General features: G+C 41.8%; 7 protein-coding genes across 7 annotated transcripts in view; 2 read left to right on the forward strand and 5 right to left on the reverse strand.

Annotated features, from left to right (window-relative positions):
* The window catches only part of LOC119721265 (beta-1,3-galactosyltransferase 1-like), a 5,732-nt gene extending 5,117 nt beyond the window's left edge, over positions 1-615 (reverse strand). Inside the window, exon 1 of the mRNA XM_038191256.1 lies at positions 1-615. This exon is cut by the window's left edge and continues 1,310 nt beyond it. The gene's annotated coding sequence lies outside the window, so the exon portion shown is untranslated.
* A 2,639-nt stretch (positions 616-3,254) lies between these two features.
* Positions 3,255-5,639, forward strand: LOC119721266 (beta-1,3-galactosyltransferase 1-like). The gene has a single exon (XM_038191257.1). The coding sequence runs from the start codon at positions 3,736-3,738 to the stop codon at positions 4,987-4,989; it is 1,254 nt and encodes a 417-aa protein (XP_038047185.1). The 5' UTR covers positions 3,255-3,735; the 3' UTR covers positions 4,990-5,639.
* Positions 5,640-14,141: 8,502 nt separating this feature from the next.
* On the reverse strand, positions 14,142-15,329 carry LOC119721570 (beta-1,3-galactosyltransferase 1-like). The gene has a single exon (XM_038191649.1). The coding sequence runs from the start codon at positions 15,327-15,329 to the stop codon at positions 14,142-14,144; it is 1,188 nt and encodes a 395-aa protein (XP_038047577.1).
* Positions 15,330-18,793: 3,464 nt separating this feature from the next.
* On the reverse strand, positions 18,794-23,317 carry LOC119721267 (N-acetyllactosaminide beta-1,3-N-acetylglucosaminyltransferase 2-like). Its single transcript, XM_038191258.1, has 3 exons — positions 21,779-23,317; positions 19,781-20,105; positions 18,794-19,565 (listed from the first exon to the last, which is right to left on the reverse strand). Exons 1-3 carry the CDS (start codon positions 22,948-22,950, stop codon positions 19,530-19,532), a joined length of 1,533 nt encoding a protein of 510 aa, XP_038047186.1. The 5' UTR covers positions 22,951-23,317; the 3' UTR covers positions 18,794-19,529.
* Positions 23,318-26,936: 3,619 nt separating this feature from the next.
* Positions 26,937-29,351, forward strand: LOC119721269 (beta-1,3-galactosyltransferase 1-like). Its single transcript, XM_038191259.1, has one exon. The coding sequence runs from the start codon at positions 27,383-27,385 to the stop codon at positions 28,619-28,621; it is 1,239 nt and encodes a 412-aa protein (XP_038047187.1). The 5' UTR covers positions 26,937-27,382; the 3' UTR covers positions 28,622-29,351.
* Positions 29,352-30,113: 762 nt separating this feature from the next.
* On the reverse strand, positions 30,114-33,083 carry LOC119721270 (protein Wnt-9a-like). The gene is made up of 2 exons (XM_038191260.1): positions 32,741-33,083; positions 30,114-32,104 (listed from the first exon to the last, which is right to left on the reverse strand). The coding sequence occupies exons 1-2, from the start codon at positions 33,020-33,022 to the stop codon at positions 31,580-31,582; spliced, it is 807 nt and encodes a 268-aa protein (XP_038047188.1). The 5' UTR covers positions 33,023-33,083; the 3' UTR covers positions 30,114-31,579.
* Positions 33,084-44,877: 11,794 nt separating this feature from the next.
* On the reverse strand, positions 44,878-49,658 carry LOC119721571 (protein Wnt-9b-like). Its single transcript, XM_038191650.1, has 3 exons — positions 49,244-49,658; positions 46,054-46,277; positions 44,878-44,963 (listed from the first exon to the last, which is right to left on the reverse strand). Exons 1-3 carry the CDS (start codon positions 49,345-49,347, stop codon positions 44,878-44,880), a joined length of 414 nt encoding a protein of 137 aa, XP_038047578.1. The 5' UTR covers positions 49,348-49,658.
* Between the last annotated feature and the right edge of the window lie 21,883 nt (positions 49,659-71,541).

Below are 71,541 nucleotides of genomic sequence, written 5' to 3' on the forward strand. Positions count from 1 at the left end.
ACATCAAAAACTGTAGATCTCCTTCACTATAAGATTCGTAAACCAAGATGGCGGCTTCGGCTCGATAGATTCACGAGTGCAACGTGAACAGGATGAATCAAGTCATTAAGACAAACACCTGTAATCCTAGACCGTGGCAAGCATTACGTGAACATATAGAGCTTCCTTCACGAAACATCAACATCGTGGTACCAAATATTCAATTAGGCATGTGTTTTTTTCCATCGTGGGAAAAAGTATACATTGTTCCAAATGTAGCAAGTGTGTGTGTATAAAAAAAGCCTTGCAATGGCTGAGCACCCAATTTCGTCACTAATGCCTGATGACTCACAGCAGTTTTCCTAATCAGCCGACTTCCTATGGATCACTGCTCATTCTTCAACCACCACTAGTGCATGCAACATTGGTAGTGTGAATTTGATTTGTAAACCTGTGCCAGAGATAATTCTAGGCTGTATGTTTGGGGTCATATCAGGCTGTGATTGTATTTCACCCTGCACGTAGGGCTCAAACACTTGGGTTGTGGACTTTAAGCCTCATGCAATAATAAAGCTGTGTTTGTATCCGGGCAGGCAAGCAGTGAAATAAAAGCAGACAATAACACACATTGACTTTGCATTTTAAATTGAGATTATCTTATGTATGTGGGGCTTACACACGAGGCTTGTTATTTACACGTTGTTGACTCATTAACCATCAGGGGACTTTGAATGAAAATACTGGTGTGAGTTTTGTAAGAATGCATGGTATAGTTTACTTTGATTGTAAGAGCTAAGCCGCTTTTCAAGTCCAATAATTTGTCTTAAAGATCTATCATCGTTAATCCAGAGAAATGACCCATTATTTTCTTTCTTTGTAAAAAGAAAAAGAAAGGTTAGGACCAAAACTTAAAGCTCACACAACTGTACGATAATAAAAGGTTTAAAACTTTCCCTAAGAATATATACTTAGTCTCAAATTGATGAAGTCATCCTGCGGTGGGAGGGGGGGGGGGCAGTCACCAATTTAATGAAATTAATCATTTCCGGTCTTTTGCGGATAGGAAAGGTTTCTGTCAAATTATGTACGAAGGAAGTGAACTAAAATGACTGACAACGAGTCGACCATATTAAATTGAAAGCGAGGTAAAATCTTCATTTTATTGAACTTAGGAATGCAAATGGACGGCAATGAAATGATTGTTTTGAGAAGATGGGACGTAATAATTCCAATGAACGTGAAAAACACGTAATATACGTTGGAAATAACAACACCAAGTACACGATATATATCATTTACTTGCCAATTGCTGTATCGAATCAGGATACTAGAAAAAAGTTTTCTGTCCAGAAATTGGAAATTGGAAACGAGTTTGGAAATAATGTAAGCACTGGGGACGAGGTTGGGGCCATCTGGCTCTGTCATGTGTCTGTTGGTAGAGCGCCGGTTGACGCGCAGGTAGAAATCTGTTTGTTTGTTTTAACAAAAAATAGCCCTTTTTTTCTTTTTCTTTTTAAAAAACCAAAATCGGTAACAATACCTAGTACTGGTAGTCCCTTCAAGGCGTTCAATTCTTTTACTGGGGTATATTAATAAACCAAATCTCTGCAAGCACTGAAGGTTCCTATAATCTTCATAAGTTCAATTTAACAGTGTAGGCCATTTTCCGGTTTCAGCAAAAATGAGATGAATACGTAACACGTATACTGACCTTTCCTGTCGAGTAAAAACATTACTCTGAAATAAACTGTAACTTACCTAAAATATGGTGTTCTAAAACGGACAGAACACCATACTAAAATGCCGCTCCATCCATTCTTCAAACTGTTGGCGCTTCCGTTCCTTTCATATAGAGGGCGCCATACAAGTGAAGGGTTGTACACGTACTTGTGAAGCTAGCTCCGGGCGCAGTGCGGCGGCAAACAAATCCCGGTCAAGGACTTCAAATCAAATTAAAGGGAATGTACAACATTTGCTTTTGCTGCAATTTTCAGAAATAAATGGATTTGGAGGATTAGTATGTTATGGAAAATTATAATTAACTGACTTGTTTCACGTTTTGGGCTTGCAGATGCTGACCCCCCCCCCCCAAAAAAAAACCCCCAAAACAAACAAAAAAACAATCATGTTCTTGTCAAGTCTGGTTCCCTGACACCACTTTAAATGAAACGGAGCCATTTTCAGATTTTGGGAAAATAGTAAGGTCAGTGAATAAGTTTTACTGACTTGTACCCCTTCACAGGTGTGTAATTAATTGGAAAGAAAATGCGGAACAACTCAATATGAAAAATTAAGAGCAGTTTAAAAAAAAAATCAGTTTTCTCCAACGCTCAGGTCGGCCGACCAGCGCCGTTGGAAAAATACAATTTTTCTTGAAAATGTCAGCATACCAAGAGCCACGATTTTACAGGATGCTTTAAATTGTCATTCTCTAACAATCCAGTAAGGTATTTCGTGATAATTTGATCACTTCGTTTTTTGATGTTTGTAAATGTTGTATCTTCCCTTTAAGCTTCTTTGGATGGCGGCTTTCGTGCCATTACAAAAACGGTTTGATTGCTCATAGAAACTGTGTAAAATGTTTTCTTTTCAGAATTGGCTTAAAGAAGCCTAATTTTAAACGTTTGAAAGTGCAGCATTGCTTTCGTTCCAATTATTATGGGATACCGTGCGATCACGTGATACGGTGGCAATGTCTTTAGTGTGGAGAATACAATATTAGGATAGTCTTTACAGGTACACCACTTAACAAGTTCTTTGTATATCTACTATAGGGTGTTAAAAAGTTCAGCCGGGTGGAGGACATTCCGTCGCAGGCTGGTATATAGGGAAATCCCCGACTCGGAGGAAACGACCTCGCGATCCGCTGCGACCACATCATCAGTGAGTCCGTTAAATAGTACATGAACATGCCTGCTGAGCCCTAACTTAAAACCTCGAACGTACCCATCCCTGCTTCTGCTTGTAGGCTTCTGAAGCAATCTCTGAATCATTTTGTTGTGACAAGTGCAGGCTGGATTTTGGGGCCGTATTGTGCAAGTCTCTGGATATAAACAAATAAGTGTGCGGCGAGGTTCCATGTCTATACGGCAGAGCCCCTTTAAGGATAAACACGTGCCAGTTCACTGCGGACAGAGTATGCATGACAATACCTTCATGCATGATAATACCCCTTCATGCACAATACACACAGTCATGTACTGTACATGTACGTGTACATTGTACAACTTACCCATGTACATGTACATGTATATGTACATGTACGTTTACATACAGCAAGGAACAGATCTTAGTGCGCGCTAGTGGCGCTACCGCCATGCGCCGCAGCGACTGCGCGAACAGAGATTAAAATAATTGCATGCCACTCTCAAGGCCATGCCAGCCAACAATGCGGTCGGAGGTCAACGCATTATCCAGACAGCGTGACAATATGAGGCGACTCATTTCACAACCCGTTCTGTGTTTTGAGCCATCACGGATATCCTTTCGTCAACTCTGTGTGTTTGTCCGATATTGGGCCAGATCATCGCTTACAGACATATTAAACATGAGAGACTCTCGGACTGGATGGTATCTTGTGTTCCTGTGACGAACTGCGAGCACACATTCAGTGGTTGTTCATGTCGTTTGCGTGGGATGTCATGGTAGTCAAAACCATGATGCTCAAATACAATTTGGTGAGAGTGCGCTCAGTACTGTGGCCTGAGTGGATTATTACGCTGTCCAGTTGAAAGAAGTGGACTGGACGACAACGCAATGAATGGAAGGAAATGGAGAAAGAAGCTCAGACGAAAGCTTGCGTTGGTGATCTTCACGATCACAGTGGGTTGCTGTCTGTACATGATTCCTAGTTCACCTAGGACTCCGAGTAGGAGCTTGGAATCTCCGGAGACCGAGGAATCGCTTACCGACACTGACAGTGATGATACTCAGCCTAGCCACCACCAGCCACTCTACAGCGATGATATTATCAATCCTCACCCTTACAAATTCACCATAGCTAACCCTACTCATTGTGAATACATGAACGACTCGGATGGCGGCCAGCTATTCCTGTTGATCCTCGTCAAAAGTGCGCCGGGTGATGTCTACGATCGCCAGCAGATCCGCCGGACATGGGGCGGTACGCAAACGGTTTCTGGCAGGCTGACCAGCACTCTGTTTCTACTCGGGCTGAACCGGGACCCGGAGCTTAATCGCTCGGTCCGTGAGGAGAGTGAGCGCTACAATGACATCGTCCAGGAGAATTTCTTAGACGCTTACCAGAACCTGACCATCAAGAACATCATGGGGATGAAGTGGGTGGCAACGTACTGCCCCAACGCTACCTACGTTGCCAGTGCCGACGCAGATGTCATGCTAAATACATTCAATCTAGTCAGGCGGCTGCTGGACAAACCACGCCATCGCTACGCCGAGGGAAGTCTGCGGAAAAACTCGGAGCCGGTCCGGAAGCCACATCAGCACAACCACAAGTGGCTGACGTCCAAAGAGCTCTATCCGGAGGCCACCTACGCGCCTTTCTTCCCGGGCTCCTGCTTCGTGATGTCCGGAGACGTAGCGGCCGACATTTACTACGAATCACCACACGTGCGCTTCCTGCCATGGGACGATGTCTTCATCGGACTGGTCATGAAACGGATTGGAATCGAACCCTGGCACGGCAAAGGGTACGAACAGTACGTCCGTTTGAACAGTAATAAGGCAATCACCAGGGCTCTTATGCGGGGGATTTGTGTTCTCATACGACATCAGCTGGATGGCGTGGATGAGAAATTAGTGGAATTATGGAAAGCGGCTGTGGCAAAGTCACAGATAAAGTATCAGTCAAAACCTACCTCAGTGCTACAAACTGTCTTGCTTTTCACAGCCATCAGCATGTTTTTAGTACTATTATTCAGTCTGGTTGTGGCCATAATGCTGCTTACTTCCAGCGACGGCAAACACTCCAACTCATCCCATAAAAGGTCAATACGTAAATCCATGAAGCCCCGCCCTCTGACATATTGACCAATCACTGCCCAGGATTATGAATTTAGCTCTACATTCAACCTATAGAATAATTATTGAACAGTCACAAAGGGCATCAGTCAGTGATTGCTTAAAAATACTGCATGCTATGGAACACATTGAAAAGATTATTTTGTGGATCGACATGTTTAAAGACACTACCCTCTACCCATCTATCACGAATGACCATTAATGGGGATTTCGATGTTTTAGCATGCAAGCATATTCCCCGACTTTGAAAAAGTTTTTACATGGTTTGATAAAAAAAAATAGGAAACTTACAGATTTTTCAAGCACTGCCCTTGGTCGAGAAAGGTATTGTCCGCCAAATATTCAGATGGGGTTTGGTTATATGCAACTGCTTCTTTTCTACTTCACATTGTATTTTAACGTAGCCTACAGGGCCTATTCGTCCGCAAAATGATATTTTACAAATACTTGTGTTCGGACAATTTTGGAGGTAACGTTATATAACTATATTATCGATTACACACTTTGTTAAGATAGAGAACTAAAGTGGCTTCCTCAAATTCGCTTTTGTAAAAAGAAAATCCGTGACACTTTGTCAAACTTTTTATAATGCTAATTATTTATAGTTTTGTCCATTTTGGCTGATGTAATTAAACATACTGACTTATTTTTTTAATATATGTTTTGCTTATTGTGAATATTAATCTATGAAGGGATCAGGGTTGTTCTTGTGTCACATATGTGCCATAAAAAAAACATCATGGATTGCCCCCCCCCCGAAAAAAGGATGAAAAACAATTTTCCGTCATCTATAAATTGATTCAATCTTTAGTAAAGTCAGGAAACCAGACTACTTGAACATTTTTTTTCTTAGTTTTTCCAGCATTTCAAACTTGTCAGTGTAACAATATTTGATCTACTAACCTCTCAAATAGTTCATTTCTGAAAATTACAGCAAAAGCCAATGATGTACATTCCCTTCAAATTAAAAGGAGTTTTTCACACATAACAAATTTGGACGTAGAATATGCGAAGCATTTAAAAACCTATTCATGTGGCTTTTGCTGTTAGTTTTGAACTCCTACAAAATGCTACCAAAATTTAAGGTCTCGCCTATTTTTGATGGTATCTAATATCAAGCCAAAGCAACGGAATGAACAAATTATTAACTTGAGGCATGGATGATGAAGGTCTCGTGTGTTCAATTGAAGAAATGAACTAGAAAAGGCGGGAGATATACATGTACACATCTGCAAATATTAAAAATATGACTTGTGTGGTTATTCCATATGGAACACTATTGGCAATGTGTGTTTCACATCCAAAAATTATTTGGGTTTGGTGAAATAACCACGCAAAATGGTGATATAATCAGCTTGTTTTCCGAGCCACATGTGTATCCCGTACGTGTATCATTTCTGTTGGTCCTGTGCCCTTTTTACGAGAGAGTTGAAACGTACCAGGAAAAGATGGCGGGACAGTATTAACATTATGTAACACATGTCATAAAAAAAATTCGCAATGCAAAAGATACATTTTGCTTCCACATATTATTAAATAAAAATGCTGGTACTCGGGTGCATGAATGTTTTACAGTAAGCATCCAGCTTCCGGGCACGGGCATAAACACACATTTCTCATCGAGAGAGGGGGTCATTCATTCAAACACACACTGAAATGTGTATCCTTGTCGAGTCATTTCTTTGTTCTCGTGTACTAAAGTTTTCGAGTTTGAAAGTGTACTTTCAAAATGCTCCTATTTTTACCAGAATTAATTACCTGGGCTGAAATTTGGACTTACTATCTCTTACATAAAATACTTCAATTTGCGACTGATCAACACACCTTTGAAATGCCTAGTTTTTGAGTAAAATCCATGATCTATATCGTGATATCCTTGTGGTGGAGACGTATTCACCTATAGAAATTGCTCTGTAGAGACGTATACAATCTTTTGTTCCCTATTGTGCTTATGTCTCAAGAGGGTACTGTATGTACCAGATCCATTTCTTCGTGCCACCAATTTGCTTGTTCGCCAATCACGGAGATCAGTGTTTTCAACTCGACAGATTGCGAGTGAGCAAGGTTTCCGCCCTCTTGCGGCAGCGGATTTGGAACAGAGAGAGGGCGCTCTATTATTTTACTCGAAAAATATTCAGTGCTCACAAGCTTAAAAATGAATCTAAGGTGCTCGGTGGCTTGTTGAAGATGGCAAATACAGAGGCTTCACCCCACAACAATAAGCTTTGGGACAGTGTCCATACGCAAGTGTTTTATGTACAGCCAAAACATTTCGGAGATAAATCTGCTGATGCGGCGATACGCAAAGAAGAGATAGTTTTCAAAATGAAAAAAAAAAACATGCGTGAACTGCGGGTGGAGCAACAGTGTCAGCTGAAGGTATAGGTATAGACTGAAGACGACCTCTCAAAATGACTTCCGGTAACCAAAATATTTAGACATGTTGCAAGAGACGTTTTATATGGGCTACAGAAAGGAAATTGGCTAAATAACCCAAAATGTTATTTCTTGTAGCACATCGGAGGGTTTCATTCTGGTCAACTCAGCTTAACAAAATGCGAAACTTGCCACTGAAAGGTTTTATATGTTCCAAAGTACGCGCACATGATAGGCTTTGTGCCGTAAGTCAACGCAAATATATGTTTTCAAACAGTTTTGGGGTGTTATTAGCCTTCGACTAGAGTCGAGTCTACCGATAAGGGATTTGAGTCGAGTAGTGTCATCTGCTCGCAGTTTACTCGACTCGAGTCGAGTGAATACCCGTTGGGACTCGAGTCGAGTTGAGTCGCCACACCTCTGCGTTGTCGGTCTTGGTCGGTCCGTGACTATCGTAGACCTTTTTTGCGATTCCCTCCACAGCCTGAAATGAAGATGCGGAAAAGTTTAGTTTCATTGCGTTATGGGCCAAATGTCATGGTTCTGCTTGCCCCATAGCGAAAAATCCCTGCTTACTTCAGCATATTATTGCAATAATTGTCACCCAGTGTACTGATGACGACATAAACATTATACCTTTAGTCCAGAAGTTTAATACCCATAGACAATCTTGGGCATTATGAAGTTTTACTGAACTCGCCCTGATTCCCAATAGAGTGTTGTGCCTGTGCCCCTTGGCGCTTACGTCCCTGTATGGAAGCTAGGCTGGCCGCCCTTCTTGCATCGCGCATCGCGCGGGATCAACGAATAATTATTTATAGGAAAAACGAGTCCGATTTTTATAGGAGACGGATTTTCCTATGACACCGGCCCCACTTAAAGATATTTTTGAAGTCCGAAGGACAATGGGGTCAGGGAGCCAGACCAACCCGCACCCAGACCAGCTCTGAGCTCCAGCAGCAGTTATGTCTTGATGTATCCGCTCCGTTCACAAGTATCCCCTCCGGCAGAGAGGGAGTACAGTTGGGGATGACCGACCGACGCCATCTTGCCTGACTGCAATTCATTTGCCGCGAAGCGCGGCCACTGCCGTGTACATAGTACAAATCCCCTGGTCTACGTGCGTCACACACAAGGAACGGTGCGCGTCAACCAGCGAAATGTCCCACCCATGGGACGTCGTTGCTAGGTAAAAGGCCTGATTTAAAGTGTTAAAGGTAGAGTCCATCATTTGTAATTTGTGCATTTTGTTCGTTTGAAGCAACAAAAGAGTTCAAAATCTAATGAAGGATACTGAGCATCTAACCTGATGAAGTTTCAACTAAGCTTCAGCTGTACATTCCGAGAAAAACAGCATTCTAAGATCTCAATTTCAAATCAAAAGTTGCTGAATCATGTTTTGAATTGTTTTGAATTGCAACTATACGCGACGTCGCGCACTGATCCGACGAATTATAACAACCGCGCGCGCGTGTGCGTCGTTCGAATACTTGTGCGCGCTGCGCTGAATAACAAAACGAACTACTAATTTAAATTTTCCTACGGTGCTTCTTAAGAATCACCGTTGGAAATGCCTTCTTTCGTTGATTACTTCAAAATGACAGCTTCCCAGAAAGAATAATTTCACAGGGAGTTTAGTCTCCTTACTATCTTTCAACCAAGTTAGTTTTTCAACAATAATTACGCCAGTTACTTTTCGGATGGCTGCAAATGATGGACTCTACCTTTAACAAACAAATCCTTAAAACAATCATCGTTTCCTTCTTTAACGACGTCCGTACAATGTTGAAATAGTATTGACGGAGTTGAGAATCTGTAACTGTCCAGATACAAAGAGTAGAAGTCAGGAGCGGATGCAGGGGGGTCGAAAGTCCCTCCCCCACCCCGCTCTGACACACACAAAATATATGTATAGGCTAACATTGATAATAATGATCAGATCGGATATAAACATCAACGGGCCTGATCCCCCACTCCGCCAAAATTCCTAGATCCGCCCCTGAACGCACCTGATGCCTGTTTAAAAAAAACCTACATAATACATGTAATAGTGTTCATTGTTACGTAACGATGAGTATGTTTAGCACACGTATATAGGCCTACGACTAACGAGGCTGCCGTATACAATTTTCCAAACAAAACTGCCCGAAATATCGACTTCTGTTCGTCCATGGAGCCAAAACAGATGCACACAGCAATGTTCCACGTTTCTCCGCGGACTCCACCTATTATTACGACAAATTGTTTTTGAGGAGAATTCTAAGGAAGCCTGATGGCCGAATGGTTAGATCCGTCGTCCACGAATCGCGCAGTCCGGGATCGAATCCCGTCGGTGTCATTTTGCTTTTCAATGCACGCATTCTATTCAGTCATTATAAGATGTTTAATTTCCGGTGGTAAAATACCAACAGTACCTTAGCTTAATCGGTAAGCACTGCTGCTGGTACTGTCCGCAAGTTCCAGGTTGGCACCTTCGTACAGGTTCAGGGCATGTGGTCCACTCGGAGGATCAGGGCTTAGGGTGCCGCCCTGTTCCTCCCTTAGCGCTTTGCTTTTACATGGTGACTGGCCCTCCGGGGTTACATGGATGGACAGGGAAGGAAGTGTGTATTGGCCGGGACCCCCGAGAGCCCGGAAGAGAACTAGGGGATTGTGATGGGGCATCGTTATGGCCCATCCAATCCCTGAAAGCTTGGCCAGCACATAACTTTTTGATTTTTTTTATCTAATCCTCCATTTTTATGAAACTCTGGTTTAGTTTGATATTTTCATCTGCTCTGCAGTATCGGTAGTATTAAAAACGAAACAAAGGTCTATGTCATAAATCAATGAATTTTTAATAATTGACTATAATCAAAACGAAGTTTCGTTCGATCACTATGACTTTACCATTATTAATGGGGAATTTTCCAACTGACGTAGGAAACGCCGTATACATTATTAAACCGGGAAAAAATAAAGATGTACACTGTAATATAAATATGAATTGTGATAGAAGAGGATTTCATTGGATATTGTAATTTCTATATATATATATATATTTATTACATCTTCCAAATAACGTTTCTTTAATTGTGAACATTCCCAAAGAATATAGTAATTGCGAAATAGGAAAACGCAAGAAAACAAAGCTCTTCACCCTTAATTTAAAACTGAAAATGCATACATAATGGAAAAACAAAGTCAAGTGGAACACCCGAATGTACATTAAGGATTGAATTTAAAAAAAAATGCATTACATTGTGCAGACTTGCTTTTTACTGTCAGTTACACGCAGGCGCAGATCCGGGGGGGGGGGGTTCGAACCCCTCTCCTGCTCTGACACAAAATATTAAAACTATTCCGCAGTGGTTATTATGTATCTGACGGGCCTGGACCACTCCCCACTCTTCCCAACCCCAGCAAAACTTACTATAGATCCGCCTTTGACGTAAGTTGGTAAATTGACATGAAATGTGATATCGACTTATATCACTATTTTGACCTAACTGAAGTTTCTGTAGCTCTTGTAGAATGAAAGAATGGAATGGGGTAAGCAATTATTGTTAGAGGCCCCAGAGTGTGGAACGACCTGTGGACCACGACCAAGCAGCTATATGTCTGAATTTCTTCATAGTTCAAAAATGTGCATGACATGTTTTCCTGAGAGTTGTTTCCAAAATATGAAATGGCTGCCGAAGATTGAATGAAAGAACGCATTTAGGCCAGATAATAATTATTGATAGTAATATTTAAAAAAATGGAAATAATAAAGACATATATATTTTTTATTACTTCGTATCCCGAGTGCTGCGGGGAAACAATCCACATGTGTTGATATCCGGTAAGATTCGAGCCCCCGATACCTGCATTGTTGAGCAAATAACCAATAGACCATCGACAGTACCGGCGACAATTAAGAGGCCATTATACGATTTAAAATTACAATTTTATTGTAGCGTACATCGTAACGGTTCACCATGCTATTTTGGCCATTTATTGTACAAAATACAGTTTGTGTTTAACTTGAAACGCTCTATATAGGATACGCAAAGAACATACAATCCTTTTTAATTTGTTTGTATTCACTAATTCCGTTATTTTGGCGAAAAATCCATCGGTGATTCATCCAAACCAATTATAAAGAAAGTGAGTGACTCTCCTTCTTATATAATTTACAGCGGTAAAACGGTGGTTACACTATGGTTTGGATGGATTTTTCGTCCAAATAAGGGAATGGCGGGAATAAAAACAAATTGAAGAAGATGACACATTGTTTGTGTATCCTAATACGGCTTCACATTGAACACAATCTGTATTTTGTAAAAATATCGGCCAAAATGACATGTTGCACCGTCATGGTGAATCGTGTATATGCATTGACCATGTTGTAACCAGCGCGCGCGCGTGTGTGTTATTAGTGAGGGCGTACTACGCGCAATGTCCAAATCCAACATCATGGTTAAATTGTACATTCAGAGTATCTCGGCCAAACTGGTTGGGACACTTCCTGAGCCTGCAACGGTCATCCAATCCCCCACTCCCCCCGTCAATGTTGCTCTCTCCAGCTGATGGAGTACCGCACCGCGTCATGAGAGACAACATTGAGCGGCCGCCGGGGGTTTGGTACTCTATGTAATAGACAACGGCCAATGCCGTGGTCTATTTCTTGTGAACAGATTTGCTGATTAATTAGGCAAGACCCCGCCTCTTGACCTCCTAGATTTTGACCAATCAGAGGGCGCTTTCTATATCGAGTCTTTGGTCATTTACCCGTTGCGCGTCACATAGAAAATGGATTTAAAAAGAAAACGTGTCACGCGCTCTGTATCATGTTACGCGATATGGGGCCGGTTGTTGTATTATAAAGCACTGCATTCAAATTGACTAATCAAACCATTTAGTCCTTATTTGGGAATGAAATGACGTCACGGTTTAGTAAAGTCGACTCCGATTGGCTGGCGCGCGGCTTGCATTAATTTGCGTGTCAAGAGATGTCAGGCGTTACACAGATTTGGCTCGGTGGATAATGAGTGATACTCAGACTAGGTAGTTGGGGACCAAGCGAGATTTGGCCAGGATTATAGGTCTCTCAGCTGTCCTCGTCCGAGTGGTAGTTGGTATCGCAGGAGCATCTCTCCATAGTTCCTTGACTTCAGGCTTTGGCGATGGTATAGGCCAGTCCTGCCGACGACTTGATGGCGTACATCAAGAATGTTGAACGCATCTCTCTTATCCCTGTATCCAGTTCATTGGAAAAAGGTATGGGTCAATAATCCCTCTAAGAAGTCATTACTCAGTGCGAGTTTCTTTCGATTTGATCCGAGGTTGAACATAGAAAATGGCTGGATAAGGAGTTTACCCACCGACTTTGGGAATTCAGATGCTCCGTATCTTTCACCTATATTATGCACACATATATCTCTAAGTCTTTTTTTCATTGGGCACTGGCAGCTCGTGCATCGTCTCTCATAGGCCTAGTGTCTTCTCTCTAGGCTTTCGAGCTACAGTGCTTAGGGTACTTTTGAGGATTCCTTGGTTTCATTACCAGAAAAAAATGAAATAAATAAATTTAAAAAATAGTAATCCTGAATGCAATTTCCCACATTTGCCGCATGGCCAATGTTAATAGCGTTTTCGTGCAGTGTGGTGGGTGTATCATTGTGATTGACTTGTGATACACCCAAAAGAGGCCTGAAATCCCCGAAAATTTTACGTTTTGGATTGTTTACTTATCCTTGTTGAAATGTAGGCTATACTTGAAAGGAAACTAGCCAAGTGTCGCGCTGTTCCAAAGTTGAACAATCCAGGTTGTTTACCTCTGACGCGCGGCGGACATTTTGTGGCATTCGCATAGTATTTCCAGCCGTGTCCATTCAATGTTATTGACACAAATACACACACCACCAATACACCAATATTTTTTTGTCGCATGTACGCAGAATGCGACGCACTGGTGGAACATGAGCAGACATTCATGACTAGCACCCAGTTGCTCGATGTTTGAGAGTCAAAATTCTGACCCCCGAAATTCGTTCTCGCAAGAATAAACAAAAAAAGCCCAGTTTTGGAGGGAAGTTGTGTGGACCTTCATATCCTACTGTTTAATGCTTTCCAATTATTAACACCACTTCGTTTAAAACGCGTTTTGTAGCCCAATTGGGCGCATTCCAGGACGTAAAGTCCCTTTATTACCCCTGGTTCTCCTCAAGACAGCCTGTCATTCATTTCACAAGGCGTATCCACAAAACTTCGCAAGAGAAATATTTGGTGTTTCATGGGCCATTTTGAGAGGGGTCAGGTTATAATGTATGCACTTAGCAACCTCAAACTAAACACTAAGAGTTTGAACCAAAATGTGTGTGCTCCTTCCTCCCCTTCCCGGCTTATGGACACGCCCCTTCCGCTCGGGCCGCCTGCTCTCCAGACTTTCAATAAGGTAAACTAGTTTAGTTATAATAGATGTTTTGACCAAACCCCTTGAGGTTACCCTCCAGAAAGTGAGCCCGGTCCCTAAAAATAAAACCTTTATCACGCCATTACAAATCAAAAAGTGATTTGCACCAAAACTGTGTGTACTCCATGTCAAAATCTTTCCCCTTCTCTTTCGAAAATAGGCTGCCTGATCTCCACTATAAATACACTTGAGCCTCCAATGCAGATAAGGTTTACTGAATTGTCCAAGAAACACAAGGTAATATTTTATCATGCAGTGACGTACCAAAATGTAAAATAAACCGCCAGATACGTCAGAAACGATCCAGCAAGCACCCCAAGGCGACCAAATTAAAGGCCGATAAAAATCATTATGGATATTCTGATAAATTATGGTGCGACGCCTTTCGGCGCGACACGTACTTTTGCACGGCTTTCTGGTATATCAGGATCAGTCGCTTGTCGACGGCCTTGGAGTTGTGCTTGGCAATGACTGCGATGCCTTTCTGTAGGGCCTGTCTGATCAGTGTTTGGCGGGATAGCGGGACGTAGACCTGGTAGCCGTCCCCGTCACGAGGCGTGATGCCCGCTCGTTGCATAACGAGACCCACGAACACATCGTCCCACGGAAGGAAGCGCACGTGAACCGACTCACGGTAGATCGTGGCAGCGACATCTGCGGACATGACGTAGCATCCACCGGGAAAGAAGGGCGGGTAGGTGGGCTCCGGGTACAACTCTACCGGGGTGTACCACTTCTTGTGTTGCCCTTCGGCGTCACGGTATGGCGTCCAGTTTGTCTTGAGGCTTCCCTCTGCGAACCTGTGCCGTGGCTTATCGGCAAGGCGCTGAAGGAGATTGTGAAGATTGAGAATGATGTCAGAGTCTACGCTGGCCACGAAGGAAGCGAACGGGCAAAATGTAGCCACCCACCTCATACCCATAGTGGTTTTATATGTCAGGTTGGTGTAAGCGTCTATGAAGTTCTCCTGAATGATATCTTCGAAGCGGAGACTTTCTCGTAAAACCTCATCGGTTGCTGTTGCATCTGGGGTCTGGCCCAACAGGAACATGGTCAGGGTCAGTTGGTTTGAGATGTTCTGTGCCCCGCCCCAGGTTTCCCGTATTTGCTGCCGGTCATAGATATCTTCCGGCCTGGACTTAACGAGTATCAACAATTGCAGGGGCATCGCCCACTTATACATAGCGTCCATGCAGGCGTTGTGGTTGATTAAGGTAAAATGGAAAGGGTGTGGGTTGATAATATTGTCGCTGTACAGAGGTCTATCTTTGCTCAGAGTCGAGTTAGCTTGGCTGAAGTTACTGCTGTTGTTTGAAGTGTTGACTAAGGACAATATGTCGCGATTTGCAATGTAGTCCATCTTACCGTCATGCTTGGGTTGGTGGTGAATGACGCTCCTTTCGTCCTGAAACTCGGGGCCAACCGTGAATACCGCGGTGTCCCTGTCATTTTTCCCCACTGTCAAAAAGAACCAAATGATGAAGTATATGACAATGACGGATCGGAGCAGGCGCTTCGTGTTCCTCCTGTTGAGCATCGTAGTGCATGCACAGCGCGAACCGATATCAAAGACAGATTTCCTCCACTAAGATTCTTAACAAAGATGGCGGCTATGGCTCTTCACAAGTGCAACTCTGATGACTCACTCACTACCCATTCTTCCATCACAACTAGAGTATGCGACGATCGGGTATTGTGAATTCGATTGTAAACTGTGCATTATAACCTTGGGGTCATATCTGTGAAATTGAAACGTATCGTACATTGACTTTGTATTTAATTAGCTGTTTCGGTGTAGTTTTTGTTATTTGTTTTTCTCTTAAACTGTTTTGGTGTACACACCAAAACTGCTGTTGTTTAATTTTGTTATTAGCTGTTTCGGTGTGCAAACCGTCGGTGTACAAACCGAAACAGCTCTTGTTAGCTGTTTCGGTTTACGCCGAAACAGCTATTGTTTTTGTTATTTTTTTTTTAGCTGTTACGGGATACACACCGAAACAGCTATTGTTTTTGTTATTTTTCTTCTCTCTTTTTCCCCTTCTTTTTCCACTTTTTCCCCCATAGGATAACACGTGATTTCGTTCTACACAAGACTTTGGGACATTTTTTCACATCCGATCGACTTCGTCTTCTTTCATTTGTCGGGTAGATATCAACTTGCAGTTGGATCAACCATAATTTGGTCTCCTGGTCCAAGTTATTTATACCGTCTGCACCATGCGGAGATCGGTAGATGGGGCAATCGGGTATAGTTTGGTCTGCAGCCCCACATTTACAGGTGGCACTGTCTGCAAGGTCCCAATTGGCAATGTTGGCTCTGAAGTGCCCCACGCCAGTTCAAAGGCGGTTTAGTCTTGTCCAGGCCTTGCGTGTTAGATCTATTCCACTGATATTGGTGTGGTCCTCGACGAACTGATGAAGGCGCGTGGTGGACCCTTACCATGATTGCTCCCATTTGTCTGCAACCCAGGATGCCGTGTTTGCTTGGGAGAAATCCTGCAGTCGCTCTTTGGCAGACGATGAGAATGGGTGGCGGGACTTGAGTCGTCGGGCTCCCTCATTCGTAAGCTTGGTGTGTAGCAGGTGTTCTTCCTCGAGCGCTCTGAGTGCAAGCCTCAGGGTTGCAAAATGTCTGCGGATGTTCGCCGGAGGGATTTGTCCCAGGACTGAAATGATGCTGAGCGCAGTGTTGAGGCTTGAATCCAGCTTCTTAGTATGTACGCTTCTATTCCACACTGGAGCGCAGTAATCTGCAGCAGCGTATACCAGCGCAAGTGTGGCAAGGGCGGATACAGAACACAATTTTTTTTGGGGGGGCCCAAAAAAATTTGGACCCCCAAAAAAGTGGATCAAAAAAATTACGGCGTGGGGTTCGGGGCCCGCTTAAGGTCCCCGAAATTTTGTTGGATTCTAAATGCTCTGTGGTGCGATCTGAGGCAATTTCTGACCACTTTAACTAATGTTTTTTTGAGGAAAAGATGGTGGTGTACTCATTGCCTGCCTTTATTGCGATGTCACATAAAAAAAAAATTGGTCTCGTTTTTTTTTTTGGGGGGGCATGTCCCCCTTTGCCCCCCCCTGGATCCACCCTTGAAGTGTGGAAGTTCGCAGCGTAGTGGTGTTTGCACCCCAGTCGACACATGCCAGTCGCCTGATGATATGATGGCACATCGAGCATTGATTTTACTATTCAGGCAGTATTATGTTAGGCTTCGGTCAAGTTTAACGCCGAGATATGTTGGAGTGGGGTCGAAATTCAAGACTCTTCCCTCACAGGAGACACTGATCTTCCTGGTTGCCTCTTTATTGTGCAGGTGGAATGCAGAAGCGGCTGTTTATTCGACACCAAGTTTTAGTCTCCACTGTCTAAGGTATGTGGAGAGGGATGCTAGTCCGCGGTGAGGCCTTTCTCGATGGTGGGCCAGGTCTTGAGACAGCGCCACTCTGGTAGGGGACGATATCAATCAAATATCCTATAGCGCCGCCCAGGAATATGATGAGAAATTAGTGGATTTGTGGAAAGCGGCTGTGGCAAAATCACAGAAAAAGTATCAGTCAAACTCCAACCCATATATACATAAAATAGCGTAACATTCAAACATATTTACAGTTATATTATACTCTCTTAAAATAAAGTACAAACTCTACTCTCATAAAATAACGTACAAACTCTACAGAAACAAATATAACTCAAGTGTTTTCAGCGAATATATAGGGTTAAATTAAATAGAATTTTCACACAAAACAAATTTGGACATAGAATATATAAAGTTTTTTAAAACCTATTCATGGGGATTTTGCTCTAACTCATGACCTGCTACAAAGTGCTACTAAAATTTAAGATCTTACATATTGATGGTATAATATCAACCCAAAACAACGGAATGAACAAATCATTAACTTGAGGCATGAATGATGACTGTCTTGTATGTTTAGTTGAAGAAATAAGACTAGGAAATGCGGGAGATATACATGTACACATTCTGCAATATAAAAACCGACGCTTGTGACAATATGGTCTCCATTTTGTTGTTGCACAAAATAATTATACACATCAGTCTTGTGCGCAGGCAGAAAGGCAGCGATAAGCAAACGTGCACACTCCCATACCAAGGCAGCAAAGGGACCGTGGACCATTAGAAATTGAGCCCGTAGGGATACGTATAGGCTTACAACTTGTAACATTTGCTCGGTACATCATATTCTTTGTGTGGCTATTCCATCTGGAACACTATTGGCAATGTGTTCATGTATTTCACATCACAAAGTTAAGATGTTTTTAATTTTTGTTTGGTGGAATATTAACCGCACAAAATGGTGACATAGCTTTTTTTTCTACCCAAGCCACCTACGTATCCCGTATAAGTGTTCAATCCTGACGGTCCCTATAAAGTTCCCTTTTTATGAGACAGTTGAAACGTGCCAGGAAAAGATGGCGGTACAGCATTAACATAATGTCACTTATGTCATGAAATGTTTTTCACAGTGCAAAAGATTCTATTTGCTTCCACATGTTATTAAAAAAATGTTGGTACTCGGGTGCATGTATCCTGTACAGGGAACATCCAGCTACCAGGCCCTGGCTTAAACAAATTTTTCAACGAGTCCTCGTACTACCAATCTGCTTGTTCGCAAATCACGGAGATCGGTGTTTTCAACTCAATAGATTGAGAGTGAGCAAGGTTGCCGCCCTCTAGTGGCAGCAGATTTGGAACAGAAAGAGGGCGCTATATTATTATACTCTACGAACAAATTCAATGCTCATAAGCCTCAAAATGAATCGGTGGTTTGTAGAAGACGGCAAATACTAGGCTTCACCCCAAAACAACAAACTAGCTTTGGGAACAGTGTGCATACGCAAGTATTTTATGAACAGCCTAGAACATTTCGCAGATAAATTTGCTGATGCGGCGATCCGCAAAGAAGAGATAGTTTTCAAAATGATACAAAAAAAAACATATGCGTGAACTGCAGGTGGAGCAACAGTGTCAGCTGCTGAAGCCATGGGCGATTTTCAAGGTATAGACTGAAGACGACCTCTCAAAATGACTTCCAGGAACTACAATATTTAGACATGTTGCATGAGACGTTTGATATGGGCTACTGAAAGGAATTGGCTAAGCGTCGGCAAAAACCCCAAAATCTTATTTCTTGTAGCACATCGGAGGGTTTCATTCAGGTCAACCCAGCTTAACAAAATGCCAAACTTGCCACGGAAAGGTTCTATAATGTTCCAAAGTACGCGCACATAATAGGCCTAACTTTGTGCCGTAAGTCACCGCAAATAATGTTTTCGAACAGTTTTGGGACTCGAGTGTTATTGCCTTCGACTCGAGTCGAGTCGAGTCTTCTGATAAGGGACTCGAGTCGAGTCACTCGAGTCGAGTTGAGTGAATTACCCTTTGGGACTCGAGTCGAGTTGGGTCGCCAAAAAATTGAGACTCGAGTCGAACTCGAGTCATTACAACTCTGCGATGTAGACGAGGTCGGTCTTGGGCGCGTACCTTGCTGCTGGTCGCCCTTGGTAGCGGCGTTCGAATCCTCAGTTGTTAGGGTTTCGGTGGCTCGGGACGGCTTGTGTTTCTTCTTGACCTGCCGGACCAGCTCGTTGTCCCCGTGGGCCGTGTTGGCAAGCTCCACCTTGACCGCCCGGTCTTATGCTTGTCCTTGAGGAGCTTGGCCGTCCCAAGTAGTCTGTCCCGCGGTTTTGGATGTACAGGAACTCGATACGCCGTGACTAATTGTAGACTTTTCTTGCGATTCCCTCCACAACCTGAAAAGAAGATGCGGAAAAGTTTAGTTTTATTGCGTACTGGGCCAAATGTCATGGTTCTGCTTACCCCATAGCAAAAAATCCGTGCTTATACTTTAGCGTATTATTGCAATAATGGTCACCGGCCCCTGTGTACTGATGACGACACAAACAGGCATACCTCTAGGGGCAACCCATGAAGAATCTTGGGCATTATGGAGTTATTCTGGACTCACCCTGAATCCCAAGTGACTGTTGTTCCTGTGCACCTTGGCGCTTACGTCCCTGTATGGAGGCTGGCCGCCCTTTCTTGCACGGCCATCGGGAACCGCTCCACGAAGCGTCGGCTGTACATGTACATGTTGTACATGTGCTTGAGGTTGTTGCCACAGCCTCCCGAGTTGTAGGTCTCCCAGCTGTCCTTGTCCGAGTTGTAGCTGGTATCGCAAGATCATCTCACCATATTTCCTTGGCTTTAGGCCTTGGGGATTGTATAGGCCAATCCTGCCGAAGAGATGGCGTACATCAGGAATGTTGAACGCGTCTCTTTCATCCTTGTATCTAGTTCATTTGGAAAAAAAGTATCCGTCAATAATCCCTCTAAGAAGTCATTATTCAGTGAGAGTCTGTCTAGTTACTTTCGATTTGATCCGAGGTTGAACATAGAAAATGGCTGCATAAGGAGTTTAACCAGCGACTTCCGGAATTCGCGCTCTATCAACTATCCTTTCTTACCAATCCATGCTCCGTATCTTTCAGCAATATATCTCTAAGTCCAATTTTTTCATTGGGCACTGACAGCTTGTGCATCGTCTCTTATGATTTTTTTTTAATCCTGAATGCCATTTCCCAGATTTGGAGCATTGCCAATGTTAATAGCGTCTTCGTGCAGTGTGGTGGGTGTATCACAAGTCACAGGCTTTTCAAAGAACGACGACATTCTTTTGTTATTTTGTTCATTCCTATAGTTGACTTGCGATCGGAACTGTGATGGACCTACGCTGGACTCGACTATAACACTGTCATCGTGGTCTAGCCGAAGCATTAAGCAGCTCGATTTTTGATAGTAAAAATGTTGACCCCCGAAATTCGTTCTTGCAAGAATAAAAACATAAGCGCCCAGTTTTTTAGATTAAAAAATGATTGCATCAAAACATTGAGTTCTCCATCTCAAATCTTTCCCTTTCTGTTTCGAAAATAGGTTTGTCTGATTTCCACTATAAGTACACTTTGTACTCCATTGCACATAAGGTTTACTGAATTGTTCAAGAAAAATAAGGGTAATATACGGTCATGCCGTGACGTACAAAAACATAACATAAATAAACCGCCAGATACGTCAGATAAAAACAATTAACAAGCACCATAAGGCGACCAAATTAAAGGCCGATAACAAATTATTATAGCTATTCTGAAACTTAGTTGCGCGTGAGTGCGCTGCCCGCGCGCGTATTTTACAGAACCGGGGTATTTTGGGTTTCACGAACTGACATCCTCCACAGTGCGGCACTTTTAGAGCGCACTCCGTACATTTTCGGTTTCACGAACTGACACTAACCTTAATTTCACCAATTAAAGCGTTTTTGATTAAATTCGTGCAAAAACTTTTCAAACCGTTTTTTTTTTCGTTCTGTATTGCCGCATCATGCTTGGGTATACGTGTCGGTTCGGGAAAACGAAAATCTTCCTAGTTTGCGTCAGTGTCGATGTGCGCGCACACTACCGGTTGTCAGTTAGTGAAACCGAAATTGATGATTAGGCCCCCAAAAAGTCTTCGGTTTCTGGTATGGAGCTTGCCCCAAAAGTGGTGCGGCAACTCGGCTTTTTTTTTTTTTTTTTTTTTTTTTTTTTACTTTTTCCCCTTTAAATGTCGGCTGATGACTGCAAATGGTGCCCGACTAAATTTAGTGCAAAAATATATGGGAGCCAAGAGAAGCATCATAAAGCTTATACTTGATTGTAACCCCATCTAAAACCCGTTAAAATTGTGCAGCAGCAGGATTCCGGTCAAACCAGTGAGTTTGGCGGTTTGGAAACATCATCTTTAATTGAAAAAAAAAACTTTGAATTTTGTCGACGCGCATGGCTACGGCGACGCGCGCGCCATTCCATACCGGAGACTTTTTTGTTGGCCTTACGGGTGATTTCACGAACTGACACCCACTTGCGCGTGAGTGTCAGTTCGTGGTGTCGATGACAAATTAAGGTGCGATGTCTTTCGGCGCGGCACGTACTTTTGCATGGCTTTCTGGTACATCAGAATCAGTTGCTGGTCGACGGCCTTGGAGTTGTGCTTGGTAATGACTGCGATGCCTTTCTGTAGGGCAAGTCTGATCATCAGCGTTCGGTATCGGGACAACGGGATGTAGACCTGGTAGCCTTTACCGTCACGAGGCGTGATGCCCGCTCGTTGCATAACGAGACCCACGAACACATCGTCCCACGGAAGGAAGCGCACGTGAACCGACTCACGGTAGATCGTGGCAGCGACATCCGCGGACATGACGTAGCATCCACCGGGAAAGAAGGGCGGGTAGGTGGGCTCCGGGTACAACTCCACCGGGGTGTACCACTTCTTGTGTTGCCCTTTGGCGTCACGGTACGGCGTCCAGTTTGTCTTGAGGCTCCCCTCTGCGAAGCCGTGCCGTGGCTTATCGGCAAGGCGCTGAAGGAGGTTGTGAAGATTGAGAATGATGTCAGAGTCTACGCTGGCCACGAAGGAAGCGAACGGGCAGAATGTGGCCCCCCACCGCAGACCCATCATGGTTTTATAGGTCAGGTTAGTGTAAGCGTCTATGAAGTTCTCCTGAATGATATCTTCGAAGCGGAGGCTTTCGCGTGACACCTCATCAATGACTGTTGCATTTGGGGTCTGGCCCAAGAGGAACATGGTCAGAGTCAGTTGGTTTGAGATGTTCTGCGCCCCGCCCCAGGTTTCCCGTATTTGCTGCCGGTCATAGATATCTTCCGGTCTGGACTTAACGAGTATCAACAATTGCAGGGGCAACGCCCACTCATGCATAGCATTCGTACAGGCGTTGTGGTTGAATAAGGTAAAATGGAAAGGGTGTGGGTTGATAATATTGTCGCTGTACAGAGGTCTATCTTTTCTCAGAGTCGAGTTAGCTCGGCTGAAGTTACTGATGTTGTTTGAAGTGACAAACGACAATCTATCGCGGTTTGCAATGTAGTCCATCTTGCCGTCATGCTTGGGTTGGTGGTGAATGACGCTCCTTTCGTCCTGAAACTCGGGGCCCACCGTGAACGCCTTGTCGGCCACGAAAACCGCGGTGTCACTGTCATTTTTCGACACTGTCAAAAAGAACCAAATGATGAAGTATATGACAATGACGGATCGGAGCAGGCGCTTCGTGTTCCTCCCGCTGAGCATCGTGGTGCACAGCATGTACCAACATCAAGGACTGTACGTCTCCTTCACTAAGATTCTAAACAAAGATGGCGTCTTCGGCCCTTCACGAGTGCAAAGTGAACAGGATGCCTCAGTTGCATTGAGGAAAAAATACACCAGTAATCCTAGAGCGTGACAGGCTTAAACGTGAACGTAGAATTTCCTTCATGAAACACCAACATCGTGATACTAACTATTCAATTAGGCCTGTTTTTTCCATCGTGGAGAAATACACAACATTCCGAATATACATGTATTCAGTGTGTGTATAAGAAGCCTTGCAATCGCCGAACACCCAATTTCGTCACTGATGCCTGATGACTCACTCACTATGCCCAGAAAATATTCTTCAACCACAACCAGTACATGCAATTGAGGGTACGTGAATTGTGTATTGTGAATTGTGAAAGGGTATTGTCGGTTTGTAAACTGTGCCACATATATCTTTGAGGTTAGGCTATTATCTGTGATTGTATTGAAATACAAGCTGCAGGTGAGGCCAAAGTTCTTCGGGTGTCGACTATAAAACTGCATGCAGTAAATATAGCTGTATTTGTATATAGGAAGGCAAGTGGTGGAATAAAACAGACAATAATGCACATCGACTTTGTATTTGAAATTGAGATTACCTTTTGGGTATATGCAGGGGCATAAATGCCAGGGAGGATGGGTAGGATATATCCCCCACCGTAGTCCGGGGGGCATTGGATATTTCCCCCAAGATTTTTTCTGTTGAAAAACCACAAAAAAGACGATTTTGAGGTTTTCTTTTAGCATTTCAACAGTCCAAAGGTATTGAAAAAGGCCTGTCTGTGGAGTATATACATTGAGTCTGTCAGTCTTCTTCTGGATGTTGACCCAATCGTTCGCAATGCGGAATAGGATGGACGAAATAATGCAAACCCCGCTGACTTCGGACTTCACTTGAAGGACTCTGTATAGAGTGTTGTCAAGGTTGAAACACACTGCATTTGAAGTGCTAGTAGAATTTCCCAAGTAAAGTGACTATTTTGGCCCTCAATATCTTTCACAGGCACTCACAATGGATATACGTACTACATGAATATCGAATGCATTCTTGAAGTCGATGAAGTTGATGTATAGAGGTGAGTTTCAATCCAAGTACTGCTCGACGATCTTACACACTGAGAACAAAATCTGACAGATGCACCCTCTCCCCCTCCGGAACGTACCCTGTTTGCTCCTGCCGCAGCGTAATGCCACTATCTGATCTCTTCCCGAGAAGAATCTTGCAGAACACTTTGCTGGGAATAGAGATGAGTGTCCTCCCTCGCGCCGTTGTCGCAGTTTGTCATGTCTCCTTTCTTTGGGCAGTTTGAAAATGAGGCATTGCACCAGTCCTGTGGGATGATATCATGTTCCCAGATCGTCTTGCAGAGGTCTTTAAGAACTGTGGCAGCTGTGGTGAGATCAACCTTAACTTGAAGTAGCTCATATTACCACATTATTTTCATGGCCCTGAATCTGCCAGAACCTCTTCTTCAGTTGGTGGGTTGATGTCAATGCCGATAATAGCATCAGATGGTGGTGGGTCTGCATCAGTCTGGCTCCGGTCTGTTCAGCACTTCTTCGAAGTGTTGAGCCTATCTTGCAAGTTGCTTCCAGAGCGTCGTTATCACTTTCTCTTGTTTGTCTTTGGCTGGTATGGTGATGTTGTTCAGTTGACCGCAGGGTTGTGTTGTGATCTTGTCCCCCTTGCTCAGCTCTCACGGTGCTGCAGCGTGCTCCCTCACTTGCCATTTCCTCAACAAAGGCTCTCAAAGGCTCTTCCTTATCCCGTTCAATCAGCACTGTAGCCAGCGGGAGGGGGGTATTCCCCCAACATTTTGTAAAGACTGCCCTTTTCCATTCAAATGTCTTTTTTTCCCCCAGCGCTTACCCCAAAAATAAGTTGTAAAGAGTGCCCTTTTTTTAAGAAGTTTCCTTTTTTTTTCTGAACAAGTCCCCTTCTTAAAACCAAGTGGTGCCCTTATTTTGTGCCATCGCCGTTCCTGGTGCCTTTTTGTGAATTTCACGCATGTATCGTGAAAATTAAATTAAAATTAAAATGACCGTGCTACGCCACTGATCAGCCTTGGTTACCGTGCACTTACTAGTTTATCCTTGGCTTTCCCTCTTTCGTCGATTTGTGCCATGTTCCTGTCGTTAATTACCCACTCCTTTGATTTTTCTTCCTGTAGCCAATGACCCTTTTTGCCGTTTCCTTATAAACACTCTTGATCTTACCTCGTGACTTTTCAACACTATCTCGATCTTGTTCCTCTTCATTTTGAAGTGCACTAAAGCGATTTCTCAGCTGGATGATAAAACTCTCTCTTCGTCTCAGGTGAGCGAAGCTTGCTATAATGTCAAGGACTTTGCGTCGCTGATGCTTTAATGTTTCTCATAGCTTTAACCTAACCTAACCTTGGCCATAGACATTGGTAGTGGTCGCTGCCAACATCTGCCCCACGTTGAACTTTTACATCTTGGAAGGATGTTCGCCACTTCTTGTTGACAATGATGTGGTCAATTTGATTGACAGTGTGACCATCGGGCGATTTCCATGTATTAGTTTATAGATGTCTTTGTGGGGGCAGATGGCGCCACCTATCACACATCTGCATGTTGGTGGTGCAGAAGTTCCACAAGCCTCTCGCCATTATCATTGCTGATTTACATTAACATTAACAGCCACATCGCCCCATAGCATATCGGTGTTATCACTTACAACTTCAGCATTCCGATCTCCAATAATCAGCAGCATGTCATGTTGAGGGCATTTGGAGACTGCCTGTTGTATAGCTGCACGTAATTACAGCTAGTCATATCCTCGATCCTCGATTAATTTCGTTGGTAGGGCCATAGCTGCAGGATGGTGAGTCTAATAAGGAGTCAAAGCGTGCTCTAGCTGATTAACCTACCACTGACTGACTCCCACTCGATGAGAGATCTAGCTGTGCTCTTGTTAACAACTTAGGCTAACACCACTGGAATGGTCGTCAACACTAAGAAAAGGATGGTTGAACATTCACTTTAATAGTGTCAACTTGCGTCATGAAACAGTCACTCTATCTGCACTCGCCGATCACTCCCAGGATGTCTAGATTGTACCTCGTATAAATTGTGCGCTGTCTTTGCGTTTCAAACATTTTGCGGACGTTTCACGCTCCATGACAAATTGTAGTTTAGGCCCGAGAAAACTAAAATCCAGCCCCCGATGACGTGCCTGGATGGGCTTTAATTCATTTGAAGCTGGCATGAAAACTGGATGAACTGGAGGTAAATTTTTGTTAACAAGAAACGCGTACGGTAATATCTATTAAGCGTTCAATTCCTTTGAAGATGAGTACTAATGACAAACCTTAACTTCGGAACAAACACTATATACTGCCTAAAATGTTCAGTGCCTAGATCACGATGGACGCCATTTTCTCTGGTTTCATGAAACTTCGCAAAGGATTTGCTCTGATACTCTGATCATTCCTCTCATTTAAAACAGTCATCTGAAATAAATTGCAATTTACCTTAAAATGGAGTTTCATCTATTCTTCAAACTGCTGCAGTGTATGCGCAGAAAAGTAACGTACATTGTCCTCCGTCCATTACACTTGAGGGCGCCATACAAGCGAAGGGTAATATTGCCCTCCACGACTTCATATAAAATGGACACTCTGGCAAACAAATTCCTGCAAACTACTTACTTTGAATAAAGTCTTTGGATGACTTTTGTGCAATTAAAAAGAATGTTTAATTGGTCAAGATCCTGTCTAAAATGTTCCCTTTTCACGAGTGGTTTGAATGGAATGGAGTCACGGTCTATTTCACTTCTTGTGTTTTACAAAACTTTCACTGTGGACAGTGCGCATGCCTATAGCACTACATGTACATGTACTACCGCCGCAGTGGCTGGCGAACAGAGATTGAATGGAATTCCATTCTCAAGGCCTGCATTGTCAACAATACGGTAGGTCGGAGGTCATTCAGGTCAAGGCATTAGACAGCGCCACTCTGGCAGGGAACGATATCAATTCATGCAACGAGGAGATGCATTTCGCAACCATTCTGCGTTTTGAGCCATTATGGAAATATCACGGACGCCAATACCTTTAACTCATAAACGCTGTTCCTGTTTGGGCCAGATGATTGTATACAGTCGTCGAAAATGAGAGACTTTGACCATTTTTCGATGTTATCTTGTGTTCCCATCTTTGTACAATGACGAACTGCGTGCACATACTGTACATACTGCATATACACGTGTAGAATAGGACTCGACGCTTACTCTTGTCTATGTCGTCGTGCATAAATAAGAAAATGCCATTTGACGGGAGTGCGCTTCGTGTGGACTGAGTGGGTTAATACATGTATGCAATAGGATGGCGCTGGCGCTGTCCATGCTGACCGAATTGGACTGGACGACAACACAATGAATGGAAGGATATGGAGAAAGAAGCTCAGGCGAAAGCTTGCGTTGGTGATCTTCACGATCACAGTGGGTTGCTGTCTGTACATGATTCCTAGTTCACCTAGGAGCTTGGAATCTCCGGAGACCGAGGAATCGCTTACCGACACTGACAGTGATGATACTCAGCCTAGCCACCACCAGCCACTCTACAGCGATGATATCATCAATCCTCACCCTTACAATTTCATCATAGCTAACCCTACACGTTGTGAATACATGAACGACTCGGATGGCGGCCAGCCATTCCTGTTGATCCTCGTCAAAAGTGCGCCGGGTGATGTCTACGATCGCCAGCAGATCCGCCGGACATGGGGCGGTACGCAAACGGTATCTGGCAGACTGACCAGCACTCTGTTTTTGCTTGGGCTGAACCGGGACCCGGAGCTTAATCGCTCGATCCGTGAGGAAAGTGAGCGCTTCAACGACATCATCCAGGAGAATTTCTTAGACGCTTACCAGAACCTGACCATCAAGAACATCATGGGGATGAAGTGGGTGGCAACGTACTGCCCCAACGCTACCTACGTTGCCAGTGCCGACGCAGACGTCATGCTAAATACATTCAATCTAGTCAGGCGGCTGCTGGACAAACCACGCCATAGCTACGCCGAGGGAAGTCTGCGGAGAAACTCGGAGCCGGTCCGGAAGCCAAATCAGCACAACCACAAGTGGCTGACGTCCAAGGAGCTCTATCCGGAGGCCACCTACGCGCCTTTCTTCCCGGGCTCCTGTTTCGTGATGTCCGGAGACGTGGCGGCCGACATTTACTACGAATCACCACACGTGCGCTTCCTGCCGTGGGACGATGTCTTCATCGGACTGGTCATGAAACGGATTGGAATCGAACCCCGGCACGGCAAAGGGTACGAACAGTACGTCATTTTGAACAGTAATAAGGCAATCACCTGGGCTCTTGTGCGGGGGATTTGTGTTCTCATACGACATCAGCTGGATGGCGTGGATGAGAAATTAGTGGAATTGTGGAAAGCGGCTGTGGCAAAGTCACAGATAAAGTATCAGTCAAACTTTACCCCGTCCCCAGTGCTACAAAGTGTCTTGATTGGCATACCCATCAGCATAGTAGTAATCAGTCTGGTTGTGGCCATAATGCTGGATATTTCCAACAACGCCAAACGCTCCAACTCTTTCCATAAAAGATCAGTAGGTAGATCCATGCATCTCCGCCCTCTGACATATTGACCAATCACTGCCAACGAGTATGAATTTAGCTTCACATTCAACAGGTTGCAGTATACGTGAATAGATATTCTACAATCACAAAGGGTACTTCAGTGATTGCTTAAAAGTAATGCACGTTCTGGAACACATTCAAAACATTATTTGTGGATTGACATGTTTAACGACACTACCCTCTACCCATCTATTACGAATGACAATTAATGGGGATTTTGGCATCCAAGCATAATTATTTTCCGACCAGCATAATTATTCTCCGAAAGTTTTTACCGGGTTTTTGAGGGGAAAAAATCGAAAACTTGCAGACTTTTCAAGTACTCCCTTCGCTTGACAAACTTTAATTGTAGGCCTAATATCCAAATGGGGTTGGGTTATAAAACGCAAGTGCTTTCTTTCTACCACAATTTGGATTTAAATACAACCCATGTTTGTCCCCCCCCCCCCACAAAAAAAATGATATTTAAAATTTTAAAAAAATGTTGAGTTCAGACAGTTGGTAAGGTAACATTATTAGCAATTACTACACTCACTTTGTTGACGATTATTTGGAAACAAAAGTGGCGTCCTCAAATTCGTGTTTGTAATTCAATTCGTGTGACTTTTTGTAAAACTTTTCCATTTATCCAGTTTTATTACAAGGTGTATATAAGTTTTGTATTTAAAATTTTTGTAATGCTATCTGTTTTTGTATTTTCCTCCATATTGGCTGGTGTAATTAAACCGACTTGCCTTATATGTTGCTTGCTGTGAATATCTCTGGATGGTTGATCGTAAATCAAACACTTGCTCTCTCATTTTCAAAGACTGAAAAGTCACTCTATTCCAGAGGCAATTTACTCCCACCGGGGACCAGCCGTTTCGGAGCGGGATTCATTCAGACAATCGAGTTTTCACTCGAGTTTCTACTGGATTGGTTCCCTTTTCAGCGTATTACAATCTAAAATGAGAGTGATTTTCACTCTGAATCGTCTGGTCCCCAGAGTTACTGCTTGTAATTTAGAAAGTACTAATTAAACGTCACACAGATTTAAGGTTAGGCTTAAACAAGTCTTAAGAGGACACAACGCTGGCGTTCTGGAACTAGCCACTCGCCTGTGGGCCTTATTCACGAGTTGGCCTTTTTTGTCGAGTTCCCTGAATGTATTTCATTAATTATTCACCGTTGAATGGGATGGCGCCAGACTTTTTATGTAGGCATAATGCAGCCTTATTTTAATGTCATTTTTTAAAATCTGGCTTTAAACATTAAGGAACGTTTAATTACAAATTTGAAATTATTCATTGAAGCAGACTGGAATTAATTAGTAACAAACTTGCTTACATTTCTCTACACAAGTTCCAAAAATCCAGATTTTACCTCACTCTCAATCCAGTGTGGCCGACTCTTGAATAAGGCCCATGTACACTTTAAATGATGCGGATCCTGTATATGAGGAAGTATTGTGAAATACATGCCTTGACAAAAAATTCAAGAAAATGCACACAAACAAAAAGCTAAGCCAACGTTTACTTTATCTGCCACGCACACATAAGTATAACTAATCCAAATCTACAATACACAAGTATAATGTTGCTGCATCTTACAAAACATTTCCATTTATATACAAAAAATAGCGTTACATTAAAACATATTTACAGTTTTAATTACAATATATTCTTATAAAATAATGTACAAACTCTATAGAAACGACATTAAGTGTTTTCAGCGAATACATAAGCTTAAATTTAAAAGATTCTGTCTCATAAAGCATTTTTTTTAAACATAAACCATGAAGAATGTTTAGTATCAACCAAATATTATTAACGTAATGAACAATTGAGGCAAGAATGATGAAGATTCATTATGTTCAATTGAAGAAATGGGGCTAGGAAATTCGGGAAATATACATATTTGTTTCATGAAAAAAATGACACCCTTATGAAATGGGCTCCAATTTAAGTAAGACAAATAAAATAACACACATCAGCCTTGTGCGCAGGAAGGCAATGATAAGCAAATGCTAGTGCTACCATACATACCAAGTGATTTTTTATAACATGACACGTGAAACATGTAAGTAAAAAAAAAAGATGGTGGAACATGTATAAACATTATAATGTCACTTATGCCATGAAGTGTTTATCACAATGCAACAGATTCATTTCGCTTCAAGATGTTTTATGTTTAAAAAAAATGCTGGTATATACTAGGGTTAGTGTATGCTGTATAGAGAGCATGGCTACTGGGCAGTTTTTTTTAAAGTTCTCATCGAGAGAGGGCTTCATCCATTAGAAATGTTTCGCGTGTACCCACCGATTTACTTGTTTACAACATGAAAGATCGAGAGCCCTGATTTCCACGTTAAAAAAATTACCTGTGATTTTTGCATAGAGATCAGTCTGTGATCGAGAGTGAGCATGATTGCCGCCCTCTTGTGGCAGCAGATCTGGAACAGAAAGAGGGCGCTATTTATGTTACTCTGCAAAAAAAACCCTCCAGTGCTTACAGAGTATTGAACAAATCGGGCCACGGGTGCCAAATTGTGTGTCGAAAACGACAGATTCATCAGCTTTACCAATAACAATAAGACAGTTAGATGTTTGAGGAACAGTCCTGAAGATTTCTCTGAAAAAATTTCGCTGGTGCGATGATCGCGCACAGAGATCACAGATTTTCAAAAAGAAACAGAAACATGCGCGAACTGCAGGAGGATGAACAATATCAGCTGCTGGAGCCATGGGCGAATGATGGTGAAAGAAGACAACCTCTCCAAATGTCCTCAAATAACCACAATATTTAGACAAGTACATTATGTAAGAGAACTTTGATTAGAGGTACTGAAAGGAAATTAGCTAGTATCCATATCCAGCAGCGTCTGCAGTGAACGCAAAATGCACATTCATGATGTAGATCCCCGGAGGGTTTTATTCTGGTTTCTTTGTAAATCTGGATGATTACTGTGCTTGCTTATTCGCCAGTTATCATTTACAGAGCTGTATTTCCTCTCTGGTGGTGCATTCGTTGCAGATGACTTCACAGCACCACTGGAACCTACAATCACAACGTCTAGTGACCAGTAGGCTACGTATGTTGTAACCCCGCCCGCAGCAGATGCTGTCACAATTGCTGTTCTTGTCACACTGTCTGTCACGCGTTCCGGGCGAGTACGGGCTGGCCTCGCAAAAGTTAGGCGAGCGGTCGATGTAGACGAGGTCCGCCTTCCGCGGACCTTGCTGCTGCTCCCCCTCGTCAGCGGAGTCCGCGTATGCGGTCGTAGGGGCTCCGGTAGCTCGGGACGACTTGCGTTTCTTCTTTACCTGCCGGACCAGCTCGTTGTCTCCGTGGGCCGAGTTAGCCAGCTCCACCTTGACCGCCCGGTCGTACCTGCCCTTGAGGTGTTTGGCCGTATCCGGCAGTCTGCCAAGCTGATGCCAACATGTCTCGGACGTACAGGACCCCGATACACCGTGACACTTGCAGACTTTTCTTGCGCTTCCCTCCACAAGCTGAAATGAAGATACGGAAAATTTTAATGTTTGCAACAATGGTCGCCCCAGAGGTACATTGTACTTATGACGACACAAACACCATAGGCCTACCTCAAAGGGACGACCATTATTGCACTAATTGTTGCCCCTGGAGTTACTGATGACGACACAAATAAAGATAGTGGTATGCATGTTGGTGTCGTCATCAGTATCTCTGTATTGCTATAATGGTTGCCCAGAGGTATGCATGTTTGTGTCGTCATGGTCTAGCCCCATGGTCGGCCCCTAGAGGAAGTCCTGAATATGCATGTTTGAGTCGTCGTCGTCGGGTACTAATGACAACACAAAGATGCATACCCCCGGTACCTCCTAGGGCGACCATTTTTGCAGTAATGGTATCTCTCATAACAAATGTACTAATGACGACACAAATATGCATACCTCTAGAGGCGACATTTAGTGCAATTATGGTCGCCCCTATAGAGGTAGGACAGTTTCAACTTTGGGTTAAGATTGAATGCACAAGAGTTCAAACGATAGCCGCCTCGCATTAAAGGTCCAACCCGTGGTTTAATTTCTAGGCTACGAAGCGCTGTCTGTCGGCAGCCCATGGAGAATCTTGGGCATAATAATGGTGTGCAACACTGGACTCACCCTGATTCCCAAGTGAGTGTTGTGCCTGTCCACCTTGGCCCGTACATCCCTGATGGGAGGCTGCCCGCCCTTCTTGGGCATCAAGAAGCGCTCCACGAAGCGTCGGCTGTACTTGAGGTTGTCGCCACAGCCTCCCCACTTCCAGGTCTCCCGGTTGTCCTCGTCCGAGTAGTAGCTGGTATCGCAGGAGCATCTCTCCATAGAGCCTTGGCTGCAGGCCTTTGCGATGGTATAGGTCAGTCCTGCCGACGAGATAGCGTACAGGAATGCTGTCTCTCTCATCCCTGTATCCAAGTCATTGGGGAAAAGGGTAGGTCAATCACTCTAAGAGGTCATACCACAGTGATTGTCTGTCTACCTTAACTTTAATTGGATCCGAGGTTGAACATGGAAAATATATAACTTGGTCAATATCTTTAAACTAGCTAGCCTCTTTGTTCATTGGACGCTGACAGCTTAAGAAGCGCATTCTTCTTTTGTCTCGGTGATCGCCGATTGCCATTTTTCAGATCTGCAGCGTTGCCAACGTATTTAGCGTCATCAGGTAGTGTGATGGGGTCTGCTTAAGTCAATCAAAAGTCCAGCATACAAAAGGCATACCATGAGCAATTCAAAGAACAAAGGCATTCCTTTGTTATTGTTCATTGACTTTTATTTAGTAAATGGATTTGTGAATCGAATTTGGTACACACTGAACTCGACTATTTAAATCTGTGATCCAGGGGTGTAGTCAAGTCCGCCACAAGTCCATCACAAGTCCAGTCACAGGTCAATCCCAAGTCAATTCACAAATCCTGCAGTCACACGAAACAGTGAGTGAACAATCTGGAATGCCTTTTTCAAATCTCATGGAATAGCTTGTGATTTGAATTGGGACTGATTGAGGACTAGTGACCGGACTTGCAGGGACTTGTGACGGACTCGACTACATCCCTGCTGTTATCGTGATCTCTGGCATATTTAGATTGATGGCTTATTTCTGCAAATTCCGCTCCAGTAAAGTTTTGTTTTGGAAACTCGGAGCAGACAATTATAAACGTTAAATGGCCTATTAATAGTTTGTCATATGACATGTCATGGTTTACCCATCGTGCAGTATTGAAACAAGACGGATCCTCTCCTCATTAGAACCACACCCAGTCGAACTTTAGGATAAGATAAAAATGAACACGAAGCATCTCTTATCAAAATAAAATTTCTGAAACTTAAACAGTTAAGTTAACACCCCCTATTTCTTCTCAAAACCACCTGTATTTTCATTTCTCATGGTGTATCCACAACTTCTCAAGAGAAATTTACTGAGTTAATATTAAATTTGAAACTACAGGGCGCCCTCGTTCGGGGCATACCGATTTGTTTTCCCTTCCGAATTCAAGATGTCATAATATTAATTACCAGCCCCGGCTGTTCTACGCGCTGCGTATAGGGTCAACCCGGCTAGACACCGGCAGTGATTAAAGCCCACAGCTATGTTTTATGAGAAGACATCGCGTGATAAATTTGGTCCATAATTTAACGCATTACGACGTTTATGTCTATAGATGAAGCACTGCACGGCAGCCGTTCGCGTCTGCCGCATGCATTCGAGGAGCTACGGACCACCAGTGGGGTGAAGGATTTTTCTAAACCACGGCTTCGTCCCCAGACTCGGCTAAAGGCTCCAGTTGCATGACGTTTTTTAGGTTCCTAATTTGTGGTAGACACAATCACAGTATCGGGTACTCTTTCTGCTGATAAGCATCAAATCGTGATAATGAGGACAATCCGAGATCGAGCCACCTCTACAGGCGAAGCCGACTTTTGGGAAATGATGGTGGTTTGCGAAAACCTCAAACTGATATGATGGACAGGGCATGCTCACCACCCCGCTCCAGGTTGGAGGCTAAAATGTAGAGTTTTGTGACTCCTACCTCCGGAGAGGAACATTGCAAGTAGCCCTAAAATCCTGCTGTCCAATTCACATAATAAAACAAAACAAGTCAAACATATTATAAAGTGTTCAGGTTTACATCCGATGAAAAATCCAGGACAACCAAAAGTGTACTTCAACAGCTTGATGTTTTTTTGCCATGACTTGTGTAGGACTTATTTGCACTGCCCATATATTAACAGACAAACAAGAGTGTGTGTCCAAATCTTTTGTTGCATATAAATGAAACGTTTGCATTAAAAAAAAATGCCGAACTTGAAGATGATGATATTTAAAATAACATTTTAATTTTTTTTTGTTTTTCTTAGCTCAATATATAGCTTAACCGATTGTCGGTAGAATATCGGTGATCATTTGTTTTTATACCTAACTCTTTCCCTTAAAACTGGTAAAATTTAACTCAAATTAACCAATAATGGTGGTAATGTTGAACCGATTGTCGATAAAATATCAGTGATCAAATTTGTTAAACCAAAATCGTCCCCTGAATTGGTAACATTTAACTCGAATTAAACCAGTAGTTGATGCAGTGTCTGGTATGGAATGCCAGTGTTCATACTTTTTAAATTTTTAACCAATCAAATAGTGTATGAAATGAAAAAAAAAATCCGAGTAGGCTATGCACTGTAGGCCTACCAGTGGCTGATCCAGGAAATTTCGCGGGGAAGGGGGGGAGGGGGTTCATCAGCAAAAAAATCTGAAAATGTACACAGGGGTTTTTTTCTGGACAATTGACCTCCGTAAAATCAAAAACTGGGGGGAAGGGGGCTGGTACCATATTTCAATAGGGAGTGTTGTTCAAATTCGACGATTATTAACACTAGGTAACAGAATGGTGTACCGTATTTTGAACAGGCAGACATTATACCAGTATAATTTTGTTGGGGTGTCACAGCTAGGGGGGGGGGGGGGGGTCGCATTTTTTTTGTTGGAATTTGTATGATATTTTTTTTTGACAGAGCTGGGGGGGGGGGGTTTACCCCCCCCCTCCCCGGATCCGCGCCTGCCTAAGACCATTATAGCTGTCAGATGAAGCATAGAAACTCCGCTCCGGTCCATCAGACGCCATTTTGATTTACAGCCGGCGAGGCTCGGGCCCATGTATCAACATACGAGTCCAACTAGAGATATCCAAAGTATGCGCGTTCACCAACGCATATTTGAGGCAGGCGTCATAATTATTGGCAAACAGTGTTGTTGATGTAGATTGCTTTTGCTGTCTGATGGTTTGATGTGCAATAACAGTTTTAGTTTAGAACAACCATTTAAACTGCAAGGCACCGTAAAATTGATTTTATTACGGGTTTCTAATTTTGTTTGTGACATCGTCCATTTTCGTAAAGACACGTCATTAATACTGTTTACATGCATTTCATTTTCAGTATATGATTGTCAGTAACGAGAAAGGAATAAGTTTGCCACAGTTCATTTGAACCGCTTGCCACTTGCAACTAGTCTATAGTCCAGGCCCACGCGTCTTTACCCGAACATGTGATGCACCCTGGATGCTGGCACGTAAAAAGACTACCTCGCGTAGTCTTTTATACGTGCCAGCATCCGGGGCGCGTCACGTGGCCGGGTAAAGACGCGTGGGCCTTGACTAAAGGCTAGTTGCAACCTGGGAATCGATAACTTGCGATGGCCACCATTACATATTTCTTGATTTGAATGCATGCACTTGCCCTCGGCTGAAAGTGAATTTATTTCCTTAAAACCTATCATTATTTGTGGTAAATAAAGATCTTTGTTTATTAATTAAAACAATTATAATACGATGGGAGACTGATCGTCAAGAACTCAGTTTCGATAAGGATTGATGAATAGTACTTAAATTACTTTACCAATAAACATTTGCTCCTTTGATGTGTCTTTTTGTAATTCATTCTTCAATTATTTTGTTCATTACTAAAAACACTGTAAGATAGCAACTGCACTAATTTTGAAAGGGAAATCACATTGCTTTAACTGTTTTTTAATGTCAGAATTATTTCGGCTCGATGAACTTCACAATCTTTGAAAGTGAAATTAATGCATTTGGTAAATGACATTTTAACGGATCTATTATTTCCAACATTATGCTAACGTGCAGAGGGACCAAGCAGGCGCGGTGGATCCAGAATTTTTTTCAGGGGGGCGTGCTGAAATGTAGACCTTTTTTTTATCCGGACACTTCAAAAATCAATAGGTGGGGATGGGGTGGGGGTGCGGATGGGGCTCGTACCACATTTTCAATGGTGAGTGCTGATAAAATACTAAATGCACCCTTCTCACGACTATTTTTTGGGGGTAGGTGAAACAATTCGCATTGTGTCGTCACCTTCCAAAATTGGCTACTGCCATTTTTTTTATGGTATTTTTTTGGGGGGGGGGGGGGTGTGGGGGGGGGGGCTAGACAACTTTTTTGGGGGGTGGGGGTGCTAAAGCCCCCTTCCCCCCAGAACCGCGCCTAAGACCAAGTCACCGTCCGTTCATTCCAGTTTTCCGGAATATCATTCCCTAAAACAGGGGCAGATCTAACTTTCAGGAAACGGGGGGGGGGGGGGGGGGGTGATATAAAGGGGTGGTGAATAAATTAGCATCGATACGGTGATAAATATCCAAAACATTACCGATCTCCCTCTAAAGTGACTTAAAGCCTTCCTACCTTTCTCTCTTCTCTATAATTTGGTATAATGTCAACATCGTTGCCTGTGTGGCTTAATTTTTGTTAAGTGCATACTTCAGCCACAATAAACAACTTCTGATGACCTTTGACACAGGGCCCCAACAAGTGTCTCCCGTCAGGGCCTCTTCTAACTTCAATTAAAAGTATATCTCTTAAACCACACTTCACATCTGCACACATCAGCTTGGGCTGTAAACTTTCCCGTGTGATTTATCGGGACCGACGCCCTCAGCCGGTGTGTGACAGCTGAACGTGATTTTCCTCCAGCGACACACATTTCAAGTGCAGCAATTTCCACGGGTAATTATAAACAAATACTCCGCCAAATTCTAAGTATCTTTTTTTTCACACACACACACCGAGAATGCTATTTGATACGGTCCAGCATGAACGAGAACATTTTGAGCGGCTGTTAAGCAAGATTTGATTTTGGTGTGGCAAAGAAGTATGGAGGGCCATCAAAACATCTGTCAAAATAAACAGGCACGCCATAGGAATTTGCTCGCCGGTCTTGGGGTATTTGTTTTCTTTTATTCGGCAATAAGTTTGGCAGGATATGGGTTAAAGTATAGCATAATGGCTTTCAGTGAGGTCGTTGTCAGGCTATTTGAAATAAGAAAAAAAGGCGAGGTTCAAAATCTTTGATTTAAATTGTTCAGAGAAAATAGATCAACTTAATTTGGCTTTTACATGTGAGGTGAAAGTACTGTCGAGAATTAAACACAAACAACTTTCAACGTAAAATTACATTTTAGGGGTCTGGTATTGATCTCGTCAACACAAACAGATTAATCTCAAGTTTTCGTTACTTTTCATTGTATATAACGTCATTCCAGAGTCCTTTTCCCTCCTTTTTTTTTCTTATCAACTTTCTTTTCCTCTTCTTATCATATTTAATGTTCAAGACACAGATTTTATCTGACAGAAATTTAGAAAATATTGCAAGACTTACTTCCGAAAACAGACTCCGTGTTTACAGGAGCGAACCCAAACAAACCCCATAGCTCGTCTGCCGTATAAAGCAACTCGTGATCGGTCTGATAAACGCATGTTTCTCGCAATTTCTGGGACCTTGGTGAACTATTTCCGTTTCGCAAATGTGGCATATATTTTCCAGTTTGGTGTAGGAGGAAAACGGTGAACGTTGCAGATATTTTACTCCCTAGGCCTACATTCGTAGCTTTGGTTCACTGTAATCTTAGATTTATTTTAACACTCTTGTGTTAACACCAGCTTATAGGACAACTGATGTGTATGGGCCTAACTTTGACACCAGTGGCCCTATTTAAATCCCTCCGGTGTTAAATTTAAACCTCAGTTTTTGCGTATTTACATCAGACTGCGAGTGCTATGAATTGTAACTGTTTTGATATTTCTATAAATGCCATTTTTTTTCCTGTGTTAGTTTTTCTTTTCGTTTCTATAGTTAGAAACAATTAGGTCTAGTCAGAATATGAAAGTGAAGTTTTGCTATAACTATTGAAAAATGTGGTTTTCGTGTAATTATCGCGCAAATTTAAACTTCAGGATATAGGCCTAAGACTTTGGTCTTCATTTCGATATCAAGTCATTTGAGTACTAGTCTTGATTCATGTTATTTTTTTGCACACGGCTTCAAACATTTACAACTCTTAAATTATCGCTTACTTGGCATACGTAATTAAATGGCTTTATTAATTACTGGAGATACGAACTCAGTCAAAATTAGGCAACTGAGTCAGATGGAAAAAAACATACAACATTTTCAACATATTTTCTCCGTATTATGTAAATAAAATTCCACCAAGCCCATTGAAAAAAGGTGTAGAAAACTACCTAAACAGGTAATTCCGGCGATATGCGGACAACAGCGCACGTCTACTTTGTTTCGTCTTTGGTTTGAATTCTTCATGCCAACGAACTGTTGTAGTAAGCTGTAGTTTTAAACAAAAAAATGTATGGGTCTAAATTCAGCATTCCGTTTGTCTCCCCCAAAAGAAAGTTTCTATTAATTTAACCCACGAAATCACATATATAGGGACTGCAAACCCTAACCGTGCCTGGACAGGATTGGAATCCGGTGCACAATTATAAAATATGGACTCTATGTAATACGGATTCATTGGTTGCAATGCGCATGCCTCATTGTGCCAGTTAAATTCCAGATTACAGTAAAAGAGATCAGATTTCATATATAGATTCCAAATTTCTCATGACACCGATTAACAGAGGTGGAAAGCAAACAGAGGTTGAGAGAAAAGTACCAAAGCTCCAGCCTGACTCCGAAAATTGTTTTAACAGCCAAAATATTATTTCACACTTGGGCCATATTTAATCCTACTTATAGCTCAGTTTGTCTGTCCACTTGTATGCAGTGGTTTTCGGCTTTGCCCACTAAATTACGTGGGCTCACTGTCTGATGATCTTGACAGTTGATGAATCATAATAGAGTTGTCATTATCTGTGCCCAGCAGCTGGTTTATAGCTAGGGCAGTTCTGGCCTAACCAGCTGACAGTAAGGCCTTGAACTTTCAAATTCCTCCCGCGCAAGTAAGACGCGGCTGCGGATGGGCTCAGAAACAAATGAATGTGGCAAATTTCAATATGAACTTCACCGAGCACAGATAGAGGTTTCCTTAGCAAAAACAAGTTACCAGCTCAAAACTTGCCCTATGATGTGTACCACTTTGTAACTGGTACTCGGCTGGTTTTTTTTTCTTAGCACTGAATAAATAGTTTCCTGCAATATGAGCAAATATTTTCTGCTTGAGTTCGTAACCTGTATATGCCAACGCGGTGTTAGCTGGATGACAGTTGACACCGATATTAACTCAGCTTTAAAAGGATAGTGGCTGGCTTAAATGACTTAAATGTGATTAACTCTGCTAACTTGTGGTTTAGTTAATGCATCAGTCATTTGTCATTGAAACAAAACAAAATAATGAATGCGAGCGGACACATGCAATAGACCTTATGTGTAGCAGCCATCTCATAGGTTGATACATCCTAAAAACAGATTGGTTGAAATAACCAATATATTGGTCAAATTAAACCAATGTGGTTGGTAGATATGTGTCCAACCAATCTATTGGTTAAAATAACCAATCTGAAATGGTTTGCTTTTCAACCAATCTATATTGGTCACAATACTAACCAACATGTCTTGGTTTTTTTTTTTACCAATCAAGATTGGTGACCTTTTCAACCAATCCATAACCAGTCTTGATTGGTTAATTTTTCAACCAACCGACATTGGTTAGAATACTAACCATCACATATTGGTCAAAACAACCAATATATTGGTTAAAGATAACCAATTATATTGGTTGACATGACCAATCTTATTAGTTCAAGATAACCTTTGTGTTGCTGTTATTTGCATGAGTGCATTCATTGTAACTGAATTAAAATAAGAACATAGGCCCTCCAAGATGGCCGTTAGGCATAAGGTCTATTAAATGACGAGGTTGTTACTCAACACATCTACTAGACATGATTCTGTCTCATGTGCTGAGATCGTGAATAGCATTTGGTTTTAAATTATAAGTTAGGCCTATTCCTTGCTCTTTTGTTATATAAACTAATTTACTGGTCATCACAACTTATGTAAAATGTAGTGCGCACAGAAGCCAGGCAACCCAAGTTTGCCCACCTCATTTCCTCCACAAAGTTACGTGTCGAAGTTCCTAGAAAAACACCGGATGGTGCGATGCAAACTCCCCGGTCAGTCTCTGTGCCCATAGCAGTTTGTGCATTATACCTAATCCAATATAGAGTTTAGTACAGCGAAGAACCGATTATATAGTCGGTAAAGTTGTTTCAATTCAAGTTTGCATGGGAGATAGAGATGTGACATTTTCCTTCACTGTTAAAAATGCCCGTAAATTTACGGACTCCGTAAAGTGAAATATTCCGTATTTTCGACGTAATTATACGGATCTTTCCGTAAATGCAAATATTAATTATGCTAATTAGTGTGATTACAATCAACCACATCGGCCAAAACACCTACACGTAATATAGTACATCTTAGTACATATTGATATTCCACTCACAACCGTGTATAGTACACATGTCCAAACTCGTGTTAATGTTCTGCTTATTTCACGGAATGAAAAACCTTTTCCGGAAATTTTGCTGCCGGAAAGCAAATAGCGTTCCGTTTTCCTGCAGCAAAACTTCCGGAAAAGTTTTTTCATTCCGTAAAATAAACAGACCCTTAACATGAGTTTTGACATGGTGTACACGGTTGTGGGTGAAATTACAATATGAACTTAGATGTACTTTATTATGTGTAGGTGTTTGGGCCGATTAGGTTGATTGTAATCAAGCTAATTAGCATAATTAATATTTGCATTTACGGAAAGATCCGTATAATTACGCCGAAAAGACGGAATATTTCACTTCACGGAGTCCGTAAATTTACGGGTATTTTTAACAGTGTTGGTTCTATACCAGCCTCATACAATGAGAGAAAAAAAATTGGCGAGCCAAATGAATGGAAGAGTAGATAACTAAAAACTCAGGAATGAACGTTGGAATTCTTCCCTTTCAATTGAATCGGCTTTACTGGCGTATAGGCCCGCATATACCGCCCGCTAGGGACCGTTTTTCTTTTTCCCCGACTAATTGGTTTGTCGGCTTGTTCTACCAATTTCATGCCACGAGAACCCATCGTAAAAAAGAATCGTTTATTACTAACAAAACCAACTAGAAATCTGATGAGTGTAATTTTCCAGCGAAATCCGAAGATATACAATCGGCATAGCGAATGACCCGGTGTTATCTTTGCATTTTGTTTTACAATTTCATCTGAAGAACATGGGTGTTTATAGCCACGGTCCCAATTGGTAACGACTCGTTCCCCCGGTCAGTGATCCATAAACGAGGCGCAGATTTATCTGTGGTGCCCGACAGCAAATTACATTTTTCAGCAGCGGCTAATTCGGTCCACGCTACCGTCGATACTCAGTCCAACAGAAGAAGAAAAAAATAGCGTATATATGGCGACTTTCTTATTTGAGTTAACTTCAGTTTTCGTTTACACTGGTAATCATTCTTGGTTTATTAGCGGATAAATATTTAAAAACGTTCCGATTGCCAAGCATTTCACAAAGCAACAAAACAGATCAACCTTTGGGATGATTAGGCATAAAATTGAACAACCCAATTGCTATAGTAAACACCATTATTTCAACATTCCTTTTGCGAGATTGTCCTCAACAAAATCTATGATTCATATATGGCAGGGGGCCAATTTCTTTTGGCAGTTTAGCCTGTGATTTTCGCTCGTCTGCCGACTTAGCATCTGTTTCATGGCACGCTTACCACAGAATACTGCACTTGTATCACCACTGTGTTGGCAATTTGCTGTGCTCATCACTTAAGCACAAAATCCTCATACAGATACAGCATATGGCAGGTACGTGTGTGCATATTAAGCCAAATTCTTTAACAAGTGAATTACACTTGTTGCTTCAGCTTTGCAAAGATCTTCTATAATGGTCAGCAGAGATGCTTTTCTTACGGTAAGCGGACTCACGAGGCATGGGAAACCTGGCCAAGTGTACACACTTCTTGTTTTATTCATGGACGGTATTTTGTTTTGCTCCACTATTTTAATCAATATAGCAGCATTACAACCTTCAGCTATGCATTGCATCTAGAGGGTAACGGAAATCAATTTCAGGGCACATATTTTCCTTTTTGTTCAATCAACCTCTCAAATTGCCAGTGGCGATCACAAGTTGCCTGATATTGAATATAGTCAATATCAGTCCCTATCAATGATCCTTATAACACACATATGTGTCGGAGAGGGTGTTTGAGTCATCATAAGCGACAGCCTCTCAATCAATTTAAGTCTTTGAAGTTGAAGAACGAGGGGAGCATTCAATGCCCAAAATCGTCGAGTCACAGTTGCGATTAATGTTGATGGTGAGTTGATTAAATTGAGTGGAAGAACTGTTACGACTAGTGACAACATGTCATATGGGATGGGGGAGGGGGTAGTCTCAGACAAACTGTGACTAACAAGGTTCCCTGAGGCCGGCCCTCCTTGCTGTAATGCCCCATGCTCCTTCCTCTGTGCCCGGCACAACACGTACACTGCAACGGAAAGAACCTCACTTCACCCCATATATTGCTGAATGGGGAACGTACACATAGCATGACTGATATTACAGACCAGAAACACGGCACTTTTTTGTTTTACCAAGAACAATATCTAGTCGAGTGAGTTATTGTGTGACATAATTGAATCACAAAGGAATTTGCATGTTGGTAATTATTCTAGCGTCGGCACAACTCCTAGTACGGTCATGTAAGTGCAACTTGACTGACTACAGGGCGAGTAAAAAAAAAGTGACCTGGATATAAAAAAATTCTTTAAAAAAGCAATCAAATTTTATACACAAATGAAGTATGTCTTCAACTAAAAGAGCATGTTCTTCCACTCATCTGGAAAAAAAAAAGAATTACTCAAATTGATCCATGCTATAAGATGTTAGGTACGTTTTACCAAAAGAACATATTTTCATAGCTGTCCATGGATTGCAATTGGAAGATATTGAGCTGAGTGAGAATTACAGATCACACATACGCAGTCGAAAACAAATGGGATTTTAATTAGTTGAGTCAAGACCGAAATATTATTTTTACTGCCAGATTGTGTGTTTTGCATATGAGGAACAAAGTCCACTCTTTGTTTCTGAAATACTGAAGATGATGTTGGTCTGTTCATTCATGGAGGTCAGAAAACGTTTATGTTTCATTGTAGTTAATGGGTATTCATCAGTTCGTAGAACATCCGTATGAGTTACCATGATTAGCTGGAAGAACATAAAGTCCCTTTTCCCGTGATTTCGTGCGTTTTTGTCCCCCAAACCCTTTCTTTTCGCGAGTGGCTGTTCATTTTAACGTCCGTGGAAAGCGAATAGCGGTAGTTATTGTCTATTAACCATGATATAGGTTTTGAATAGCGCACCCGAGGGAAGATGGTTCCCCCCCCCCCTTTTATGTGATTTTACGGAGGTCGGGTGTCCGGTGAAAAAAACCCTGTCTATACCTTTCAGCACAGATGACATTTTTGGGCGCCCCTCCATTGTAACCTCAAGCCCCCCCCCCCCCCGGATGACAACCCTGGCTACGTCGCTGGTACTACTTGTTGTATTTATACTTCCTCCTGCTTTTAAACATTTCTGCAAATGAAAAACAAAAGCTCTCCCATTTGCCCCACCCCCGGACCGAAAACCTGGATACGCTGTTGACTTTACCTAAATACTTCACTTTCGTGTTTAGCGGTTTGAAAAAAAATTCGACATTTTTATTGAGGTTCAAGCGTCGTGGCACACCTCTTAGAGCACCTGCATTAAATACTCTTGACATTTTGTGGTGGATACTGTATTGAAGATGCGGATATTCACCTTCGTGTAAAAAATCCCAGCCTTAAGGGAAACCGTCTGGGATCGAGGAAGGATAGCATCCATCTTGCTGATATTAGTAGGTCACTAGGGATGGGAAATCGATTGGATGCCAGACGGCGGACATTGTCTGACAAGATGCCTATCTGCGTCGGTAACTAGCGTCTAACGACCCTGGTGCCCTGACTTCAACAGCGTCTAACGACCCTGGTGCCCTGACTTCAACTCCTTCCAAGTTTTATTGAGGTATTTGAATATAATTTAGGCGAAATGTAAACCAGAGGAATTGGCAGAAGACTGGCATGTGTTGTAAATGTTCATGATCTGTGTAAAGGAACTTCTGTGTGACCGTTTCCCGCCATTTTTTTTATAATAAAGTTCCAAGTATCGCTAATAATTTTTTTCATCAAACATAATCATGACATTGTGCCAACCCAGAGCAGAAGCTATACAATTTTGAAATTTTTGTACCACTAACAGGCTGTACTTCAAATGGACCCGCAAGCAATTCAAATGTTGTGTGCAGAAAATTTTGGCTTGCACTTTTGCATGAGCAATCAAAGTTATGTTGGATAGGCAAGGCACAGGGCAAAGAGGGGATGACTTAGGATTTTTACATGATGCCAAAATTCCCAAGCTTCCATGAATAATGTGACCCCTCATATGGCAAATCTTGATTAATTGCTTTATGTCTTTGGTATTTTATGCGTTTATTTCAACATCATATTCCAGCAACTCATACCCCACCCCTGGAGTAAAGGGTCCAGACCAGTAAATAGACTGCCATATACCATCGTGGTAATTACTCGCACTTCCCAAAATCCTCACAACTCTCTGAGGCCAAGACACGCATCAAGTTAAAGCTTACTTCGTCATCTTTAATTTTTTGTTCAGTTTTTTTTTGAGGTAATCCGAAGGTTTTTGGGAGAAATTTTCCCATCCGAAGATATCACCCCTAAAAATAGTGCATGTTGAAAAACGATGCCTATACGCTCCATTGCAAAATACGCGCGCTTTTGGGGCCCAATTTCATCCAAATTTCACAGGAATACAAGCTCACTGTCCTGTGCACGACCTCCACCCTTCTTTTTTACAGACCCTCAAGTTCATGGTTCACAAAATGCTCTAATACCGAAGAATATGAGTGCATGCAAATCGTGATTGGACCGGCGCAGGCAATTTTGGGCCTATTCACTGGCCTGGGCCCTTAACACCCCAGCCTATAACCCACCGGAATTCTGGATCCTCATCTAGCTAGTTCGGGGACTTCATCTAGACTTAAGCTAATGGATATACATTTAATTCCATAACTTCTTACCCCTTTTCAGCAAGTTGGCCCTTTGCGACGTGTTGTGTATGCTGCAGTTCCAGCGTTCGTTCTGGAAGCGTTCCTGGCACTGCGAGATGCTCAGCTCCAGCGCGTCGGCCAGGGCGGCAGGCATGCCCGAGTCCCGGCCGCACATCTTCCTCTGCCGCTTGGTCAGGTAGTGGGGACACTGGTCCGATCCGTGGATACTTGTCAGCTGCGTGTTGGAAGTGAGTCTGTTCAAAAGATAGTCACTCCCTGATCAGTTTAACAACTAACGATTTGCATCAAACCACAAAGCCAAACCGGCAAGGTTCGTCTTTGATCCACTTTCGCCCTTTTGCTGGGGTTACGGTGGATACAAATAGAAGGACGCCAATTTTTGGAGTGGGTCAAATCTTTTGTTTTTACCGAAATTTGCTGCTCCAAAAAGTGCCCTCCTCTGTGTCCCCGCCATATCCCCAAAAGGCTAATTGAGGCCGAACAAAACATTAATTGAACATGGTACACGTACGAGATGATCGTTAGAGCGCAGGTGGGACGCAGCTTCTTAAAAGAAAAAAACTGGCAAACACAGTTTGAAAAAAGTATATATACATGTAGTACTTCCGTCGCCTGTTTTCATTCATTCAAAATTGCAAAACCCGCACCGTGTGAATTAATACCTCTGTTTCCCGTGGTAATGACTGTTTTCTCGAAATATATCTCAAAATTTAAATTGTACAAAAGTTGTCTCTACGATTTTTCTGCTAAACTCCCTATGATACGATTGCCTTTAATTAAAAAGAGAAAGAAGAAGCTTTTCCTTGTTTGGTAATACATGTCCCTCTTGCTTGATAACCTTCATTATAAAGGTTTTGCAGTGTTGCTCAACCTTTAACTTAACAGTGGTCAAAATATCAAACGCGAACCTTAGACTGTTAAGCGAATTTGATAAAATGTTATTTTATAACAAACAACGAGAACATTTGTATAGTAAAACAACATGTTTTTTGCTTTGTAGTTTTTGTGTTTCCAAGCCTGAGTCATTTTCAACACTGCCTGCGTATACGTCAGAGCGTACGTCCCCGGCCGTCGGGGGCGCACGGAGCTCCCCCCGGATATGATGCATGAAGGCCTGCTGACTAGGCCGGGCTACCCCTGAACTCGAACTGCGGTACCCAACGATGAATGGACTTCCGGAAGATGTGTGGCCAGGCTACAACCCGCCTGCAATACAGCGCCGACCGGTCTCACGCGGACCTCCGGCATCTCGTATTGCACAACTCTATGCACATTATCTTAGCTGAACGGGACGGGACTGAAATGTCAAAGTTGGCTGTGATGACACTTTTATGGCTTTTAAACTTATTGCAAATGAGTGTAGCTAAATATGAACAAGACTATAGACAAACTTAGCTGGTCTAAGAGGTCTAGGTAGTCATCTGAGTCAAATTTTTGATTCGAGTTGAGGCTGATCGAAGCAAGTCTATTTCGTAAGTAACAGTGAGTGAGTCTGAGTCAGTCAGTAAGTCAGGTACAAAAGAGGGTAGGCATGGCCATCACGGACCAGCAAAAAGATTAGACAAATCAAGTTGAGGCAGCGTTACTTTCTTAGCCTTCCAACTCGATCGTAGCCCATGATGAGTACAGCACTGCACAAAGGCCAAAATGAAGTCATTTTCCCCACCCGACCATTTGGAACAACTATACGTATCACTTGTGCGCATCCCCCATATCGCGTGGATTATCATGACCAAGGTCGAAATGTTGCAGCACACTGCCAATTGTGAGTCAAACGGATAACACAATTAGGGAAAGTGTGCCTCTGCGAAGTTCAATAACCCTCTTCAGTTTGATAACCCGATGTGCCGGGAATTTATTAAAGCAAGTGTCAGTGTGCTTGTAGTATAGTACCGTGCCATACAACGGTTATGGTCTAGTTTGGGGAATTTCTTGGTTTGTGGTTTCGTCATATACTGTTCGGACGGGGGAAGATATTTAGGATTGCGTAGTGAAGTTCCAAGTGCATTACCACTAGGTTGCACCACAATAAGCAATTTTTGTTCTTTTGGCAAAACGTTCCAATAATAAAGTGGGCAATTTTTGCTCAACTTGCTGAATACTATGTTGTTGTACGGCAGGTGATGGGATTGTGCCTTTGATGATACAAGCATGGCATTTGGCACACAGTCAGAGTGTGTCATGCGAAAGATATTTGGCTATAGGGCCATCGAAGATTTGTCCTTTGAAAAAAAAATGTAGGTAGAATAACAAGCAATGGCAGCCATTTTGAAAATGTTGATGGACAAATTTGCAATGGCCTAATAGCCAAATACCTTTTTGAAGACATACTCTGACTGCGTGCCACATGCCATGCTTGTATCATCAAAGGCACAATTCCCCCAAAATGTCCCCCATCTCCCCGCTATATACTTAAAATCTCAAATGCCTGCACCTTTAGGCACTTAGGTTCTTCCCGAAGATGTTAAAATTTCGCTTGGAATTAATCTACAACTGTGGTTATTTTAAACCAATTGTCAGAAAGACTATACATACCCCCACTGACAGGATGCTTGTGACCCCTGACCGAAAAAGTAATCTCAACGTTGCCACTGAATTATTCCTGGGCAATATAACCGCCTATTATAATTAGATGGTGCGAAGAGGTCACGGAAGTCATCTATTCCACTCATTATATATTAAGATTATATCACATGACGCATATCTAGCATTCTCGGACCTGCATCAAAATACTTGTCAGATCGTGAACACTAGTACAATCCGATCGAACTATAGCACTACAGGCGATAAACTTCGCTATACCACCATTAATGTTAATCAACTCACCTGTCACATGAAACCGACTAAGTTTTTTTAAACGCCACTTCAGATATCCACTGTATTGAAACGTAAAATTTCCAGACAAAAACCCACGTAAGGTATTAAGTGGATTTTAAGAAACTTTGATGTTTTGTCGAAATTTCTATAATTGAAAAGAAACTGCATTTTTTGGGTCTAATTTATGTGTAAATCGTGTAGATTTGCCCAAGCATGGAGCAATGGGTTCACTCAGAAATGGCGTTGTTCCTGCTTATTCCAATCTCTCCAACTCAAAACAACAGAGTATTATGCCAGCTAGCTTGTGGTCTGTCTTTATCTGTTATCAAAATCCAGCGAAAACACCGGTTCGTGTTGCGGCGAAGAAAAAAAGTAACCTTACCCAAAATATCCGTTGGCGACCGGTAGCCGCAACAAAGTCAGGAAGATCAGCCCGGGTACCAGCCAGTAGTGCAAAGCAAGCAGCAGATGAGGGAACCAGTTCATGGTGGGACAGCGGTACAAACCCACCACGTCGTCATATTACAACTTGTCCCCTGGGTCTGCGTGTTTCAAGAAAAGAAAATCTCCAAGCATCTACAGCTGATGGATTGGCAATGATTATGAAGAAAAAAAAAGTTCTCCTCAGATCCCAGCTGAAACACTTCTGCCCCCGCTGTAAGTTTGGATCACCGCTGCGTCAGTTTGAGGCACGTAGACACCGTGTAGCAACAGCCCCTCACGACATGCCATTTTGACTGCCGGCACAGCGGAGTTTAGTCATCATCCCAACACCCTGTTTGTTTCTTATGAAGTAGAGAGACTTTCCCCCTTGTAGCGTGTGCACCTCCGAGGTTTAATGTCGCCGCCGTGCCTTCTGCCGCGTATCGTAAATAATGAGTTGTCGTGTCTTTCTGTTTTCTTTGCTCTCTGCGATTATCATTCTGCGTGCTGATTGGATGACAGTTTGAGTGTGGTGGGCGGGGCTTACTTTGCCTGTAGCTGATAGCGTTGTTACGCGTGATTACACTCTAGTAAGTATAGCTGTTTACAATCCTGGTTGGACAACATCTCGTCGGTCATGAAATTGGGGAAATAATCTTTAGACTTTGAGCGACCGACAAAAAATCCTTGGATGTTAAAGATGCATGTATAGGAGAAAAACCAATACTGAATAAAAGACATCACTAACTTCGGAAACCTAGAAGTCATCATTTATGCATTCTATAGGCGGATTAGTCAATATCACAATGCCTTTCCTCTTAACCAAAATTTTCCTTAAAAAATTACTTAGCGGGAAACCGCACCCACTCAATGTCTCTTGTCTATTTCCTCCCCTAATTCCAGGCCCGCCATGGATGGGACCAGCGGTCACAGTAAACCATGAACTTCCGACTGAACAAAAATAATAGTAAATTGGTCTCTAATTGCAAAAATGTGGTAAATGCGAACAAGTTAGGTATTAAGTTGACTCATCGTTCCGTTCCTTCGTGTAAGGTAACATACACACACTGACCGTATGTGTTCCTTAAAGGCATATAGGATCATTACATTTTTTTTCAAAGTATAATCTACCGAATTATTATCAAAAAGCTTACTTGCAAAGATCGCACTGGTACTAAACGCCCCTTGAAATTATACCGTCTAGTCTGCTGTCATTTAGAGGAAATCAAGAAATGTAGGTGATTTCCAACGATCAATCAATTGACTGGTTTTTGGAAATAGAGCGCTATTGTTTCGTGATAAAACGCGGTTATGCTTGGTTTTAACTGCTTTCTCGAAAAGTGTAACATCCACTGAGCTGAAACTTCAACAGGTTAGGCCTTCAACAGTCTTCTTTGGATTTTGAGTGGTGAAGTTATTATATTTGGAAACGAACAAAATGAATGAAAAGAAAATGATCGTGTATGCCTGTGATGTTCTGCCAGTAATTGCTGAATTATGCTTGATCTGTCAGACAACTGGTTTAATCATTAAGAGGTTTGTAATTGATAACCCCCAAATGATCCCTTTGGGAAAAGTTTTTCAACAACCCGCCAACAATCTGATGTCCGCTTCTAAATTCCTGAAATCATCAGAGCAACATCCAAGGCGGATCCGAGGGGGCGGTTAAGGTTAAGGTGGAAACCACGCCCTCAAATTGGAAAATGTTAGTAATTTTTTTACACAATCGAAAAATCCAAACTTTCTGAAGTTTCATGAATAAAGTCAACATTAATGTTCCCTGAATAACTTCGTCACTCAATGTTGGAAATCTTGATTCATTGATTTATGCTTTTTGGCGTTGAGTGCGTTTTCATGCAACAGTAATACTTCATCCCCCTTCAAACTTCTTGGACTTCAAGCCCCACCAAGTAGGAAAGAATCAATTACCACACTCCGCGCGTTAATAAGCAAAATGAGTTAATGCACGCCAACTCGGCATCAACATTTTGCAATAAGTACGACAAATGCTCTCATTGTTTACCTAAACCCAAAACCAAGGGCCGTTCCATCCGACCAAACCCAGACAGGGTCTGCGCTGTCTCGCGAGCTGGGAAACGATGTAATCTGCCCGCCACTGGAAATGTTTATCGGTTTCAAATTGGACATATTTCGTTCGTTTGTGGAATATACGAGAACTTTCGTTTTTCCTCTCTTCGGCATGCAAATCAGCATTGTGTTAGGTTATTGTTTGTCTGCATACCAGTCGATTGGATTATGGAAGTACAGTTACTGCAGGGATGTATTTTTTATTTTTTGTTCGGTAAAAAAATCGGAGAAATGTCTGCATTGAGGAAGAGAGTCAAAGCTGTCAAAACTCGATACTTGAGATTTTACAATTCCCTATCAGATGAATTCGGATTAAATAAATCGAACAAAATATTTGACACACATCTGTCACTATTGGTAATGTTCATCGGTATATGCCCACATGTTTAACCTTTTTGGAGATATAGTTTTAGTGACTCAATTTTTAAATTTCCGCAGTAAATGATGGCGACAGCGTCATGATGAGGAAAGTCTGCGTGAAGGTCTACTTGCATTACGAGGGGCTTCCCGTATCCTACAGGTCCGTGCAGCCCCCAACAGCCCTGATGCGTCCCTGGATGCAACCCCTTGGTCTTGCGTGTCTTTTGCCAGGCGTTCACTGTCACATTAACGAGACCAGATCATTTTATAATCTCTACCGGAAACAATGTTACATATGGAAGAACTTCTCGTTCTCAAACAGCAAGATCTTCTTCACTTGAGTTCAGCTTCTTCTTCTTTTTTTTAACACAGGATGTTGTTCTCTATCGTCGGCACGGGAACGAGGGAAGGGAAGGATGGGGATGCCTCCATAAACTGTGTAAATTGTACTAATTAATATTTTTAAATTAATATTTTTGTTTGCATGTCCCCACCTGGCTCCCATACATTGGCGTCAATCCTGGGGGGGGGGGGGGGGGGGGGGGACACTCCCCCCCCACACACACTTTTTGAAGAATGGGGGACACAATTTCAAATGTCCCCCCCCCAGATTTTTTTAACTCGTGTGTCTCATTTACAGGGCCCTATTAAGTACTACAATGTATCTTTTGCTATGAAAATATTGGTTAAAAGAGGTCAGAAATTGCCTCAAATCGCACCACAGAGGGCGTCTAGAATCAATTTTGTTCGGGGCCCTTAAGCGCGGGACCCCGAACCCCACGCCTTAAGCTCAGAGTGGCTGATTCAATGACTCCAGCCCCGATAAATGATGTCAAATGATAATCTTTTCCTTACAAAAAAAGGTTAAAGTGGTCAGAAATTGCCTCAAATCGCACCACAGAGAGCGTCTAGAATCATTTTTTTCGGGGCCCTTAAGCGGGCCCCGAACCCCACGCTGTATGGGCTTCCCCCTCGCATTAGTTCTGATCAAGGTATGCCCCCCCCCCACACTTTTGAGAAGCGATTGACGCCCCTGCTCCCATAGCAAAGCGCACATGTAAAACATAACGTCTTTATACATTATAATTATCTTGATATTCAAAGAGATGGTAAGATGGCTGACGGCAACTTTAATTTAAACAGCCGATGTGTGAGACAGAAAAAAAAACTCAGGAACAAAATAACACAGTAGTCCTATATGCTACCATCAATAATTCATCAGTGGAACTGTTCAGGCAAACATCCAGGCCTCTGCGGAATTTGGAAGAAAGTGACATTTGAAATGGAAAGGATCAATTACTTCTGGCTCCATATATAAATACTACACCATCCCCGCCTCCTGCTGCACCAGTAAATCCTTTCATTCTTTATTTTATTTATTGTAATTTTTAACGAGGGTAGTCCATTTCAGATTTTAAAAAACTGCTTTCCAAAGGAGCCCTCACATTAAAATTACATGAAAACACAATGAAATAAAGAAAATAAAATTACAAAAAAGACAAGACTTTCCAAATCATCCTTTCATTTCATTTATTTGAAAAGCTTAAAGGGGCAGGCTATATGATTTTTAATGCAATCCTTGGAAATGGACCTTTTTGTCTCATTAAACCCTATTTTAAATTTTCGTTTTGCCATTTCCAAGGGTATGTTGGTGCCTTTTTGGTTTTTGACTTATGCAAATCTCTGTACCGGCATTCGTGAGCAAAATGTTGCAAATGTTTTAGCACCAAAAGTTGCCAGAATTTGGGATATTTCGCTGTCGTTAATTTTCTTTTCTTTTGGTGCCGATTTTTAGGTTTACAATTTGAACAAAAACCCCTAAACTGAACAGTGTCTTCCTGACATGACATCATAGCCACAGCGCCCTCAGTTGACCGAGACAGCAATTAAAAATGCTCAAAAAGTGCACTTTTCTTTAAAAAAAAAAAAAACCAAAAAGGGATGTCAAATATTTCTCATACATTTAAGCGGAGTAGAAAGTTGCGCAAAATATTTCCCTCAGAAAAATTCACATCATGGACGCTCGAAAGTGACTCATAAAAAGGTAATGGCACTGATTAAAATTTACCAATTGGTGCATCCATCTGGTCGTCGGCCATCTTAAAATGGAAATGGGATGAACCTCGCAGGTAAAAAAAAACAACGATGAGTAAGACTGAAAATAATGGGGTAAATCATAGCTGAACATCATTTGTCCGACGAATAATGCTGTACAATGGTGTAGGCCTACAATAAACAAGAGGCAAAGCTGGTCTCAGAGCACACACAATTCTATTCAATTCGGGCGATTCACAATGCAGAGCGCCACCAATAGTTTGCCACAGAGAGTTCATTTTTCCCAGTGCATTGTGAGAGATGGTCGACAAATTCACAGCGTGGGACATTTGACATTGTTCGTTTTTTCCGTTCAGTAGTTTCGTAAGCGTATGATTCGAGTATAATGTTTGCCCTTTTATTTTCTTTGTATCAATATGGTGATTTTTGTAAGGCGGCGGAACGCTATGCTCCTATCTATAACATAATAGCTCAAGTTGTCTACTGACACTCATTCAAATGGGCCATATTTTGGTCGCCCGTAAACTTGAAAAGTTGACTCTCCATGGCAAACTCTTGGCGGAGCACTGCATTGTGAATCGCCCGAATTGATTCAGCATTTTGGTTTACACAATGGGCAAGCTTTAGCCCTTTCATTGGCGTTATACGAGGAGGCCTAATCCCACGATATGACTGCCCGGCTCAGGGGAGACAGCCAGTCAGTGAGTCAGTCTGTTGGTGAGTGAGAATAATGCAAAGAGGACTGGCCAGCGGCATGACAAGGGTAAAGCTCCAAGGGGAGCACCTGGGGGTGAATGGGGGCAATGCATTGCTTTGTGCAATTCAAGATTTCATAATTATGTGGGAGCACGGGGGTAAGGCCTTGCCATTCCCCCCCCCCGTACTTACGCCACTGGGACTGGCCCTCTTGGACCAGCAAGCATTTCGATTCAATGAGGGAGCAAGGGATCTCGTGACCAAACGTCTAGTCTTATTAGTAAAGGTGACCTCGAAGTGCACTGAGCTGCCGATGAGTTGTCTCCTTCAGCGTAGGCTTGTGGCATAGGCCTAGCGTTTTGCTGCCTAAGGAAGCGAAAGCCATGTACGCTTCTTGGACAATGTTAGTCATTTAATACAAAGCAGGTGAGACACAGCCATTGGAACTGGGTCATCTTGTTCATGTGCCTATCTGTCAGCTATGATTGATAGTAATCGTGGGGCGTTCGTTGGGTATTCGTTGACTGCGAGGTAGACCTCAGGGAAACGTCATGGTTCATGCGCGTGTGTGTTGTAAAGCAATGCTGGGTTCTTGTAAGGCCAAAACAAATAATAGTTCTGCTTCCGGTTTCCCTACCTACCCTATTCTGACAGCCCCTACCCTAATTTGTTTATTGGAAAAATGAGGAAAAAAAACAACCGAAACCATCAATTTCTACCTTACTACCCGCAGACGCCTCCATTATGATCGTACACACAAAAAAATTGGCAAAAAAGAATTATTTCCCCACCTACCTACCCTATTTTCAAATGACATGTAATCGGAAGCAGAACTATTTTTTAAAAGGTACCTTTTGGACTGTTTACCTTTATTTTCAATCCTCTTATTGCTGGTATGTTTCGGGACTTTCTTCCAGCTCTCAATGCAAAATATTTATGGCGCAATTTCCAAGTGATGTAAGAAACGCCATATACAATATTATACCGTGAAAAAATACACCTGATGTACATAAAAAAAATTCAAGTAACGTTTCTTTAATTGTGAACATTCCTAACAAATATAGTAATTCGCAAAATACGAAAAACGCAACAAAACAAAGCCCCTCACCCTTAAAACTGGAAATAAAAAGATTGAAAAACAAAGTCAAGTGGAACACAAGAATGTACATGTACATTATGGATTGAATTCAAAAATTCCTTTACATGGGGCTTGTACAGACTTGCTTTTTACTGTCAGTAACATGCAGGCACGGATCCAGAGGGGGTTTTGGGGGGTCGAACCCGGCCCCTGCTCTGACACAAAAAAAGTAAAGCTATTCTGCAGCGGTTATATTATGTATCATACGGGCCTAAATTTGACGGGCTTGAACCACTCCCTCTCCTCCCAAACCCAACCCAGCAAAAGTTACTATAGATCCGCCTCTGACGTAAGTTGGTAAATAGATATGTTGGAGATAATTATTGACTTCCCTTTTTTTGACCCAAATAAAGAATGAAATTGTTTGAGGCCCCAGAGTGTGGGAAGCCCTGTGGGCCACGACCCAGCAGCTAGGCAGCGTGATATCAGCCGATGGCTCGTCCGTAGTGTGGCATTTTGACACCTTGAAAAAGTTCCGATGACCAATACAAACGACCCGCCAAAAGCGTGGAACACACCAGGCGACTCTTGTACAGTGCTGCTAGTATTAGTTTGATAGATCATCCGCCGGCGCGACGTCAGATCATACGATACGTCGTGTCAAAAAATGTCTTACTTTTGATCCTTAATAACTATGTTGTTTATGGAATTCATCCAAAATATTCAGATCATGTAAACAAGACATGAAAAATGTTATGGAGGGGTTTCATCAGCTTTGTGCAATAGGGATAATATTTAAACGCCATTCGAAAAAAAAAATACTCACTTTCAGAATCTGCCACTTTCGATTTGGCATCTTCCAATGTCGATACAGTGCTGGAGACGGTGGCGGAGGCGCGTGCTGCGGCCGAAAGCTTCTGAAAGAATGCAGGATCACCCCTGATGTCATTGCACACCTCCTCGATCGTTTGGCGCAATACATGATCGAGGAGGTGTGCAGTGACATCCGGTGGTGATCCTGATTACCACGAAGGTCTATGGCAGTCTTTTTACTGGTCTGGACCCTTTAGTCCAGGCGTGGGGTATGAGTTGCTGGAATATATGTTGAAGTCGTCTGCGTCAGACGGCAGGGGATGAAGAGCGCCACTATAATTGTCCGAGAGTGTCCATGAGTGTCCGCTTTTAACATACAGTGCCCCTATGGGTGCAATAAACTGCCATAGACCCCAATGATAAATGCCCACACTTCAGAAATTCAGGGAAAATAATCACAATTAACTCTCCAAGGTGTTCGAGAAACACATCAAAAGTAAAGCTTATTTCATCATCTTTCATTTTCTTTTCAATTTCAGGGGGTAATCTGATGACTTTTGGGAGAAATATCCATCCGAAGATGATCAACCCCTTAAAATAGTCCGGAAGCACATGGCCATTTTGAAAAACGGTGCCTACACTCCATTGCAAATAGAGCGCTTTATAAGGGCCCCAATTTCATCAAACTTGCACAGAAATACAAGCTCATCTGTGCATGACTTCCAACCTTATTTTTTACAAACCCTCAAGTTCATGCCCCACACTAATATGCTCTAATACTGAAGAATTTGAGGGCATGCAAATCGTGATTTGGCCGGCGTAGGCAGATTTCGGACCGATTTACTAGCCTCCACCTAGACTGTTTCCCGGCCCCACCTATAAAGGGTGCAACCCTGCAGTAAAAAATACTCAGAACACTCACAGATATTCAAGCTGCACAGAAAAATAATGATCAACATGTCATCTTTCATTTTCTTTTCATTTCAATAGGTTGACCATTGACTTTTCGAGATATTTTCGCCCAAAAGAAGACGACCCCTATTTTTCCCAAAGCGGAAAAGTAGCCATCTTGAAAAATGATCCCTCCACAACATGGCAAAATTATCTCTCAGAATTCTCTAATATAGAATACAAGCTGGTTTACCCGATCATAGATCGGGTAGGGCATAGTGATGGGGATGAAAATGTGGGGAGTTAAATGTAAATGGGGGATATAGTTGGGGAGACATGCAGTTAAAGAATAGCAATTTCTGTGGTGTGATCTGAGGCAATTTCTGATCACTAAAACCAATTTGAGCAAAAGATCATCTGTGAAAGTTTTGAGTTTTGAGTAATTGAATCAGCTACATGTATCTGAGCAATAGAATCATTATTGTAGGCTACAATATTTTTATTCGGGGAAGGAAAAGTGTGGGGGGAGACCAAACAATGTCCCCCCTCAAAATGTGTCTGGGTGGGTGTGTCTGTGTGTGTGGGTGTGAGTTTGTCTTACATACGCAGTGTGGACTTCCGAACAAAAGACGTCCACATAATGTAGGTAGCACCGACGTTGTGTGGACTTGCCCCACGTCCACACAGTGTTTCCCCATTTCTGGAAAACAGGTTTAGAGGCATTTTGGGGTTAGGTTTATCCGTAGCAGAATGAAGAGAAACACTAAAGGGAATCATAGAAAAAAAATTGGGTTGAAAGAGTTTTCACAGTTTGAGAAAAATGAGTTTTTTCACTGGTTTTTCTTAACTACACGAAAGCAATGGAAAGTCCACACTAGTCATGTGAAACAAGTATGGGTGTGTGTGTGTGTGTGTGTGTGTGTGTGGGGGGGGGGGGTTCCCCCTGTCCCCCGTCAATTTACGCACATGATAATTATGTACCATGGCAACTGTCTGTAAATATTGCCGTTGGTCTGTTAAATTGGCTTTTTGTGAGGCAGTCGCATTTGGAAAACGTAGTGAAAATGTTACTGTAGTACACAGGCGAAGGCTGGTTGTATAGTTTGACAATAAATCATAATGCAATAAAACGTGAAGGTGTCATTTAAAATGAAAATGTTGAGTGTTACCCAAAATTACAAACGGTCTTAATCATGGAGGAAGGTCATAATTAAGTTTCAGTTTTGGACTCTTCAACAAACGTAAACTTGAACTTCTTACAATTTGCAAGACCGTCTGCGATGCAACTTTTATTTAAGTTGGTTAAACCATCTATATATAAGAGCAAGTTTTACTCGGCCTCCGAGAAATGTTTGCTTTTGAACGGATCCAAGACCGCGGCTTCACGTCCGTGGAAAATTGTGGGTGTCTTCCGCCGGGTCGGACACTTTTTCGTCGATGTTTTTGTGACTTCGTTTAAGATCGCGATATTTGAAGCAATGCATCGATCCTTCGTTGACCCCAAATAGGCCCCCGAAATTATAACGCGACACTGAATAATACGTGGCGGGCAGCGAACTCACAACGCTCAGCCTTGGTGGTGGAAGCATGGAGCTGTAAACACATTATGGAAGCAACAGCACTCTATCACGCGACGTCACATGCTTGTGCTTCAAATAGCGAGCATCGTAGACTCAACCTCGTTTCCAGGGTGTGGAGCAGGCTGCAGTACGCGTTGCCAGTGACGGTTTTACGCATAGCCGGGAAGTACCACGCAGTGTAGACTTTCGATTGGTCAGACCGCGCTAGGCATACTAATGTGTAGTCCTTCTGAATATTCGTTGCACTCGGCGCAGGGGCGGCAAGCGAAGCATATGAAAGAATAGGGACACTTGGTTGCCACGCACCATGGACAAAAAATATTTTACCAAGGTCACCCCATACTAACGTTTGGTGAACGCTTTTGCAGAAGGGCCGAGTAGAACACGTAAACGAAACCCCTACGTTGACCTCGCTGACCTCGCACAGTCTAGACACGCAGAAAAGCCAGCACGGGGGGCGGCCAGGCAGTCAACGTGAAAGCGCACACGACGGCAAATTCCTGCGCAAAATCCAGTCACGAAAAATCGACGAAACGGATCGCCTGTCCGTACGGGAAAATTAGGACGACCCGAAGCGTCCGACCCGGCGGAAGACACCCTCCGCATTTTTCCACGGACGTGGAGCGATTTTGGGGCCGCGGGAGCCCGCGGTCTCGGATCCTTTCAGGAGCAAACATCGTCTCGGGGGCGAGTAAACTTCTCTCTTATATATATAGATTAGAACTTTTATTCACGAGCTCGGCGGACGGATTTTTGGGCTATTTAGGCCAATGGACAATGGGGTCAGGGAACCAGACTAGTCTGCACCCTTTAAACAACTGCAGCAGCTTTATGTCCCATTATGTAGGCCATGATAAGTTACCCAGAATATCATCCCCACTTCGTTCACAAGATTCTGTGAAGCTCATCAGTCCTTCCCGGGCCACGGCCCCCTAGGCCCTGTATGCAGGGTGGGGGGTACGAGCGAAGCGCCATCACATGATGAACATCGGTATCATGAACACCGCCCCGTAGTTTAATGTGGTGTCCTGGTGAAATGTTGTTTTCGTCTACATTTTTATATTCGGCTTTTTTTAATTAAGGAAGAGAACTTGCTGTTCACATGACTTTTCACGGATATAATGTTTGATAACAGGCTGATGAAGGACTGTTGGGAACAGTGAACGGAATATAAGCCTGATTTACGGTGTTAACAAACAAATCCGTAAAAAGAAATGATCGTTTCCCTTTTTAAAGACGTCCGCGTACAATGTTGAAATAGTATAGTAGACGGAGTTGAGATTCTGTCCAAATACAAAGAGTATAAGTCAGGCACGGATCCAGAGGGGGTCGAACCCCCACCCCACCCCCACCCCCAACCTCGCTCTGACACACACAAAATATGTATAACAATACTAATGAAAGGTGCGCCTGTCCTCAACGATCGGATAAACATCTAACGGGCCTGACCCCCTCCTCCCCGCAAAAAATGGGATCCGCCCCTGGAATCCTGATGACTTTTTTAATAAAAGCCCTGCATAACAATGGTGTCCATTGTTGCGTAACGATAAGTATGTTTAGCGCACGTAGGCCTACGACTAACGAGGCTGCCGTATACAATCTTCCAAAGAAATGAAACAGTGAGCTCATTATTGGCCGAAATGTCAACTTCTTTTCGTCCATGGATCCAAAACAGATGGACCCGCCAATGTTCCACGTTTTTCCTCCTCTTAAGACAAATTGTTTTGTTAGAAGAGCTCTAAGGAAGCCGAATGGCCTGGTGGTTAGAGAAGTCGTCCGCACATCGCGGGGCACGGGTTCGAATCCCCTCGGTGTCTTTTTGGTTTTAGTCGGGCTCATTCAGTCTTTATAAGATGTTTAATTTCCCGTCGTAAAATACCAACTGTACCTTAGCTTAATCGGTAAGCACTGCGGCTGGTACTGTCCGCGAGTTCCAGGTTGGCGCCTTCGTACAGGTTCAGGGCATGTGGTCCACTCGGAGGATCAGGGCTTAGGGTGCCGCCCTGTTCCTCCCTTAGCTCTTTGCTTTTACATGGTGACTGGCCCTCCGGGGTTACATGGATGGACAGGGAAGGAAGTGTGTATTGGTCGGGACCCCCGAGAGCCCGGAAGAGAACTAAGGGATTGGCTGGGGCATTGTTATGGCTCAGACCGATCCCTGAAAGTTTGGCCAGCACATAACTTTTTGATTTTTTTTATCCTATATTTTTAAAAACTTTGATTAAGTTTGATATTTACACCTGCTCGGCAGGCCTACGGAAGATTTAAAAACAAAACAAAGGTCTATGTCATAAATCAATGAATTTTTAATAATTGACTATAATCAAAACGAAATTTCGTTCGATCCATTATGACTATAAGTTTTCTGGACATTCAACAGGATAATAGGATATATAATAGTAGTCCGATATTTTAATTTGAGTTATCTTCTGGAAACGAATGTGTTGGACTTCAATTAGGCACTGAGATTTTTCTCCGTGTTGACGAAAATATTACGTTGAACATGACCACATTATGTGTAGCGCGCCCTCTCTTGAAATTATAATGGTGTGTTTTCTCTGCTATTTGTTCAGCGCATTGGAACCCCGTGTAAAATGCGCTTTATAAGAACGGTTGAGTATTATTGAAAGAAAATTTTAGTTGTTTTCAATTCGGCTGATATTTTTAGCGCTAGTCTAGAAACACACTGCATTGTTTTGGTTTTACATTTATATTTTTGAGGATTTCTCTGAAATTCTAAAAGATTCTGTTATACATCACGACCAATCCTGGAATGAAATTACAGTTCAACACAATACGTATTTTTTGGATGTTTTTTTGCTGGAAAACGAGTGTGTTGTTTTTGTTCCCTGAAAGTAAACTTTTATTCGGATGGTTATTTTTCGCGCATACACGACCTTTTTCTTTTTGCTATAATATATTTATTGCTCGACGATTTCTGTCGATATTCAACAAATGTGTTTTGTATATTCCGACCAATCTTTTGATGATAGTTATTAGTTATCATCGGGAACACAAAGGTGTTGTTTTACATCAAATTTTCTTCTTTTCGGATTGTAATTTTTGAGCACAACACACCACATTGGTTTGGTTATGTTATATTTATTGTTTAAGAATTTTTTTCGATATTCAACAGATTTTTGTCATATATGACGATCAATAATTGGACGAAATTGTAATTCAATATAGCAGGTGTATTGTATAGCATTTGGAACCGAGTGTGTTTGACTCGGTTAGGAAATGGGATATTTCTCCGTGTTGACAAATTATTTACGGTGTCACCACTATTTGTGCAGCGCGCCCTCTTTTGAAAGAAAATTGAAGTTGGCTTCAGTTCTGGTTGAATTTTTCTCTCTACAAACATACTACATTGTTTGAAAAATATAATATTTTTATTTTTCAATACTTTTTTTTTATATTCTACAGATTGCTGTTACATATCAACCCCAATCCCGGGCTAAAATTTTAATACAATACAATGGGTATTTCTGGAGTTTTCTTTCGGAAAACGAGTGTCTTGTTTTTGTACCCTGCATGAAAGTTGACTTTTATTTGGATGGTATATACTTTTCGCGCTTAATACACCACATTGTTTTGGTTATATTTCATGTATTGCTCTGCAATATTTCCCAATATTCAAGAAATGTGTTTAAAGTATTACAACCAATCATTGGACGAAATATTAATTTAATAGAGCAGGTATTTCTTGGGTTATATATTTTTCTCCGTGTTGACAAAAATGCATGGTCACCACTATTTGTGTAGCACGCCCTCTCTTGAAAGTAAATGCCTTTAATTCGGCTGGCATTTTTCGCGCTAGAAACATCTTCATTGCTTTGGTCATATGATTTTTTTTTTGATTTTTTTTTTAGAATTTCTCTGATATTCTTAAGATTTCTGTTATACATCAGGACCAATCCCGGAATGAAATTTCAATTCAATGCGTATTTCTGGAGTTTTTTCCTGGAATATATGTAAAGGACATAATTAGTTACCCAGGATGCCATCCCTACTTCCTTCACAAGATTCTGTGAAGCTCATCAGCCCTTCCCGGCCCAGCGACCTAGGCCCTGTTTGCAGGGCGGGGGTACTATTTTGCTTTTTTGGTGTCCTCATGTACATTGGTGTCCTCCATAATTTGCCTTGGTGCTTTCGATCATTTGCCTTGGTGCAATTTCCCATTCCTTGGTGCTCTTTGGTAAAAAAAAATTGAGGAGAGGCGGAAATAGAGGGCGCTGTTGGAGCTACCGCGGGACATTTTGGAAAAAAAAAAGATCGACGCGCATGATTAAAATCGACGCGCGCGCTGACCAGAGACCGACTTATTTTTTTTTGTGGCCTAACCCCTTACGTTTGTGATTTTTCAGAAAAAGTAAAAATTTTCCGAATTAGGATAAAAATGCAAGGATAACCCCTTACATTTGTGATTTTCCAGAAAAAAGTAAAAATTTGGTTAAATTTTGTTGAAAATGCAAGGCTAACCCCTTACACTTTGAAATTTCCAGAAAAAAATCCAATTTTGCCAAATTTTGATAAAAATGCAAGGCTAACCCCTTATATTTGTGATTTTCAAGAAAAATTCAAATTTTGCCCAATTTTTTTAAAATGCAAGACTAACCCCTTAAGTTTGTGATTTTTTTTTAAAAAGTCAAATTTTGCCCAATTTTGATAAAAATACAAGGCCAACCCCTTACACTTTGAAATATCCAGAAAAATCAAATTTTGCCCAATTTTTATAAAAATGCAAGGCTAACCCCTTACATTTTGAAATTTCCAGAAAAATTCAAATTTTGCCCAATTTTGTTAAAAATGCAAGACTAACCCCTTAAGTTTGTGATTTTTTTTTTAAAAGTCAAATTTTGCCCAATTTTGATAAAAATACAAGGCTAACCCCTTACACTTTGAAATATCCAGAAAAATCAAATTTTGCCCAATTTTTATAAAAATGCAAGGCTAACCCCTTACATTTTGAAATTTCCAGAAAAAGTCAAATATTGCACAATTTTGATAAAAATGCAAGGCTAACCCCTTACATTTTGAAATTTCCAGAAAAAGTGAAATTTGCACAATTTTTATAAAAATGCAAGGCTAACCCCTTACATATTGCAATAACCAGAAAAAAAGGTCAAATTTGGTCCAATTTTGAAAAAAACTAGGCGAACCCCTTACATTCTTGATTTTCCAAAATGAGTCAAATTCTGTTCAATATTTAGAAAAATGCAAGGCTAACGACTAACATTTGTGATTTTTCAGAAAAAGTCAAATTTTGCCGAATTTTAATAAGAATGCAATGCTAACCCCTTATATTTTAAAATTTCCAGTAAAAGGCAAATTTTGTCAAATATTGTTAAAAATGCAAAGCTAACCTCTTACATTTGAAAATTTCCAGAAAAAAATCAAGTTTTGCCCAATTTTGATAAAAATGCAAGGCTAACCCTTTACATAATTGAATTTACCGAAATTGTCAAATTTTGATAAAAATGCAAGGCTAAACCTTTACATTGGTGATTTTCCAAAAAAGTCAAATTTTGCCGAATTTTGATAAGGCTAACCCCTTACATTTTGAAGTTTCCAGTAAAAGCCAAATTTTGTCAAATTTTGTTAAAAATGCAAGGCTAACCCCTTACATAATTGAATTTACCCCACAAGTCAAATTTTGCCCAAGTTTGATAAAAATCCAAGGCTAACCACTAACACATTGAACTTTCCAGAAAAAGTCACATTTTATCCAATATTGATAAAAATGCAAGGCTAACCCCTTACATTTGTGATTTTCCAGAAAAAGTAAAAATTTCGCCCAATGTTGATAAAAATTTAAGGCTATAACCCCAAACATTTTGAAATTTCCAGAAAAGTCAAATTGTGCCCAATTTTGATAAAAATGAAAGGCAAACCCCTTACATTTGTGATTTTCAAAAAAAGTCAAATTTTGTCCAATTTGATAAAATTGCAAGGCTAACCCCGTACATTGGTGAATTTCCCCAAAAAGCAAAATTTTGCCCAATATTGATAAAAATGTAAGGCTAACCCCTTTAATTTTGAAATTTCCAGAAAAAGTCAAATTTTGTCAAATTTTGATATTTTGAAATTTCCAGAAAAAAGGGCAAATTTTGTCCAATTTTGAAAAAAAACAAGGCTAACCCTTTACATTCTTGATTTTCCAAAATGAGTCAAATTTTGTTCAATATTTAGAAAAATGCAAAGCTAACGACTAACATTTGTGATTTTTCAGAAAAAGTCAAGTTTTGCCGAATTTTAATAAGAATGCAAGGCTAAGGCCCAAAAAAAAAGTCTCCGGTTTCTGGTATGCGCGCGCGTCGCCGTAGCCATGCGCGTCGGCAAAATGAAAAAGGTTTTTTTTCAATAAAAGATGATGTCTCAAAACCGCCAAACTCACTGGTTCGACTGGAATTCTGCTGCAGCACAATTTTAACGTGTTTTTAGATGGGGGTATGATCGAGAATAAGCTTTATGTGGACTCTCTGGACTCCCGTACATTTTGCACTAAGTTTAGTCGGGCACCATTTGCAGTCATCAGCCGACATTTGAAGCAAAAAAGTCGGGTAAACAAAAAAAAAAAGCCGCGTCGCCGCACCACTTTTTGGGCAAGCTCCATACCAGAAACCGGAGACTTTTTTTTTTGGCCTAACCCCTTACATTTTGAAATTTCCAGTAAAAGCCAAATTTTGTCAAATATTGTTAAAAATGCAAAGCTAACCTCTTACATTTAAAAATTTCCAGAAAAAGTCAAGTTTTGCCGAATTTTGATAAAAATGCAAGGCTAACCCCTTACATAATTGAATTTACCCAAATTGTCAAATTTTGCCCAATTTTGATAAAAATCAATTTTATCGACTGAACGATAAAATATTTTACACGCAGCACGAATGGGTTTTATGTTTAAGGATTGATTGGAGATCATGAATAATGCATTAATAAGTGGATTGGCTAGCCCAGCAGCAACGTGGTTAGACAGAGGCAAGGTGTGGGCTGTTGTCACATGGAGAAGACTACTTCGTTGCAGTAACTGAATGTGAAAACATCGTTATCGCTATTCTTGTGTACAGCTTCAAGTTATGCTTCGAATTTTATCCGAAGTTATCTTCGAATTTCTTAAAGTAGTTTCGTTGTCTGGTTGAAGTTGGATCTCATCGAGTAACTTTCCAAGAATGCCTAAATCCACCCGGTCATCAACTCCAGCTGCGAACAGGATGGATGCCGGCATTGGCAGGAGGTAGCGCGGGAGACCCCGTACACGGGCCACGCAGTCTGGGGTGAGGCCACGTCGTGTTAGGATTGACGATGTGCCGACGCCGGTGGTCAGAAGTCAGCAGCCGGCGTTAGGACAACCGGAGCTGCCGATCGAACCTGCACCAGGACCGAGTGGATCTGAGAGCTAACGAGCTAGGCGGGGTGAGTCTGGGGTGTCATCATTGCCTGCAATGAACATTAATCGCGCTTCTTTTTGCGAGCCAGCCACGACTGGCTCACTAGACAGTAGTGGTAATATTAATAGTTCTAGTAATTTTGCACGGGTTGACGGTTCCGTCTCCCAGCTTGGCGATACTCGGCCTGTACCGGCCCCAGCCATGCCAGCACTTGACCAGATTTTGTCTAGGCCCGACACGGTCTTTTCAGGCCAGGGCGAGGCTCCGTTGGGGTTTCAAGTACCCATTGGGGTTAAAGAAAAAATATGGAGAGGGAAGTACATAGATCTTTCCTTACTTTTTCATGATCCGGCCGCGACTTCTCTGGTGCAACCAAAAGATAGAACCTTAAAGTTAGCGCTTGAAAATGGGGCTATTGTCTGCAAGCCCGAGTCTCCTAAAAGGAAACTCGATACCATTGATAAATGGCTCACTGCCTTTCACACCTTTACGGCCATTTATGCGGTGCGCCACCCTCTCCGGGTAGGCGAGTTACTCAAATACGCGGAGACGGTGATGATGGCTGCCTCCCAGTTTAGCGGCTTAGGATGGCGCGCGTATGACGAGCAGTTTCGTCTGCGCCAGGAAGCTAATCCGAGCCGTTCCTGGGGGGCCATTGACATGGAGTTGTGGGTTACGGTAGCAGCCGCTGCCGTACTCGCCAATTCCTCTCCATCTGCACCACCTAGTTCTGGTGCCACTTTTGCGCATCGTTCATCCAAAGGCGGTGGCTTCTGCTTCGCCCTTAACCAGGCGAAGGGTTGCCACTGGGCGAATTGTAAATTCGCTCATAAGTGCAAGAGTTGTAACCGTTTTTGCCATGGGGCGCTAACTTGCCGTGTAGGTTTTTTCGAGCCGAAACGGCAGCCCTCTTCAGGGATGACTTCTGCGCAGCACAAAACTGCTGGCGTAGCTAGTACTAGGAACCCTTCTCCGACGGCTTCGCAGGGGGCTAGAGCCAGAGAATCGCGTGCTGGAGACAATTTTCGTTCTTCCAACCCCAATTAAGTCTAACCCCTTACATTTTGAAATTTCCAGAAAAAGTCAAATTTTGAAAAAGTCAAAATGTCTGCAGGGCGGGGGTACGTGCGAAGCGCTATCATAAGATGCACATCGGTATAATCAACACCTCCCCGTAGTTTAATGTGGTGTCCTGGTGAAATGTTATTATCGTCTACATTTTGATATTCGTTTTTTGAAAACGAGGAGGAGAACTTGCTGTTCGCACTACTTTTCATGGATACAATGTTCGATAACAGGCTGATGAAGGACTGTTGGGAACAGTGAACGGAATATAGACCTGATTTACGGTGTTAACAAACAAATCCATAAAAACAATGATCGTTTCCCTTTTTAAAGACGTCCGCGTACAATGTTGAAATAGTATAGTAGACGGAGTTGAGAATCTGTCTAAATACAAAGAGTATAAGTCAGGCGCGGATCTAGAGGGGGTCGAACCCCAACCTAATCCCACCCCCAACTTCGCTCTGACACACACAAAATATGTATAACAATACTAATGAAAGGTGCGCCTGTCCTCAACGATCGGATAAGCATCTAACGGGCCTGACCCCCTCCTCCCCGCAAAAAATGGGATCCGCCCCTGCAAGCCTGATGACTTTTTTAAATAAAAGCCCTGCATAACAATGGTGTCCATTGTTGCGTAACGATAAGTATGTTTAGCGCACGTAGGCCTACGACTAACGAGGCTGCCGTATACAATCTTCCAAAGAAATGAAACAGTGAGCTCATTATTGCCCGAAATGTCAACTTCTTTTCGTCCATGGAGCCAATACAGATGGACCCGCCAATGTTCCACGTTTTTCCTCCTCTTAAGACAAATTGGTTTTTAGAAGAGCTCTAAGGAAGCCGAATGGCCTAGTGGTTAGAGAAGTCATCCGCACATCTCGGGGCACGGGTTCGAATCCCCTCGGTGTCTTTTTGGTTTTAGTCGGGCTCATTCAGTCATTATAAGATGTTTAATTTCCCGTCGTAGAATACCAACTGTACCTTAGCTTAATCGGTAAGCACTGCGGCTGGTACTGTCCGCGAGTTCCAGGTTGGCGCCTTCGTACAGGTTCAGGGCATGTGGTCCACTCGGAGGATCAGGGCTTAGGGTGCCGCCCTGTTCCTCCCTTAGCTCTTTGCTTTTACATGGTGACTGGCCCTCCGGGGTTACATGGACGGACAGGGAAGGAAGTGTGTATTGGTCGGGACCCCCGAGAGCCCGGAAGAGAACTAAGGGATTGGCTGGGGCATTGTTATGGCTCAGACCGATCCCTGAAAGCTTGGCCAGCACATAACTTTTTGATTTTTTTTTATCCTAGATTTTTAAAAACTTTGGTTTAGTTTGATATTTACATCTGCTCGGCAGGCCTACGGAAGTATTAAAAACAAAACAAAGGTCTATGTCATAAATCAATGAATTTTTAATAATTGACTATAATCAAAACGAAATTTCGTTCGATCCATTATGACTATAAGTTTTCTGGAGATTCAACAGGATAATAGGATATATAATAATAGTCCGATATTTTAATTTAATACAGCAGGTATGTATTGAGTTATCTTCTGGAAACGAATGTGTTGGACTTCAATTAGGCACTGAGATTTTTCTCCGTGTTGACAAAAATACTACGTTGTACATGACCACATTATGTGTAGCGCGCCCTCTCTTGAAATTAAAATGGTGTGTTTTCTCTGCTAATTGTTCAGCGCATTGGAACCCCGTGTAAAATGCGCTTGATAAGAACGGTTTAGTATTATTGAAATTTTTTTTTAGTTGTTTTCAATTCGGCTGATATTTTTAGCGCTAGTCTAGAAACACACTGCATTGTTTTGTTTGTACATTTATATTTTTGAGGATTTCTCTTATATTCTAAGATTTCTGTTATACACCACGACCAATACTGGGCTGAAATTACACTTTAATACAGTACGCTTTTTGGAGTGTTTTGCTGGAAAACGAGTATGTTGTTTTTGTTCCCTGAAAGTTTACTTTTATTCGGATTGTTATTTTTCGCGCATACACAACCTTTTTTTGTGTGCTATAATAAATTTATTGCTCGACGATTTCTCTCGATATTCAAGAAATGTGTTTAATATATCACGACCAATGATAGTTATGCTTTGGTAATATTATATTTATTGTTTAAAAAATCTCGATATTCATCAGATTTTTGTCATATATGACGATCAATAATTGAACGAAATTGTAATTTAATACAGCAGGTGTACATTGATTTATCATTTGGAAACGAGTGTGTTTGACTCCGTTAGGAACTGGGATATTTATTATATTAAAAATGCAAGGCTAACCCTTTACATTAGTGAAATTCCCAAAACAGCAAATTTTGCCCAATATTGATAAAAATGCAATGCTAACCCCTTACATTTTTAAATTTCCAGAAAAAGTCAATTTTTTTTTCAAACTTTGATAAAATGCAAGGCTAACCCCTTACGTGTGTGATTTTTCAGAAAAAGTAAACATTTTCCGAATTTGGATAAAAATGCAAGGATAACCCCTTACATTTGTGATTTTCCAGAAAAAGCAAAAATTTTGGTAAAATTTTGTTAAAAATACAAGGCTAACCCCTTACACTTTGAAATTTCCAGAAAAAGTCAACTTTTGCCCAATTTTGATAAAAATGCAAGGCTAACCCCTTACATTTGTGATTTTCCAGAAAAAGTCAAATTTTGCCCAATTTTGTTAAAAATGCAAGGCTAACCCCTTAAGTTTGCGATTTTTTTTTAAAAAGTCAAATTTTGCCAAATTTTGATAAAAATACAAGGCTAATCCCTCACACTTTGAAATATCCAGAAAAAGTCAAATTTTGTCCAATATTGATTAAAATGCAAGGCTAACCCCTTACATTTTGAAATTTCCAGGAAAAGTCAAATATTGCACAATTTTGATAAAAATGAAAGACTTGCCCCTTACATTTTGCAATTTCCAGAAAAAAAAGCAAATTTGGTCCAATTTTGAAAAAAACCATGGCTAACCCCTTACATTCTTGATTTTCCAAAAAATGTCAATTTTTTTTCAATATTGAGAAAAACGCTAGGCTAAACACTTTCATTAGAGAATTTCCCCGAAAAGCACAATTTTGCCCTTTTTTGATAAAATGCAAGGCTAACCCCTTACATTTTGAAATTTCCAGTAAAAGCCAAATTTTGTCAAATTTTGATAAAAATGCAAGGCTAACGACTAACATTTGTGATTTTTCAGAAAAAGTCAAATTTTGCCGAATTTGAATAAGAATGCAAGGCTAACCCCTTACATTTTAAAATTTCCAGTAAAAGCCAAATTTGGTCAAATATTGTTAAAAATGCAAAGCTAACCCCTTACATTTTAAAATTTCCAGAAAAAGTCGAGTTTTGCCGAATTTTGATAAAAATGCAAGGCTAACCCCTTCCAATTTGCAATTTCCGGAAAAAAAAACCAATTTGGTCCAATTTTGAAAAAAACCATGGCTAACCCCTTACATTCTTGTTTTTCCAAAAAATGTCAATTATTTTTCAATATTGAGAAAAACGCTAGGCTAAACACTTTCATTAGAGAATTTCCCCGAAAAGCACAATTTTGCCCTTTTTTGATAAAATGCAAGGCTAACCCCTTACATTTTGAAATTTCCAGTAAAAGCCAAATTTTGTCAAATTTTGATAAAAATGCAAGGCTAACGACTAACATTTGTGATTTTTCAGAAAAAGTCAAATTTTGCCGAATTTGAATAAGAATGCAAGGCTAACCCCTTACATTTTAAAATTTCCAGTAAAAGCCAAATTTGGTCAAATATTGTTAAAAATGCAAAGCTAACCCCTTACATTTTAAAATTTCCAGAAAAAGTCAAGTTTTGCCGAATTTTGATAAAAATGCAAGGCTAACCCCTTCCAATTTGCAATTTCTAGAAAAAAAAAGGCAAATTTGGTCCAATTTTGAAAAAAACAAGGCTAATCCCTTTATACATTCTTGATTTTCCAAAAAAAGGCAAATTTTTTTCCATATTGAGAAAAATGCAAGGCTAAACTCTTACATTAGAGAATTTCCCCGATAAGCAAAATTTTGCCCTTTTTTGGATAAAATGCAAGGCTAACCCCTTACATTTTGAAATTTCAAGTAAAAGCCAAATTTGGTCAAATATTGTTAAAAAAGCAAAGCTAACCTCTTACATTTTAAAATTTCCAGAAAAAGTCAAGTTTTGCCGAATTTAGATAAAAATGCAAGGCTAACCCCTTACATAATTGAATTTACCCCAATTGTCAAATTTTG

This window comes from Patiria miniata, unplaced genomic scaffold (assembly GCF_015706575.1).
Source record: "Patiria miniata isolate m_02_andy unplaced genomic scaffold, ASM1570657v1 HiC_scaffold_13, whole genome shotgun sequence".
Classification (NCBI taxonomy): domain Eukaryota; kingdom Metazoa; phylum Echinodermata; class Asteroidea; order Valvatida; family Asterinidae; genus Patiria; species Patiria miniata.

Coding starts and splice junctions, on each gene's coding strand:
- LOC119721270 (XM_038191260.1), bottom strand. CDS start 33,022: ATGAGAGAGACAGCATTCCTGTACGCTATCTCGTCGGCAGGACTGACC. Junction 32,105..32,740: donor ACACTCACTTGGGAATCAGG/GTGAGTCCAGTG, acceptor TCTTCATTTCAG/CTTGTGGAGGGAAGCGCAAG.
- LOC119721267 (XM_038191258.1), bottom strand. CDS start 22,950: ATGCTGTGCACCACGATGCTCAGCGGGAGGAACACGAAGCGCCTGCTC. Junction 20,106..21,778: donor TACCAGAAAGCCATGCAAAA/GTACGTGCCGCG, acceptor CAAATGAACTAG/ATACAAGGATGAAAGAGACG. Junction 19,566..19,780: donor ACAGTCACTTGGGATTCAGG/GTGAGTCCAGAA, acceptor TCTTCTTTTCAG/GTTGTGGAGGGAATCGCAAG.
- LOC119721266 (XM_038191257.1), top strand. CDS start 3,736: ATGAATGGAAGGAAATGGAGAAAGAAGCTCAGACGAAAGCTTGCGTTG.
- LOC119721570 (XM_038191649.1), bottom strand. CDS start 15,329: ATGCTCAACAGGAGGAACACGAAGCGCCTGCTCCGATCCGTCATTGTC.
- LOC119721269 (XM_038191259.1), top strand. CDS start 27,383: ATGAATGGAAGGATATGGAGAAAGAAGCTCAGGCGAAAGCTTGCGTTG.
- LOC119721571 (XM_038191650.1), bottom strand. CDS start 49,347: ATGAACTGGTTCCCTCATCTGCTGCTTGCTTTGCACTACTGGCTGGTA. Junction 46,278..49,243: donor GTCGCCAACGGATATTTTGG/GTAAGGTTACTT, acceptor TCTTTTGAACAG/ACTCACTTCCAACACGCAGC. Junction 44,964..46,053: donor GGCCAACTTGCTGAAAAGGG/GTAAGAAGTTAT, acceptor AAAACTTGGAAG/GAGTTGAAGTCAGGGCACCA.